General features: G+C 37.7%; 8 protein-coding genes across 19 annotated transcripts; 4 read left to right on the top strand and 4 right to left on the bottom strand.

Moving 5' to 3' along the window:
• Positions 1-2358: 2358 nt before the first annotated feature.
• Positions 2359-8433, top strand: LOC127803610 (uncharacterized). The gene is made up of 5 exons (XM_052339997.1): positions 2359-3502; positions 4199-4663; positions 4783-5844; positions 6854-7028; positions 7454-8433. Exons 1-5 carry the CDS (start codon positions 2420-2422, stop codon positions 8431-8433), a joined length of 3765 nt encoding a protein of 1254 aa, XP_052195957.1. The 5' UTR covers positions 2359-2419.
• A 257-nt stretch (positions 8434-8690) lies between these two features.
• Positions 8691-16299, bottom strand: LOC127803611 (calcium-transporting ATPase 2, plasma membrane-type-like). Of its 6 annotated transcripts, XR_008023541.1 has the most exons (11): positions 16143-16299; positions 15732-16038; positions 14025-14079; positions 12006-13948; positions 11767-11925; positions 10599-10770; positions 10166-10464; positions 9240-9758; positions 9099-9132; positions 8939-9022; positions 8691-8829 (listed from the first exon to the last, which is right to left on the bottom strand). XR_008023541.1 is itself a non-coding variant. In XM_052339998.1 (8 exons), the coding sequence occupies exons 2-8, from the start codon at positions 15909-15911 to the stop codon at positions 9507-9509; spliced, it is 3060 nt and encodes a 1019-aa protein (XP_052195958.1). In that variant the 5' UTR covers positions 15912-16038; positions 16143-16299; the 3' UTR covers positions 8935-9506. The 6 variants fall into 6 exon arrangements, 2 of the variants coding, with proteins under 2 accessions (XP_052195958.1, XP_052195959.1); XR_008023540.1 differs by having other exon boundaries at positions 8939-9132; XR_008023542.1 differs by lacking the exon at positions 8691-8829 and having other exon boundaries at positions 8935-9022.
• Positions 16300-16456: 157 nt separating this feature from the next.
• On the top strand, positions 16457-19822 carry LOC127803612 (mitochondrial outer membrane protein porin 2-like). Of its 2 annotated transcripts, XM_052340002.1 has the most exons (6): positions 16457-16623; positions 16721-16788; positions 18290-18400; positions 18496-18582; positions 18676-18884; positions 19004-19822. In XM_052340002.1, exons 1-6 carry the CDS (start codon positions 16575-16577, stop codon positions 19308-19310), a joined length of 831 nt encoding a protein of 276 aa, XP_052195962.1. In that variant the 5' UTR covers positions 16457-16574; the 3' UTR covers positions 19311-19822. The 2 variants fall into 2 exon arrangements, with proteins under 2 accessions (XP_052195962.1, XP_052195961.1); XM_052340001.1 differs by lacking the exons at positions 16457-16623; positions 16721-16788 and adding an exon at positions 16798-17712.
• A 2900-nt stretch (positions 19823-22722) lies between these two features.
• LOC127803614 (60S ribosomal protein L26-1-like) lies at positions 22723-23398 on the bottom strand. Its single transcript, XM_052340003.1, has one exon. It carries the CDS (start codon positions 23306-23308, stop codon positions 22868-22870), a length of 441 nt encoding a protein of 146 aa, XP_052195963.1. The 5' UTR covers positions 23309-23398; the 3' UTR covers positions 22723-22867.
• Positions 23399-28010: 4612 nt separating this feature from the next.
• Positions 28011-32942, top strand: LOC127804766 (adenylyl-sulfate kinase 3-like). Of its 3 annotated transcripts, XM_052341754.1 has the most exons (8): positions 28011-28169; positions 28585-28788; positions 29145-29285; positions 30552-30701; positions 30808-30926; positions 31039-31123; positions 31666-31712; positions 32599-32942. In XM_052341754.1, exons 2-8 carry the CDS (start codon positions 28680-28682, stop codon positions 32695-32697), a joined length of 750 nt encoding a protein of 249 aa, XP_052197714.1. In that variant the 5' UTR covers positions 28011-28169; positions 28585-28679; the 3' UTR covers positions 32698-32942. The 3 variants fall into 3 exon arrangements, with proteins under 3 accessions (XP_052197714.1, XP_052197712.1, XP_052197713.1); XM_052341752.1 differs by having other exon boundaries at positions 28016-28788; XM_052341753.1 differs by having other exon boundaries at positions 28016-28788; positions 31666-31822.
• A 656-nt stretch (positions 32943-33598) lies between these two features.
• Positions 33599-38898, bottom strand: LOC127804718 (uncharacterized). Of its 2 annotated transcripts, XM_052341673.1 has the most exons (6): positions 38612-38898; positions 37117-37264; positions 36196-36266; positions 35865-36081; positions 34749-34845; positions 33599-34460 (listed from the first exon to the last, which is right to left on the bottom strand). In XM_052341673.1, exons 1-5 carry the CDS (start codon positions 38834-38836, stop codon positions 34841-34843), a joined length of 666 nt encoding a protein of 221 aa, XP_052197633.1. In that variant the 5' UTR covers positions 38837-38898; the 3' UTR covers positions 33599-34460; positions 34749-34840. The 2 variants fall into 2 exon arrangements, with proteins under 2 accessions (XP_052197633.1, XP_052197632.1); XM_052341672.1 differs by lacking the exons at positions 33599-34460; positions 34749-34845 and having other exon boundaries at positions 35339-36081; positions 38612-38897.
• A 5145-nt stretch (positions 38899-44043) lies between these two features.
• LOC127803298 (protein SHORT-ROOT-like) lies at positions 44044-46048 on the top strand. The gene has a single exon (XM_052339422.1). It carries the CDS (start codon positions 44328-44330, stop codon positions 45786-45788), a length of 1461 nt encoding a protein of 486 aa, XP_052195382.1. The 5' UTR covers positions 44044-44327; the 3' UTR covers positions 45789-46048.
• A 2286-nt stretch (positions 46049-48334) lies between these two features.
• LOC127804166 (uncharacterized) lies at positions 48335-69004 on the bottom strand. 3 transcript variants are annotated; one of them, XM_052340957.1, is made up of 3 exons: positions 68649-69004; positions 67341-67946; positions 48335-49896 (listed from the first exon to the last, which is right to left on the bottom strand). In XM_052340957.1, the coding sequence occupies exons 2-3, from the start codon at positions 67893-67895 to the stop codon at positions 49045-49047; spliced, it is 1407 nt and encodes a 468-aa protein (XP_052196917.1). In that variant the 5' UTR covers positions 67896-67946; positions 68649-69004; the 3' UTR covers positions 48335-49044. The 3 variants fall into 3 exon arrangements, with proteins under 3 accessions (XP_052196917.1, XP_052196918.1, XP_052196919.1); XM_052340958.1 differs by having other exon boundaries at positions 67341-67925; XM_052340959.1 differs by having other exon boundaries at positions 67341-67843.
• Positions 69005-69398: the final 394 nt, after the last annotated feature.

Below are 69398 nucleotides of genomic sequence, written 5' to 3'. Positions count from 1 at the left end.
TTTTCTCAAACAATAAGAAAACATGTCTCACCTTTAATTCAAAATAAATTTATTTTTTGCATGAGAAATTAATATTTAAAAATTCAAATATAAGTTTTTGAGATATAAATGATTAAAATGAAAAAAACATGTCTAAAATCAATTATCCTTTAATTCAAAATAAATTTACTTTTTGCATGAATAAGATAAAATATATCTAAAAACATTTATCCTTTAATTCAAATTTTGGAAATTCAAATGTAAGTTTTTGAAACATAAATTATTAAAATAAGAAAATATGTCTAAATGCAATCCTCTTTTGATTCAAAATAAATTTATTTTTTACATGAATAAGAGAAAATATGTTTAAAACTATATCTTTAATTCAAAATAAATTTACTTTTTATATGAGAAAGAAAAAACATGTTTAAAAACAATTATCATTTAATTTAAAATAAATATACTTTTTGCATAAATAAGAAATACATTTATCAATAAATGAAAATTCAAATAAAAACTTTTGAGACATAAATGATCAAAATAAAGAAATATGTCTAAACACAATCTATGTTTAATTCAAAATAAATTTACTCTTTTTGCTCACTTTTAATTCAAAATAAATTTATTTTTTTTATATAAGAAAGAAATACATTTATATAATAATTTTTTTTTGTTATCATCAAAATCGTATTTATCTACATTTGAACTTTACATATACTTTATTCCTTGAAGAATATTTTACTTATCAAGAGATCATACAAATTTATCACAAATTATTAATGTTATAATTGTGACTCAAAATTTAAATTTGACTATAATTGAGATTTTTAATTTGATCGTAATTAAAATTTTGATTTTGATTATGATTAGGATGTTAAATTCGATTGTGATTAGGATTTATCTCAATTAAAGATTTACATTTTTGGCTTATCTTTTGACCAGGATATAATTTCTTATGTACATCTATATATGAGTTTAGCTCTATAAATAAGTGTTCAATACTTTGAAATGAATTTCAACTATATCACTATTATCGTGCCAATATTATCATAATTATATTTTATTATTTATGTCCATAATTTTTCTTGATTTTGACTTTTCATGTTAAATTCTTTGTTCATTTGTGTGGTTGATAATTTGTTTGTGATTTGTTTTTAATTAAAAATCTAATTTTACATCTCTTAATTTACAAGGAATATGTCATTTTTATATAAAATTTTACTGACGCCTTATATGAATAAACTTTGGAAGCAAATTCTTGAATGGTTGTAACAAAATAATATTATAACTGACCAATTAAGCAATTAGAGTTTCTAATGTTAAGACTCATATTTTTGTTGAGTAATGACATATGATTATTTTAAAGAAGGTATGCCACATAACTAATAATAATGACTGTCATTGATCATGGCTCATAACATTATTATTATTATTTTTTTGTTAATGCATTTATATATGTAAATTATGTAATATGAACCCGTGGTTTATTTGAAAAACCAAACAATAAATAACATAAATTAAAATGTACATAACTATTTTATAACAAGGTATTAAAACTAAAATGAATATTTTACCTTTATTTTCATGTAATTTTAATTTTCATCCAAAAATAATTTATAGAATTTAGTAAAATAAATATAACTATTTTAAAAAATAGATACAATTAAAAATAATTTAACAACCAAGCTTATTAAAAATGCATTAATTTTAAGTGTTGTGTTCATATGCACGTTATATATTAAGATATTATTTGTTAAAATGAGTAAGATAAAATTCTATCAAAATAATTTATGTATAAAATTCAAGATAAGTTATCTAAATCGAGGAAATTGATAAATTTATTTTAAAAATTTGAATTATACTAGATGTACATCACTTTTGTACATCTTGAGCTATACAAAGGGTATTATGACCAAAATACTCTTCACCTCACATGCGTCTCTATGCACCTCATGAGGGATTTTTTTGTCATTGATACACTTTTATGTAGTTTAAGGTGTACCAATAGCATTTTTTTAAAAATTCAATATAAGACGTTATGTCACTTCTTTGTAAAAAAATTAACAAACATAATAAAAAGTATTTTTATTTAGAATGTTTTTTATATTTTATATTTTTTGATTAACAAATACTATTTAAAAGGATTATTTTATTGCTTGCGTGGGGTTAACATGACGCGGGCATGCAGAGAGTGGGCCCATGCCCCTTCTCTGATTTTGCCCGCGTCCGGTAAATTTTATGTTAATAATATAATAATTTCGTATATATTAATGAAGATTTTAATGTGTTTCATAAACTGAAACAGTGCGTAGGTACGCCCGCCCGCATCATATAATTACTCGGCTGGTAATTGGAATTTGGAAACAAACAGGCGCCAGAGCACCGGTTTCAAATTCAGAAGCTTCCCTCTTCAGCGAGCAGGTCGATAATTCTTCTGTAAATGGAGAAGAGACTCCGTTCAGCGGTGCAATCATCCGCCGAGGAATTCCTCTCCTCGGCGGCGAAATTAGGGCTCAAATCCGCAAAACCCTCACTTAAATCCCTAATCCACGGCCTCTCTCCTGCCTCTGAACTCGCTTCTTCACTCCCCGTCGCTCTCCTCCAGGCCGTTTCTCAATCCATCTCTCGCTTCAAGCAGCTTCTCCACCCCTGTAATGTCGATCCACTCAAGTCTCCGCAGTCGCCGCTTACCAAGCGGCTCCGACGATCCTCGCGACGCTCTAAGAAGGGAGACGATTCAGGCACCAACGATCGGGAACACAAACGCGTCGATGAAAGCCAACGGGTTGTTCAGAAACTTCAGATTTACGCGTACGTGGCGCTTCTGTGCGTTTCGCATCCCAAGAAGGCGTTTAGGCCTTGGGATTTGTTGCCGGCTGTTCAGGAATTGCACAACAATTTGGTTGTCTTTGAGTCCGATTCGGTTTTGTTGTCGGAGATCGCGAGCCTGTGTGAGGAGTGGTGGAAGGAGGGGTTGCCGGGCAGAGAAAGCCTAATTCAGCAGTCGTTGCCGTTCTTAGTGTCGAGGTCTCTGACTCTGAAGAAGAAGGTGGACGTGCATAGGGTGTACACGCTTCGGGAGGCTTTCACTTTGTTTGATTTTGAGGATGATAGCATTGAAGATTTGAAGCTTTTGCTGATTCGCTGTTTGATCGCGCCCTTGTATCTGAAGACTGAAGATGGGAGGAAGTTCATTGCATTTATGTTTGGGTTGAGCGGGCAGCTGTTGAAGGAATCCTTGGCCATGATTCGGTCGCAGATTCCATTTGGCCGGAAGTCCATGTTGGAAGCGTATGCGGATATTTTGTTCAGGGCTTGGAAGGTTGCGGAAGGGCCATTGCGGGAAGAAATTGAGAATGGTTTTCTGCAGGGGTTGATTGAGGGCGCAATACATGCTCATTCATCTTCATTTGCTGCCTCAATAAGGAGGGTTTTGGGAGGATTCACTAACCAGCGAACCACAGATGGGGTTGAGAAACTCCTCTTTCGCCTTGCTGAGCCTGTTTTATTTCGTTCACTGCAGGTTTGTAGGATACGTAACTACAAAAAATAGACTTCAATTGTTTGCCTAGATATAGAATTTCGTTTTCCTTTGATCTCGTTTGTTTGTTTTTTTTTTATTGCAATTTCCATGATTCCATGGCGCATACAGAACTCCTACCTGTTTGATGACATGATGCAGAAACAGTTGCTTTAAGATCTTTTTTCTATTTTTAAGTTCACAAAAAACCTTGGTTAGTACTTCGCACTTCTCTCAAAGAAGAGATTAGAGGCATATGCTTGGGTGCAAAAATTTAAAGAAGCCATTAAACATTAATATATATATGACCCGTTTGATCTGACTTGACGTGATCTTGTAAGACACCATGAAAAAGTATCTAGTAGATTAGTAGTGTACTTTTATCCCCTGGTATATAGACACCTGACCTGAGAATATATGTATCAGATGAATGCAACTTATGTGGCTTATTTGAGTTGGAATGTGTGTTTTGCGTGTTGATTGCTGGCTCATCCATCTCCTACTGTCACTATGATTTGTATACATGTTTTGGTAGAATGGATCTCCATGTTGGTGCTTCATCTTGGTGGGACTCAAATAAATTTTGTCCGACTTGGGAGCATTCAGCCATGTCTGTACTATTTTAGCTTGTTTATCATTTATTACCCTTGAATCAATCAAATCAAGTTAATTTTCCGTCACTGTTCAATTTTTTGGTAGGTTGCAAATTCGAATGTTCGTCAAAATGCATTGCATCTACTTTTGGACCTGTTCCCTCTAGAAGATCCTCATTGCACTAAGGAGGCTAAAGATACACTACTTGATAAACAGTTCTTTTTATTGGAGAAATCATTAATGGATGAATGTCCAGATATCAGAGCTATTGCAGTAGAAGGATCTTGTCGCATTCTTTATTTGTTTTGGGAAATTATTCCCTCGCCAACCATCACAAGGGTTCTTTCAAGAATTTTTTATGATACAAGTTATGATTCATGCAGTGAGGTTAGGCTTTCCAGTTTGAGTGGTGTCACATATTTACTTAAAAACCCACAATCCCATGAGATTCTTAAAGTGCTTCTACCAAGAGTAGGGCATCTGGTTATGGATCCTGCAATTTCCACACGAGCTGCTCTAATGGATCTCCTTCTCGTTCTGAGGGATATTCGAACTTTCCAGTTTCATAAGGTACAGACTACTCTTTCAAATTAAATGCTTGAATTCTATTACATCAATAACCTACTTTTCATGCATATCTATAGCATTTTCAACATAGTTGACCAAATTTCTTGGCTAATTCATTGTAGGTTGTGCACTTGGATGTGTTGCTGTCAACACTCGCAAATGATCAACCACTCATTGCTCAGAAAATCACCAAGCTTCTGATGCCGTCATACTTCCCATCAAAAGTAACTGTTGATGAAGCATGCCAACGATGCGTGACGCTTATCAAAAGGTCTCCATTGGCAGGAGCAAGATTCTGTGAATTTGCTCCATCTGAAGGGGCATCTTCACAGTATCTCATGGAGCTCATCAAAGTTTTCATCAGTTTGGTCCAATCTCATGACAAGCTTGCTGCAGATCAGATTGATGGTCTACTTGTTGCTTCTGCACACCTTTGCAATAATCTAGTCAGTGAGTCATCTTACAAGGATGCCCTCAAGAATTTGTTGTCTGGTGAAAAGTTGAGGTGCCTGTTCGTTGCTGCAGCTACGGGACGTGCACAATCTTCTGTATTTGATATCATTTCCAGCATCTCTTCGGATGATGTAGGTGGTCTTTTTGACGAATGCATGGCCTTGGTCACAGATTGTTCTGGTTTATCTGAAAACGCAGAAAAACAAAATCAAGTGAGATCTGCCCACAAGATGATGCTTTCATGCAACTGGTTTGACAAGATGTTTGAATATCTGATGAGGCTTTTGGAAAAAATTGCCCGTGGATGTCATAACAAATTTGGCACAGAAATAACAAGTCAGAGTCTTCCCAGAAGGAAGATAAAACCCTCTATTAGAATTTCGAGGAAACATGTCAGCAGGAAAAAGTCTTCCAGTACAGCTGTCTCCAAATTTGAAGAGGATTACTTGATTTCTGTAGGAATAGCCTGGCAAATAAAGGACCTGCTTTTAAATGAAAACGCACGGGAAGCTATGTTGAAGTCTCAAGTTCTAGAAACCACATTTTATTCTTTGAGGGCTATTTCTGAGGTCAGCATTTTACAGTGCGTGCATTGTGACTATATGGATGTGTTTCCAGTTTTTGCTTACACAGCTCTTGCTTTGCATATGTCTCTTCAAAATGTAAGTGGTGCATACAATTATGGAACCAAGAAAAAAGCTTCTCTTGATTCTGGAGGATCGACTTCAGAGGCAAGTGTTCTTTTATTGAAACCTTGCTTGATGCAGTTCCAACATACTTTAAGATTTGCAGCATGTTTTCCTCTGTTATTTGTTCCACGCATCATATGAATTCATCTGAAATTACTTGTGTAACATCACATGTTCTCAATGAAGAAGTGGTCATTATTCATTAGTCTTGATTAGGTTTTTCCCTATGGAACCTTTTTTAACTTTCTACTGGTACCTGCATCCTGTTGTACTTCCACTGCCATCTTATGAAACTATGAGCCACGTTTCTCATTTGTGTTTCCTGAGTGGCTCTTTCATAAATCTCTGATTTCATTTTCCTCATTCTGCCTTTTATTAGCAATCCGGACAAAGTATTACTACAGCTGCTATTCATATGGCCACCATTCCTTTCTTCATTTAGCAAGGTGTACTTTAAACTATTTTGTAAGGTAAAAAATTCAGAATATAATTTGAGAATCTGTATTTAACATCTTCTTCCGTCTCCAAAGCATTTGATTTCTTAATCCAATAAACTCAGGAAGATATGCGGTACCAACCAAAAGCTCATTTAAGTGAAGAATGAATGTCCATTCTCAAGTCAATTCTTATTTAATGAGGCCATAGAAAAATACTAGTTTTTCTACCAACGCTAGTTTTTTTTTTTTCAAATCATGTTGTCATAATGAAATTAAATGGATTTGTAGGCATGTTGAAGCACACTAGCTTAATCCTTAATTAGTGAATCTGTTATTTATCAGCTATCTTTATCAACAATACTTGTGTTTTGAGATGTGAATGCTATAACATTCTTTTGTCAACGTTTCTCTTTAGGTGAAATTCATGTAATTTCTTTGTTGTTCTGGGTTCCCTGAGTTTTATAATTTCTAATGTTACAGCATCCAACTTTGGGAGTGGAAAGGTGGTGCCTCTTATGCACCTTTTGTCACTGACTTTGTTTTGACTACTGTACTAGGTCATGTCTCCCGAGTCATTGTTTGACTGACTTGGCCACTGTTTTTTCTCTTTTCAGCCAACTTTGTTAGAGCAGACAATGAATCATTTATTTAGCTGCACAAGTAAAATCTTTGGAGTCGATGACCCCGGAAAGCCCGCAGAATCTAAGCAGGAAAGGAAGAAGACAGCCCGTCACCGTGGGCAAAGGAAGAGAGAATCTGAAAGTGACACATTGCATCCTGGTGATGGAGGTAAACGATGATGGAAGGGTATATTAAATACACATTCTTCCGAACAAGTCCGTATATTTGAGTTTGCTCTTGCTGATATCATGAGAGAATTCAAAATAATTAAACTTAAACTAGTGTTAGCCGTCAAACGTATTAACTTCCTTCTACCTTGGCTTACTCCCTTTGTGCTATTTTTTTATTTTTTTTCCTGTGATGTGGTATTTCAGAATGGAAATCTCAACTATGCCAATAGAATGTGTTACGCTCTTGTTTCTCAACCTTTGTTTTGTGAACCAAGTCCGCATAATGGGTTGGTGCCTTGCAGCTTTTACCAGCCTAAATTGCCTAATTTCCAAGTTGTTCTGGATGATTTAGATAGATACCTTTAAATCCCAATTTTTATTTAGTCTACTTTATTAATGAGTTTATTTATTATCTTTGTGTAGGATTTGTTAATACTAATCAGAAAAGGATATCAAATGCTGTGAAGATTCTAACTGCAGTTCTCAAGTTCGTTGTTGATGCTGCTGCAATAAATCTTATTTCTCAGAGTCAAGAAAAGTGCTTTGAATTTACACTGGATTATATAAAATTCATCATGTCTAGTTTAAGGAAAAATTCCTGTGACAAGCTGCCGTTTAACGAGGAAATTCTGAGAGAAATATTCCTCTGTTTGAAAAGCTCCTTCACTTATGCAGCCAAATTACTCAATTTAATCCTTGCAAGCTCCAGTGAAGTGTCACCACTTCACCTGGAAGCTTATAATCTGGCCAATGGTTTGCTTGATCTTATTGTTTCAGTCGAGTTGTTTATGGGATCTGGCTATGCGAAACGTCTTCTTGCCTCAATGAAGCCATGGTTGCCTGACATGGTTCTGGCCTTGGGATCCAGGCATATGCCGATACACAGGACAGAAGCATTTGAATCGGCATCTAGTTGTGATAAATCTTGTTTTCCTTTGTGGCCCTCAATTTTAGCGAAGATTGAACTACATGAAATGAGTGAAGCTAGTCAGGATGAGGAAGTTGATAGAATTTCTCTACCTGTCGAATTTTCTGCATTCAGGGAACTTATGGAAATGATGGCTCTACTGTTGAGAGGAAATGCTGTTATATTAGACGCAGTGGGGGTTAGTTTCTTGACTGCCACAGCTGTTGCACTGGAAAGGAAAGACTTTGGGCTAGTCTTGGGACTCTTACAATTTATCTGTGGGAAGTTGGTTAGACACGAAAAGGGTGAATGGGCAGAGCTTGAATTGATGCTGGCGTGTTTGCATGATGTTTACCCCCAAATAGAGAGAGTAGCTGAGGAGCTGAATGGCAGTAGGGACGCAAGGCAGATACTAGAGAGTGCCATGGTGTTGCTTCAACCTGTTTGGACTAGTTATGTTTCTGATGCTCAGAAAGATTCCTTCGAGGAAGCCTAGATGGATTTTGTTTTGAATCTGAAAGTTGTCAAGGAAATTTAACCATTATAGCGTGCAAGGAAGATGATTCTGTATTGAATAAAATCGTCATGGGGTTTACTTAGCTATGAAATTAGCAGAGATATTCACAGTTGAGCAGAGCAGTTTTTGACACCCAATTATCAGTTGCTGCTAACCCTGCAATTACAAATCTCGGTCCATTGAATGTGTAAGCCAGAGTTTTCTTAAATGTAGGTCCCGCCCTTTATTGTGTATATTCAGAAATTATGCTTATAGCTAGTACACTTTCCTGGCTATCTTCCTCAAAATGTATATCTGTTTCTTATATCAGCCTCTTTACTGTGTCCAGTTTGGTTGATCGCTTTACGTGCTAATAGTATCAACATTAATACTGATCTGCAGAATGAATGGCAATTCCGTGAAATTTAATACAAATGCATGGACATGGACCTCTTGTTTGTTTTCATATATAAAATTGAGAGTAAGCAGAGGAAGTGGGTCTCACAAGAATTGTCTCCCTCATGGAATTGAGATGGGGTCTATTGAGTTGAAACTCAGTAGTGCCAGAATCAAAATTTTCCTTTCCTCCCTAATAACTTTTATCATATTACAACACTGAATTGCAAACTTGAGAAAAAAGACAAAAACAAAAGGACTGTTTTCACCTGATAACAATATATCACTGTGTCCAGAAAGCATCTGCAAATTAGAAAAAGGTAGAACTTCAGAATATTGCCTGCCTCACACCTCCCTGAGTTGATATATATAACATGCGCTAAACAAGTTGATTACACGGTGCAGCTTACCAGGGAGATCCTCAACCCTAAATCCAGTATGCTTCTTTGGCCGCTAAGAAAACTATGAAGGTAACGGGGAAATGTGGAATCTTCTGAAAGAAACAAAAATGATCGTGACAAGATTCAAAACTAGCAACTCCTGTCTTTCTATTCAGAGAAATGGCATATCCTCCCAGTCTGATAGCGTTCGTCACTTAGAAAAGCCAACTGTCACAAGATCAAGGAAGCTTAGAGCTCTTTTGGCTAATCTTCTTCATTTCATTCGAAAAATGGCATTTATGAGTCCGGTTCCACATCAATTGTCTTTATGCCTGCAGCAGCTAGCATGCCTATTAATCCAATAAATATACTAAAGAACCATTGTCCAAAACTGAGGGGTGTTGTATTAGCAAATGCACCCAGGTATTCAACGATTATGATCTGGAAAACGACAGTGCAACTGATGACACCAACAAAAACATGGTTGTCCAGTATGCCTTCAAATACGTCCCATTTCTCCATCTCTCTGGAGCTTATTTCATTGAATATCTGCAAATAAGGTCCAAACCACTAATATAAGTTTGTTATTGCTGGAAAGATAGGAAATGATTTTTTTTCTTGGTTGAAGCTTCCGTAGAGAGACCATGAGGAGATCTAAATCAACTCTCTGGAGAACCTCCAGCATGCATCACTGGCATCCAGGCAGCAGTCTATTTGCACAAGTCAGTGTGTGCATTAATAGTAGTCTACTTGTGAGATTTGAATGGCAAAGTGTTCTCATTCAAAGAAGAAAAACACCCATCCATGCCTTGAAATGTCTAAACTAGCATGCATATTATCAGAAAACATAGCTTGGTTATCATCATCTATCATTTTAGCAGTATTTTTGGCATATGTATTCTCCTGGTAACCTGGTCCAGGACATTAAGTTCCAAAGTGAATTTTTATGAACGTACCTGGCAGAATACAAATGAGTTAAAAATAAGTGTGTTGAGGACCAGATCTGAATCTTCGCCATCAAGGCCAAAGGTTGCCTTCCCTTTCCGCTGAAGATACCATATTACCATAAACTGGTACAAGGATTGGCCCAAGATATTCCTCCACATAATATTACTGATGAAATTTCCTCTTCTTCCAACTGGTGCCCGCTTCATTAACTCATCATTAGGAGGCTCAGTTGCTAGTGCTAGTGCTCCTAAAGTGTCCATAATCATGTTGACCCACAAAAGCTGAACAGCCGTGAGAGGGGCAACCCCTAAGGCACAGTTTAATATAAAAGCATAAGCACATGGAAATGTAATTTCAGTTTTTCTTTTGATATTTTTGAAGCATACAAAGTCATAATTATGATTGATGGTTGAAGAAATTATTAGATGTAGGCTTTCTTACCTGTTGCACAAGCCGAAGAGAAGTTAACAATTAGTGCAACCACATTTACAGTCAGCTGAAACTGTACAAATTTTTGAATGTTTACGTAGACTGAGCGCCCCCATTTGGCCACAGTCACAATCGTGGAGAAGTTATCATCCAGAATAATGACATCTGCACTCTCTTTAGCAACCTAAAGAAGATGAGACTGTTAAAACAATAGACGGCTTTTACAAATGGTATTAGAGAAGTTTAGATGCAGAAAAAAAATCAGTTAAATGTGGAAAGTAACAACATTAACATGCACGAACATGTAACCACAACTAACACACTACCAAGTGAGAAGATAAATAAGTTTTCATTCTTCACTATCAAGCTGAAAAGCTTATGTTATCTTATTGTATCTTCTATCACTATTTTTTATCTGGTCTTAATCAACCCTGCTTTTTTGCTTGAAGTACCTCAACTTGTAGCCATATATGGTATGAAGGTACAGTACTTTATCACTCTTGAGAGATTACCAAAACCAAACTAAGTGTCCATCCTTTTGGTTTCTATGCACAAAACTCAATGCTTCATCCGGAGTACTATCTTCCTTGTCACAGCATGAAACACACATGTTTTCTGTGTCAACTTGCAGCAAGTTTTCAGAATATCCCATTCTTTGTTTCCCAATCTTGACACAAAGCAAGGCTAGTCTTGATAACATTATTTTGTATGATTTTCCAATCACATAAATTCTTCACTGGTCAATCAGCTTATTTTAGAGCCCATGATCCTTTACAACCACTGACCCTCTCCTTCCTGCTTCCTGTACTGACAAATAAGGTCTCACTTTGCCACCATGAGATGTATTTCGCAATGGTCCTCACTCAATGCCTAATCTCTCTCTCTCTCGGGAGGGGGGGTGGGGAGTGATGGAATGAGAATGCTCTTCCTTCATTCTTATAAATGGCAAACTTCACATATATGATAATGTCAATAGGTCTAAGTTTGTGAATCATCAACTCAGAAGTATATGGCCATTGGCCAACTGGCATTGGTGTTCATATCCCAATAGAGAATGTCGTTGTTGACAATGTAAGAGAGAGAGAGAAAAGAAAGGTGCAGTTGGCAGTGACTTCTTTACATTCCAAAAAGGTAGACAATTTTTACTTGAGGCACTAATTGATCACATTAATATACTCACCTCAGTTCCAGCAATGCCCATTGCAAGTCCAATATCAGCTTCATGAAGTGCTGGGGCATCATTTGTGCCATCACCGGTAACTGCAACAACTTCATCAAATGTAGTCCGTAAGTGCTTCACCATCATATGTTTGTCTAAAGGTGAAGATCGGGCCATCACCTAAAAAAATGAAAATCTATTTATCACATTTTAGAGAAATGCTTTCTTAACCTTTTTATGAAAAAATAAGTGTAAACAACCTGAATTTTGGGAATTAGTTCATGTAATTCCTCTAGACTTTTTTCCCGAAAAACTGGACCTTCTATGGCAATGCCCTCATCAGTAAGTATCCCGCATTCCCTAGCAATAGCTTTTGCAGTATTTATATTGTCTCCAGTAACCATCCTGACAGTAACACCAGCTGAACGACAAAGTGCAACAGATTCCTTGACACCAGGCCGAACAGGATCTTTGATACCCACAATTCCTATACAAGTATATCCTGAAAGTGGGATAGGATTATCAGCAGAGAACCCCTTGTCAAGTTCCATATAGGCGAGGCATAGAGTCCGAAGAGCTTCATTGGCAAAGTGCTCTATTTTAACCTTGAGATGGTTCATGGAGGCTTCATCAAGGGGAACAACCTCACCACTAGAATTGACCACCTTCTCACAGGCAGCCAATATTATTTCTGAAGCACCTTTGCAATAGGCTCTCATACCTCCATCAGGAAGCTCCAACACCACCCCCATTCGTTTCTTTTCAGAATTGAATGGCTCAACTTTAATAATTTTAGATGCATTTCGCTCTCCCTGAAAATCCCCACCAAGCGACAAGCCAAACTCCAATAAAGCAGTCTCAGTTGGTGTTCCTAATATCTCGCGTTTGCCTTCTTTGTTAATCACAACTTCTCCACCAGTATTAGTAAATATGGCATTTAACAGAAGTTTGACGGTAGAATCTGGGATTTCAGAGCAAAAATTAGCAGCTCCTTTATTCACTTCCTGGGCATTCATGCAAATGCATGATTTGACAACTGTCATGTGGTTGGTAGTCAGTGTGCCAGTTTTGTCACTGCAAATAGTTGTGGCAGACCCCATTGTCTCACAAGCAGCTAAATGGCGGACAAGAGCCTTATCGTTCATCATCTTCTTCATGGCAAAGGCAAGGCTCAATGTCACAGCCAGAGGCAGACCCTCAGGAACTGCAACAACAACAATCGTGACAGCAATAGCAAAGTATTCCAACATTTCTAATGCATCATCTCCAGACCAGCTCCAATGGGTCCCCTCTTTCAGTTTACGGCCAAACATTTTTTGCACCAGAACTGCAAAAGTCACAACAGCAAAGAAAAGACCTATCTTTCCAATAATTGTTGCCACCCCATTCAGTTTAACTTGCAGTGGGGTTTCGTCATCTCCTCCCTCACTAAGGGTTGCCATCAACTTACCCCATTGAGTTCTCATCCCAACAGTTGTTACTATCATCTTGCATGATCCATCTTGGACCTTAGTGCCTGATAGAAGGAATGGATTTTGAGAATTTACCATCACCGGCTCACTCTCACCTGTCAAACTAGATTCATCAATTACCACCGAAAATCCTGAAACAAAGAGTCCATCTGCTGGGACTTGGTCCCCAATGGAAAGAAATACAATATCACCAGGCAATAGATCATATATTGACATTTTCTGCCGATACCCACTCCTTGTAACTTGAATTGAAATCTTCTTCTTCTCTTTGTCCAAATCTTTGAACTGCAATGATTGCCGATAATCACTTGTTGCTGTGACAAATACAACCAATAAAATACTAGCAACGATCCCAAGACCATCATGAGCCCCCTTTGGCCATCCTTCCATTGCTAGGCCAACTATCAAAGAAACAAATGCACACACACCAAGGATCATAAGGGTCATATCTTGAAGGGCTTCCCAAACAAACACCCAAAAACTTTTTGGTTCACATTCAGTGAATTTATTGATTCCAAAAGTCTCTTGCCTGCGATTCAGCAAATCAGTATCAGTTGTGAGACCAGTGTTGGTTGATGTGGAGAGCTTGTCTGCAATTCCAGCTACACCACCATGAAATTTCAGCTTTTTTAGATCATGGCCTTCAACAATGGATCCCAGTTCATCGGCACAAATGCTGAAGCCGGCAGCTTTAACTTCCTGAGGTACAACATAGTCGCTTGGTTGGACACCTGTAGGCATGCCATGACAAAGTCAATCCAATAACCTTTTTATTACAACAAAATATAATTGAAGTAACGACCTCACCTTGGATGAACTGAAATGCAGCTTTGGAAACGAGAACTGCAACTCTCAACTTCTCCTGCAGTAAACAATACAAATTAAGTCAGGCACCTTCCTTTTGAACCACTGCAGCTGGAAGTGAAAAAATCCAGAATGTAAAGCACTAAGAAATAAGAATTCATTAATTTTTACAAATAACTCAATAGTTAGGAGCAACCAAGGACAGGAAGTAGATATGGCCAAGAACCAAGTGGTGGCAATAAAATCTGGGAAGAAATTATCAGAATATTTCGGGAAAATGACTGGAAAAAAAGATAACCCTAGAAAGTTCTGTTGCACAAATTCTGTTTCCATTTAATCAGTATAAAGGCCTCTTATCTTCTTTTGGGAGACAATTCATGGTAGCAATTTTGAGAAATAGATCTGTGGAGAGAACTTCAATGGGTGAGGTGATTCAAGTAAGCTTGTGTTAAGAGGGCAGCATATAGGAAGATGGGAATGCTTAGGGCAGCAGTTGTGGAAAACAGTCCCATTTTTCCAGAAAATTACTCCATAAAAAATGGAAAACTAGAAAACTTGTTCAAATACAAAAATTTTCCAAATGGAAAATGGAGATTTGAAAATGCAGTTTTCCAAAATTGAACTAAACTTGGAAAACTACTAAAATGAGTTTTTTTAAGTTTTCCTTGTTAATTTGGAGACTTGGAAAATGTGGTTTTCCAAACATTTTTGCACCAAATCACCTTCATCTCCTTCTCTTACACAAGTTACACAAAAGAAATTAAAACCTCTCTTTTTTTTAATATGTGTTCTAATTTTCAAGATTGGAGATTAGTTTCTGTATTTCTAACATTTGAATGCGTTTTCCAAATTTTCTATAATAGAAAATGAGAACTAGAAATTTTATAGAAAATTGGAGATAGTTAACTGGAAATCATTTTCCAGAACTAAACAGCCCCTTAATCTTTTCTAGTCTGAGTCTGCAGATGGGGGAATATTTCGACGTTGGAACAGTGAATACCATGAAACAGAAGATGGTGTACCAGGAAGTTCAAAGCGGTTCAAATCTTTCGTTGGTGTAGAAATATAACAATGCACCGATTGTAATTGCTTTAACAGAATAGACAAACTGAGAATACGGGAGAAAAAGCCTAATTATGTCCTGGCTTCCACTAAATTATCTTACTAGAGGAGGGTAATCATGACTTTAAGAATGGTGATGAGGCGCACGGACAAAATGTAGTTTGCAACTAAACCCGTAAGCTTAAGCCATCAGAGAAATGAAGTATTTCATTCTCAAAGAAAAATGAAACATATGAACAAATAAATCACAAGACTCCAACTACGGAGGAACAACCCACCCTGTTAACCGCAGAGTGTCTGTATTTTGTTTCCATTATCCTTAGAACCAAAACTACTAAAAACTTGGAAACAATCAAGTTTTCATAAAATTTTCCCCAGACATACAATATGAATCTGGGACAAGTAGGAAAACTAACTTTATTGTATTTCCTAAAACTAGATCAATTTCCTAAAAACCTATTTCCAATATCCGTTTGTTTCAAAGAATTACTAAAAACAGTTTTCGCAAACAATTTGCCAATAGTTCTGGAATCAGTAACCAAACGGACTTTCTGCTTTTCATAAACTTGAATGTCTCTGTCACCATACATACGCACACACACACACACACACATATCTAGAGAGAGAGAGAGAGAGAGAGAGAGAGACCTGATTGGTCCTGCGCATGGCAGCGGCCTCGCAGCGCTTGGAGAGATTAGCAGTGAAGCGGAACCTGCGCTTGGGGTTCTTGACCACTCCGCAGAGGTCCCTCCATCTCTGCAACGTCTCGTCCGGAGAGTGCTTCGCCTTAACCGCCACGAAATTCTCGTCCAACAGTAACTTCTCCATTGTTGCCGATCAGCTTCGCTTGCTCCGGCCTTCTCTCGATTCACAGTTGAGATACAACCTCTCAAATCAGGAGCTCCATCCACTCCTCTCTCTCATCAGTTTCAAATTCGAGAAATTCTTTCTCGCCCTGAGTAGTCACATTACAAATTTAAGTTACAACAACAAAATGGAAGCTGAGAGTGACGAGGAAATGAATGGCACAGATGAGGATCCGAATTTCCAGGGGCTAACCTTTGGTGAGAATCGTTAACTGTCTTTCCTTCTTTTGCCTTAATTTTGGGCAAAACGAGCGGCTCGAATTTCTAATCAAGTTATGTACTGACAAGCAGCGGGCAGTTACTTCTTCATTCCTTGATTAACAAGAGATTAATTAATTAATTTAATTACTTATATTTATTTATTGCATTTTCTTCTCCAACTTTTCTTTCTTTAATGATAAAAAAAAAAATATTTTAAACACGTGGCGTTAATCGGTCAGGTTCGTTTGTGACCCAAAATACGTCACAGGCGGACGACGACTCTCTCGGTTTATCCTACGATTCAGCCCCATTTTCTTTCGCCAACCCAACCAAAGACAAAGAAAACCCCTTCTATTCTATTTTCTCCTCAGCTCGCGCGATCACAAAATTCAGATCATTTCCTCTGTCGCTTCTCCGTGCAAATATGAGCAACGGACCTGGACTCTTCTTCGATATTGGCAAGAAAGCCAAAGGTAAATACCACTACCTGTCTCTGTATCAATCACGAAATTTTGCTGTGCATTAAGAAACAATGTTTTTGCTGCTTTTCGTGTTGATGATTGGGCGTAGATCTGTTGACCAAGGACTATATCTCTGATCAGAAAGTCAGCGTCTCCACTTTGAGCCTCACCGGAGTGGTATGGATTCTTTGCTTTCTCATTCTGTAATCGCGAAGGACTTGGAGGGTTTACTTTCTTCTTCCAGATCATTACTGCGTGGTTTGCTGGGCCTATTTTCTTAAGGAACAATAATGTTCGTTGTATATGTCATTTACGGTGTTTTTCCTCATGATGAAGGAGCGATTACTAGTTTCCTTTAATTTCACCTTTTCTTACACTCAATAGTCTCCCTATTTAAGTATTTGTTAATATTTCTTCCAATTTTATGGTAATAATTTTGATTTATGATCAACGAAAGATTGTTGTTATGAGTGAGCTGAAATGTTGGAACTTTGTTGTGATGCAGTGAAATGCCTCCTTAATTTTAACAATGGTTGACTTTTTTTTTCTTTTATCTTTATAGTGTAGATGATACTTAATAATCATCTGTTAATGTTGTGGGTTTCTCCATGGGGTCAGTCATGTATCTTCTGCAGTAGTTTTTAACTAGAGTCTTGATCTGGTAGCTATCTTTTTAATATCAAATAACGGCTCTGCCATTTATAAATTATGACCAAAGATCGAAACATGATGGGATTGAGAAAAGATTCTGGGAAACTAAGAGAAAGTTGTGAACAATAATTAAATTATGTCCATCGGATTCCATCATTGTGGGTATAAGGCTAATGAATTGAAGAGCCAACATATTTTCGGTTTGTAAAGTCACCTTTATTGGAGGGAAAAAACCATGATGGTCATCTTTATTGGATGCTAAATGCTACTGTCTACAATAATCATAATAAAGGGAATTGCCTCTCTCTCCTTCAACATGTAGTATCTTTTAAGCCTTCTTTTCTTAATGGATGCCAACTTTCTTGTTTAAGTTTTTGTTCAGGTGGGGAATGGGATCAGATAGGCAACACATTATGTTTGTTGAACCTGAGACTTGAACTTTCAGAACAGGTTGATAACAGCTACTGGGTGAATCTGAAAGATTAGTTCCATGTTGTGGAATACCAGCAGTGGAATATTGGCCTAACCTCATTATCAAAACAGAAAAAATAGGATTTGTTATACGAGTTCATTGTCGGAATGCAGAATGAAGGTCCATTGGGTCCCCAAATGAAGTCAGGAATAGAATAATCATCTTGTCATTTGTCCTTAGAATGGTCTTAAATTTGATGTATAATGGATTTTGGCCAAATTCCTCCGTTTAGTGACATTTGTTACTTTTGGCAATTTTTATTATAGTAATAATTTAATCTAGAGTACTTGATGTTTCTTTTGATTTTGTCCTTGACTAAAATTATTTTTTTCTAATTATTTGTTTTCTATTTATTTTATTTTTGTATTTACTGATTTGGCAAGGTTAAACCTTAGTTTCTTGTACAGAAGCTATTTTATTCATACAAATTTCATTTTAAAAATAATAAGAATTTGATATCTGTTGTCCTTCAGAAAGATTTCTAGTTTCCCAATAAATAAGAACATACTGTTTGACCTTGTTTTTTTATTACTTGTATTATTCTTTTCTTTGCAGGCCATTACATCAACGGCCGTGAAGAAAGGAGGACTATCTGCAGGGGATGTGGCAGCACAATACAAGTATGGGAACACTCTAGTTGATGTAAAAGTTGACACAGAATCAAAAGTGGGTTGTTTTAATTCCTTACCTTGTTCTACCATGGTTAAACCTAAATATACTTGGTTTTACCGAGCATCTTTCTGATGACTTTGTTTTCTCAGATTTCAACGACTTTAACTTTCACTGAGGTCATCCCATCAACAAAGACTATTGCTTCATTTCAACTGCCTGACCTCAACTCTGGCAAGGTATGCGCCCAACAAAGAGGCCATGCAGGAAATAGCTATTGCTAGCATTAGCTTTAAAATGTTATAACCTTAGATATGTTTTTTCATTTGCAGCTGGAGGTTCAATACTTCCACAACCATGCAACTTTCACCACGGCTGTCTCTATGAACCAGACCCCTGCTATCGATCTTTCAGCAACAATTGGAACCCCAACCATTGGTTTTGGTGCCGAAGCTGGTTATGACGCCACAGCTGGTCACTTTACTAAGTATACTGCTGGCATTAGCGTGACAAAACCAGATTCTTGTGCCACGGTAATTTTGTAAGTCACTAGACCCGCTGCAAAGAATGATAGATTTGACATTGATAGTGGTACTCAGTTTAAAGCAATACAACGATTCAAAATTGTTAAGTGTCTATTGCTATTTGTATTTTCTCTAGGGGTGATAAAGGAGACACTATAAGGGCTTCATACGTGCACCATTTGGATCGATTGAGGAAGAGTGCTGCCGTAGGAGAGATCACCAGAAGGTTTTCCACAAACGAAAACACATTGACTGTTGGAGGGTTATATGCAGTTGACAACCTGACAGTGGTCAAGGCAAAGCTCAACAATGATGGGAAGCTTGGGGCTGTCTTGCAGCATGAGCTCATACCAAAATCAATTTTGACCATCTCTAGTGAGTTTGACACCAAGGCATTGGAGAAGATACCCAAGTTTGGGGTAGCTCTTGCTCTTAAGCCTTGAATTTGTTTTTCTCCCAATTATGGCATTTTACTGAAATTCAATCTCATTTTTTGTGTGGCGCTTTAAAACGGGCACAAGAAGTAGTTCCATAGAAATATTTGTTTTAGGGCGTTATGAACATTTGAGTGGTTGCTTTGCTACTTGGGCTTGTACACGCCCTTTTCCCCAAAATGATTTTTTTTTTTTATAAGCATTTTGATAATTTCCCAATTATTCTCTTTATGTATCCACAAATGGAAAAAAAGCTAAGCTCCCTTTTTTTTTTGGGTGGCATTGCATACACAAATAGGAATTGGGGAGAAAATCTTACGCGTGGAGGGAAGAAATTGAACTTGGGGCCCCATTAAATCACCCCTAATTAATTATTAGGCGGGGAACAAGAAGTCTTAAGCAGGGCTTCTTTTTCTCCTTAGCTTGAATCCCACCATTTACAGTCTGTATGTCCTTTGTGCTTCTTATTTGCACTTGTTTCAGTCTAATATGAATGCTAGATACGATCTTTCAATTTTTTATGCTAGAATAGATTGATTTACCTTGTTTTCCTCATAAGCTTAGATTTCATGGGGTGTAACTACTGTGAATGGTCAGAGGTAAAAATGAATGCGCCACAGAAATGTTTCCTGCATGTTCTTGGGATGACTGCCCTTGTATGGCCTTTACCGCTCTGCCCTCAATTTTGATAAAGAAGATAAATAGTAAGTGTGAAACTTTACACTTGTTACTTGCATGTTCTTGATTATCTAAAAATGTGCACATCGTGGAGCTACTAAAACGACCTGTTTTCTTCAAGCCGGTTTAGAGTGTTTTCCAAAGCTGTGATCTCATTTGTTTTCTGGTTTGTTAGTTAAACCATTGCTTACTGCAGCAGAGATCGTAAGGGCATGAGACACTTGCCGCCTCGAGCTTGTTTTAGTTCATTGGATGAATTTGAAATTAAGACCTGTTTTGCAGGAAATTTGTCGTGTCAAAATTTCTATAAGATGAATATTGTGTGAGATGAAAAAGTAAGAACGGATTTGAGTTTCACCTCCTCTTTACAATTCAATTGCGGAGGATTCTAAGGACTGTGTTTAACCTGCAATAAACATCTTATTTTCAAAGAGACTATATTTGTTGCACCATAACCTTCGCCTTTTAAGGCAACAGAAGGAATTACCCATGTTATATTGCAACAAAATAAGATTTATATAAAAAATTGTTGCATAAGATTTTAGGGTTTTTTTTGTTGTTTCCAATAAATGTTTCTAAGCTGGTTTTAGCGGGCTGCAGCGCAGCTATCATCAATCAACTAGAAACATTTTTATCTTCACCAAGCAAAACAATAGAAAAGACACATTTTCATTACCACAAGGAAAATGGAAAAAGAATAATCCCGGAGGAGTTTCTGAATAAAAACAAGAAACAATTATATCTTACCGCATCCAACAAAACCAGGTGGGCTCAACTGATTTCTCAGAATTATCTCACTTTTCAACACAATCTCTTCCATGTCAAGGCACATGACAAAAAACTATTATAACAAGTAATAACATGCAAAATAATCAAAACTACCTTTGCTGGTTGATAAAAAATAAAACAGAAACTTCTTTTCCGAAGGACACAAAGAACTAGGTAGTAAACCAACAGATTATAACACCACCAAAATCAGGGAACAACCACACAAAAAAGTAAGATCAAACAGATGTTAAAACCAGTTCAATACCGGGCGGCTCAGACTGGAACCCTTGCTGGGAATTAGGAGATCCCCAGGCACCTATGAATAATCAGTGACTGCAGACAACCGGACTCACTCTTGAGAGGATGGTGTGCAAGAAGGGCAAGTTAGACAGTCTGATGGCAAGTGTGCTTAGCCCGAGTTAATTAATCCTGAAATTCCCTAGTCAAATCAAGATGGTCTTTTCTGTACTCCCGAGTCATTACTGTTAAACCTCCCTCTCTCAGGCTTGTGTCCCAGTTAAAGAGTTTATGGCAGATGCCGTAGATACATGTAAGATGTAACTGAGATTTTTCTGTTCTTGTTTTGCTAGGCACAAGTCAGATCTTATTTGATGAGCAAAAATTCTGCTAATTTATCCTCTTAAAAAATACCAAGGGAGGTAGGTAGAAGGTAATTATGGCATGTCAGGTCAGCAGACATTTTTCTTCTCTATCTTCTGCTTCATTTTTTTTTTACAAGAACTCACAAACAAAGAAATGCACAAATATAGCAAGGGAAGACTACCAGAGCAAAACAGGTGAATGGTTACCCGGAATGTTTCAAATAGTTAATCAGTCATCCATGTGATTGAATAGGAAACAAACATGTAAATGTCTATACCACATCAGAATTACTATACACAAGGCAATAGGAACCACCTCAGAAACTAGAACATGAGGCTGCCTTTGTTAAACTAAAAACTGATCATCCAGACAAATGTGGAAAAGCTCCTAGTTTGAACTGCCAAACATACAGTTAGAGACACATATTAAACTGAATACATGTGAAAAACCCATGGTCTAATCTAAAATAAGCGGCAGATATAACCAAGGAACCCTGGATGTTTCATACTTCCAACACAATATGAAAGAATGCATTATATATTACAATTCCAGAATAATTTATCATGTAAAAATAAAATACATCAATCTCAAACCACAGCATATTTATTTTGCAGTCCTTTTAAGACTCCTAGTGTCGAAGATATGCAAGAAATTGTACACATGCAATCCCTAGAGAAAAAAATAAGAATTTGGCAAAAATAATTGCTTCTTTGGAATAGTCATTTATTGGATTAACCCAATAATCAAGAATAAGAGACACTTTACACCAAGGTTACTATCCATAAAACAAGAATTTTAGTCCCAGATAAACTTCAAGGATGAGGTGAATTTTATGAACCTACATATCATAAACATGTTACTTCACAAGGCTGAGGTCCATAAAGATCACTTGTACCATGCCAGTTAAGAAAATAAATGACAAGGCCAAGAGGCACAAATGATCAACATATAAGGGATACAGCAAAAGGAAATTGACTGAAGAATGGATGTGAAAAGGCCGCCACCAAACTCAAAGTTCTCAGAATTGCCTATAAATTCCTCAGTATTTATCAAAGATATGCCCCATCCAAAAGAATAAGAAACCTTACCTGTTACTCGTTATGAAAAAACTCAATCCAACCACCCGTCAGGTTTAGTTTTCTATTACTTACGATTTATATTTACAGCCATAGACAGATATTAGAACCACAAATCTGCACAAATTAGCATCTACTACCAGCATATAATATTGGGCAATAATACTGGAACCTCATAGAACTTTAACTCCCCGAGTAAAATGCACTCTTCAGAATGAAATCTACTCATCAGCCATAAGAAAATACTTGGAACAAACTCAAGTAAACATAACGTACGCATTCGTAAGGTTCGAGTATTCATCAAAATGCTCTCAAAAAAGAGTCAAGTAAACCTTAATTCCCAAATCCAAACGATGTCTCATTACAAAATCCATCAAATACATGCAGACATCTATATATTATCTCAACTCAATGAAATAAAGGAAATACCAATAGATCCGATCAATCAATGGTTTGCATGATGTCCTCGGCGGTGAACTTGGTGCCCTTGTCCTTGTCGGCGGCGGCGCGGCCCTTGGCCTTGCGGTCGAGGAGCGACTTGCGGTCCTTGTCGAGGCGGAGCTTGGTAATCATCACCTTGGAGGGGTTGATGCCGACGTTGACGGTGGAGCCATTGACCTTCTCGCGAGTGATGCGCTCGATGTGGATGACCCACTTCTTGCGGTACACTTGCACCACCTTGCCCTCACGGCCCTTGTAGGTGCCCCTCACCACCTGGACCTCGTCATCCTTGCGCACCGGCATCGACCGGACGTTGTACTTCGACCGGAGGTCTCCAGAAAGCGGCGCGCTCATCAGAACCCGGCGCACGCTCGACGGCGCCGAGAAGTGGGCCTTCCTGTTCTTCCGGCGGGAGCTCGAAACCCTAGGATTGTACTTCATCTTCTTCTTCTTCTTCTTCCTCCCCTCTCTATCTCTCTCTCTGCGCTATACAGCTCCAAGACCGGCAAGTAGATAGAAAAGTTAGGGTTTTTGCACATTTATAGTGGATTCCCAGAATTTGGGTTTTCCTGGGCCGAAACATTCTGGTCCATTAAAGTAGTGGCCCGCGATTAAAGGGTAATTGTTATTTAGAAATCGTAGGCAGGGGTCTGTTAATTATATAATAATCTGCTCATTAAATTGGTTTATTTTTATTTTGTAAAATTATTTTTTTTAATCTTACAGATAATGTTTGCAAATCAATTTATCTGTATTTTTTAATAAAGATTAATGAATAGAACATGCTGTATAAAGCCTTTTGTTAATTTTTTGAAGTTTATTTAAGGCTAATTAAGGGTTATTACATTGACTAATTTCATTTGTTGGGGGGGCGGGGGGGTGGATATATAGACTAGCCTAAGGAGTCAGTACGAGTTAATTTTGATATCTTTTTTTTTTCTTTTACTTCCATGTTTCTTTTAAATTCACAATTTAATTTAAACATGTTTATTTACATATATTTTAAAATTGCATGTTCTGACATATTATTATTTAATTAAAATATATTCAAAATATCTTTTGAATCGAACATCCTATCTTAATCTCAAGCCTTATATTTACTAAACACGGGATTATTTTAGATATTTAAATTTTGATTATATATTTAAATAAAAGGTATAGCTTAAAATATAAAATATACATATATATATATCTTCATTACATATAAATAAATATATAGAATATAATATAGATCAGGTTAATGAAATTAATTGATCAAAATAAGACAATATATTCTTCAAATGTTTGGTTGGAACCTAATCTAGTCGACCAGATGGTGGTAATCAATTACAACCTTTCCACATAGCCAATTTGGTCAATTAAGTGCTACATATTAATTAAAAAATATTTATTTTTTTAAAAAAAATGTACAATCAATTTACTCAACATTAGTAACGAACAGATAATGTGATTAATTTTCAAAAATTTAGGGACTAATTAGATTAATTTTAAAGTAAAGAAATATCCAGTTTAAATAGCTAAAGTTGAAAGGGTGCCATAATTTTTCATAGATTTTGCAAATCAATTGATCTATATTTTTTAATAAAAACTAGTGATTGAGTCTCTGCGGTGCAAGGGAATTTTTATTTGATTTATGCATATATATATTTATTACTTAATTTACAAGATTATATAAATAAGGATTGACACACATTTTGTAAAAATAATTAATTAATTATATAATAATATGATCAGAAATGTTAAAGTTTTCACTTATTTAGAGATGTAATTTACCAAAAAAATTAGAAAATTTTGATTCTTAAATTTTTTTTACAAAGACTCAATTCAAGTTTCAAAATTTATCAATTTAACTAAAAATATTTATTTATCATTTTTCCAATAAAAAATCCAAACATTTTTTCACAAAATTTGAAATAAACAAAACATACCAATATGATAATTAAAATTGTAAATGCAAATATTTATCATGATGATAAACATGAAATTATATCAACAAATTTAAAATATCACAAAAGCCCAGTCGGAAATTTTAAGGTGAATAAACTTTGAAACCATAACCGATAGAATATTTTTTTATATTATAATAATAAAAAATCCAATCTCACAATTTTGAGTGCAAATACGCAAATAAAAAATAAAAACTAAAACATAAAATTTAACAATGGGAAAGGAGAGTAACTAAACTACCAATAAATAAACAAATGAACCAAGTAATATTCTAATTTATCAACAAAATAAAAAACTTAAGATTAATAGCAAAAATAACCTAAACATTTTCGCCAACTTTACAATTTAATATAATCATTTCAATTTTAACACTTAAGTCCCAATTGACTTAGTTGAGTGTAATTTTATGCTACATGCAAAATCGATTTAAAGGGAGTATTTATACTAACTTAATATTATTAAATGTTATATAATATTAATATTCATGAGACTCATATGTACATATAAAGAAAAATATAAAATCTAACTTTAGGTAAAAATATAAAATCTAATTCTAGTTAACCTAAATGAGTTGGGTTTTTAAATTATGAAAATGATGAAGAGAAGTCTAGAAGAGAGAGAAAGTGACTTCAAAGACAAAGAGGAATTGAAGGGGAGTTAAAGCTTTGAAACGAAAAGAAACAGCGCCATCATGGACCACGTAGGCACAAGAAATGGAGACAACCCATTGATTGCAATTCGGTGATGAAAGAGCGACACGAATGAAGCACAGGTCCATGTCACAAGAAAAAAAGATAAGTTATCGTTCTATTTTGTGAAGGCATGAGACCAAACTTTGCTTTATTTATTCTCGATTATATTTACTAAGGGATGAAAGTAGTGGTTTTAAATAAGTTTTTTAGTTTGGGCAACAATATCAAATGAGCATTTTAGCACATTTTTTGTGATTTTAGCATCGATTGGGCTTTATGCATCGTACACCATTTAATATATCGTCAAACTTCATATACCCTTAAAAATTTAGGAATATGGTTTTTTTGTTATCCTCTAAGTAATGTGTTTAAGTTTTAAAATAATTTGTTTAACATTATGGATTGTGACTGGGGTGAAATATGCTTGTGACATTTAGTGAAATATTTAATCTTGTATGACAAAAATTGTAAGTTTTTCAATTTGACAAGTTCTATAGAGAGATAGAAGGTTTTTAATGTTATATATAAAAAGGGTTATACTACAGGGCCAGACAACCTTACAGAGAGACTTACAAAAGATGGTCGAAAAAATCAAAACACTCTCGCCCAAAATACAAATTTTCAATGAATGCCATTGCCAGCTCTCGCCTCTCTCCTCTCTCGCTTCTTCCATGGTCATTGATCGCCGACCGTCGTGCCTCGTCTTACATCACTGCACTGCCTCATCGCCTCGCCACTGGATGCAGCGACGAGGCGACGATGCTAGAGGCGAGGCGCTGCGACGAGGCTCGACAATCGGCGACCACGGGAGAAGCGAGAGGTGAGGGCTGGGCGCGCGGCCATGTAAGAAGGAGAAGAGGAGAGAGGGAAAGGCTGAGCGGAGGCAATTTCGTCTTTTTACTCATTTTCGATAATTTCGTCGGTCATCATGTTTGACTTTCCAGACTTATCCATATAAGAATAAGATGATTGAAAGGATGGAGGCCATGATTGCAAGGAAAAAAGAGATTGAGGTTGACCAAATTGAAGGATGTGATGCTAAACTTATGAAGAAAAAGTAAAAAATAAAGTAACTAGAGAAAAAAAAGAGTTGGTTGTTGGCCAAAATTCAAAAAATGCAAGTTGAGAAAGGCAATGTTATTTTTAAGGAAAGATATACATATAGAGGCTCCATTCCAATTTAAAAAATGAAAAATTTTGAAAAAAAAATGAGCTTACTAATTACTATTCTTAAAATGAAAATTCCAATAAAAATTTCATTAAAAAATTAAGAATTAATATAAAAAATAACGATAACAATTAGTTGTAAATATAATTGTAGATAATTGTCATAATGATGAAAATATTATAATTTATCAAAAAATTGATAGATCACAAGTACTTAATTTGAATTTCAAAAGTGAACAAATTGAGAACACAACCCCCTAAAAAATACAATTGAGAACATAACCAAAAGAGACTGTTTACTTTTGTTGCTGGGATTAGTTTTCTTTTCAAAATTTAAGTTAATTATAATGTTCAAATTAAAATTTAAAATTCAAAATAATTAATTTTACAATTTTTATATGTGTGTGACCTTAATAATTAATCTAACTTTGAGAATTTCTAATAGTAATTTTTTAAAACATTTATGGGATTAATCTTTTTTCAAATTTTAAATTAATTACGGTATATGAAAAATTTAAAATTCAGCTTTATTAGATTGATTGATTTCACCTTTAAAAATTAATCTGATCTTTTATTTTTTTTTTTATAAAAACATATGGATTAGTTGTTTTTTAATTTTAAATTAATTATAATACCTAAAAATTTTGAATTTATTTATTTCCATTTTGATGAAATGGGCCGTCTTAATAATTAATCCGATTCTACAGTTCTTTAAAGCCACTTTTTAAAAAACTTATGGGATTAGTTATTTATTTATTTATTTTAAATTAGTTATATTATTATCTAACAATCGTTTCGTTTCAAATTAATTAATTCTGCAATTTTGATGACGTGGGTCATGTTAATATTTAGTCCGATTTCACAATTCTTTAATGACATTTTTTCAACGAAATATGTTCCATTCAAGCAGAAAAATATACGAGATATTTTAGAAATAGTAAAAGTTTGGCAGGGTGGGTTTAAGCACCATCTTACAAACAAATTGGCTTATCTCACCGTGAGTCAGCAATCAATACACCGACTTTGGACATCCCCACCATTATTATCTCTTAATTGTCCCTAAAACATGAAATACTAAATTTCAATTTAATTGGTAATTCTAAGTTAGTTTCTTACTAAAATATTATTATGGAGGAAAAAACACACCCAACTGTTACCCAATCCATTTTAAAGAAGTAAATTTATAAATCACGAATCATCGCTTTCTCTAGTGCTTAATTATTATTTATTTATATATTTAAAAGATGCTAAGTGGGTTTAATTAATTAAATTAAATCCAATCTGTTCTGCATGTCAGATCCGCCTCAACGGGACAGAGAGGCTGGCGGGCCACGATAAATGTTGAGGCCAATCTGGTTAGTTAGTGGCCGACACCTCACCCGAACAAACTCCGTCCTCTTCATCTTCGTCTTCGTCTTCAATCTATCTCCCTTTCTCTTCCAAATACGGCTGCAGCAACCAGCAGAAGAAGCCACTAGTTCTTCGTGCTGCGCCATGTGAGCTTCTTGTTTCCGACACTCAATCTTCGGTTCTTCTTCAACCGCATTCTTGTACGTTGTTTTGTAGTTGCGTCGGTGTGTACAGATAGAAAAACCACCTGAAACGGATGTACTACTGAGATCTGAGTTGTAGTTCCCAAGAGATAATAATAATAATAATAACAATAATAATAATAAGAGTAACAAACTAACAACTATCTGGTTTTTGTGGCATCGGCCGCGTATCTCTCCCTCTCCCTCGTTCTCTCTCCCTGCTGTATGTGAATTAATCGTTTCGGAGTTCAACTCCGTCGTCAAAGTCTGTTTATGCTCAATTAGTTTCTCGTCGAGATGATTGCCTCCGGAAATCGACCGTTATTTCGTTGTTCCACGCCTGAGGTTGGCTCTGATGATGATTCTTCGCCCAAGGTAGGGTTCGTGAAGTTTGCGGTGTCTAATTTTGGCGGCAACTGTTTGGGGATCCGAAGTGTTGATTCTAGATCGAGCCTTTTCGCGCCGCTGAATACAATGGAGGGCTCTAAAACGTCGTACGTCGATGGAGAAACTGAGGTTCTCCGAGAACGACACCAGTCAGGCTGCAATCCAAGCGATAACGTGGTGATAAATGATTCTGACGGTATTCTGATTGCATGTTCTTCTAGTTTCTTTTTGCTTTTCTTGTTCTTTATTGCCAGGTCTTCTAATTTCTATTCTACAGTGAAGTTTACATAGCGTGTATACGTACAAGCATTTTATTTTTCCAGCACTTGAAGCTTTCTGAAGTGTTTTTTTGATCATATACTCTTGTTTTTTCCTTTTTGTTTTATATTCGTTTGGCTTATTTGTTGTTTCATCCTTGTAAATTTTGTTATTCTGGCCTCTTACCGAACTTTTTCATGTTTGTGCTGTACATTGTCCATATATATTCTCTCTAATGCGTGTACCAATTTATGCTCAATTTATGGTTCTGTTTTGAATTGATTGTCTTACTAGGTAAAAGCATCTGCGAGGGATCTATAATTGGGAATTCCAGTAACATTGTTTGGCATAAGTGTTCCGTTGACAAAATTGACAGGCAGGAGTTACTTAAGCAAAAAGGTTGTGTCATATGGATCACAGGTCTTAGTGGTTCAGGTTTGTGCACTTAAGTAATCTCTAATTGGGATTATCTACTTGAATTAATCACTGCTTGGGCCTTAGGATTATCTATCCAATTCGAATTTTTGCATTGCTTCCACACTTTTATGCTAACTACTGTTATATTAAAAATACTTGACTAATGATATGTGGATAAGAAGATTTGATTTATTAAATCCTCCTCCTGAATTGGCATTAACATGCAGCTAAATCATGCTTCTACTCAAAATTCAGATATTGGTTCCTTTCAAGAAGATTAAGTTTTTCAACCATTTTCCCATGTATTTCATTTTGTTTTCTTTTCATTTTCCAAAACATATGTTGCATAGTCATGATAGCTTGGAATTAGACTGGTTACCTTTTCTTAAAAATTTCCAAATATTCAGTTTACTTTCTATCACTTCACACATCTCTTCCACTTTATTTTGTTTGTCGCGGTTTAAGTGGAAAAAAAATTTGTTCATCTCAACAAAATGACATAATAATCACTTAAAACTAATGCTACTTTTCTTCTAGTGAAATAGCTTTGGCGGGAAGAGTTTTACTCATGAAAGACCTGGAAAAAGCTATAACATGGAGTAGAGTAAATTGTGAGACTAGGGAGCTTGATTATCATGCCTTGGACAGCAAAAGTGTTTTCAGTGGCATCAAGAAGTATCAGAAATGAAATATGTTTCTTTAAAAGGGAGTCAAAAACTCAGTGTGAGATCAGTTTAGGAACAAATAATCGATAGTTTGAGTTAGAAAAGGTCTGGAAAGTTAAGAAACAGCATTAATAACAAACCTGAGGATAATCTTGGAAATCTGGATCATGGGCAAAACTTTGTTGCTTTATGAATTTTCACCGATCAGAACTCCAGCTACCTAAGGCAACCCATGTTCCAAAGGACTGGAGTTACCTGTGATGAAATATGAGACTGAACAATAATACAGTAGACCTGAATGTACATTAAACATAATATAAAAGATGGTTAGAGTTCATGCATCCAAGTCCTCCAAGTTGCGGACTTGGATGCATGAACTCTTAACCATTGGGACTTTTGCAGAACTGTGATTTACTGATACATAACAAAATACAAGTACATTCTTCTAACAACTACACTCCATGGTTTTGTGAAGAGAAGTTATTTAATTTTCTCTCTTATGAAATTTGTCAGTATTATTTCCTACACTAGAATGCCTCTCCATTACTCTCTTTTTTCAAATAATCTCCCCCCCCCCCCCCCCCCCCCCCATTTTAAAGAGCTTAAATTTGAACTTTAGGAAAGAGCACTTTGGCATGTGCTTTAAGTCGAGGCTTGCACTCCAGAGGGAAGCTGAGCTACATCCTTGATGGTGATAATGTTCGTCATGGTCTAAACAGCGATCTTAGTTTCAAAGCAGAGGATAGGGCTGAAAACATTCGAAGAATTGGTGGGTTTTAAACAAATGTTAATTATTTTGATTAGACTTCATTGTTTAAACTAGTACACTTATTATTGTTTAAAAATTCTCAAATTCCATGTATCTATGGTTTCAGGAGAGGTAGCGAAGCTTTTTGCAGATGCTGGAGTAATTTGCATCGCTAGTTTAATATCTCCCTACAGGAAGGACCGAGATGCTTGCCGTGTGCTACTGCCAGAAGGAGAATTCATTGAAGTTTGTGCTTTGGATGATTAAATTGTTTTGATGATTATTGCCAAGGAGAAAAATGATCTTTGGCACAAGGAAGGCTCTTCATTGAATAACTGATAACATAAATAACTCACAGGTATTTATGGATGTGCCTCTTCAAGTATGTGAAGAAAGGGACCCTAAGGGGTTGTACAAGCTTGCCCGGGCTGGGAAAATCAAAGGTATGTTCTCACAGTTCATTGAATATAAATTCTGAAATCTGAATGATTGGTTTTTTCCTTTTGCCTTTTTCTCTTGATTTGGTGTGTCACCAAATCTAACGTTGAGGAGCATGATAAATTAATAGCATATCAGTTAAAGGGCTTTGGGGTTGTTCCACTATCCCTCAAAGCTAACACCTCCTTAGGTAGCACAGAGACTTTCTTGTACTAGGAAAACAGAGGGAGAGTTGTGGTGAGGTGGGACATTACTCAAAAATATTCTAGGAAATCATTTAGCCTTAGCTCGTTGGCTTTGCTGTCTGAAAGAAATGTAAGAGGGTATGTAATCATTCTGAGCCCTTTGATTGCTTAAATTCTTTTAAAACCCCTAAAACTTCTACTATCACGAATTTTTATGATGCCTAAGATAACACTAAAGTCTCCCTTTTTCTCCAATCCTCCCTCCCCCCAAAAAAGGGCATTCCTATTTTTCTTCTCTTTGTCTTCCCATCTGCGTTCTAGCTTTCAGTTTAAACTCATTTCTTTGTCCTGGTATCTTGCAGGTTTTACTGGGATTGATGATCCATATGAGCCCCCATTGAATTCTGAGGTACATATGCCTTTTTGTGGAAAAAGAATGTGTCCAAACTCATTCAAACAGCTCAGAGTAGATTTGGTTACTCTAAATACAAACTGAAAGAAGAAAAATGAAAGCTGATGGTATGCTCTATGAACGCTTGTTCATGGTCATAGCAGTGTACAAATATGTGTTAATAGATGTGTTCCATTCTTTGGTTGTAATTGCTGAAATGAAGGCTCTATTTGTTTGTATGCAAAATATTTTTAAAAAAACATTTTACCTATTTTCTTTTGTTTGGTTGAAAAAAGTTAATTGTAAAATATTTTCATCCAAATATCAAAATGACTTTACAATTTACAGATCAAAACTCTATAAATCATTTTTTGTTTTAGTGAGGCCAATTCTTGTCCCGAGCAAAACAAGACTTCTGAAATGTTTGAAATGGTCGTTCTCTCGTGCTCTCGTTATATCTGTTAGTTGAATTCTTTTATTTATTTTTGTAATAAACAACATTTTCATTATCCTAACTAAATACCAGATATTGATTTTAAATATTTTCCAAGATAAAGTATTTTACTATGTAATAGCCAAGGATAAGGATAATGATTACTATGTAATATTTTACTATGGTAAATGTCCTTTTATCCCCATATTTGAATCCAAAAGAGCTTCTTTTATCCCCAAATTTTTAAGTAATCTTTATCCTTGACTATTACTATGAAACAAATGGAGTCAAAATTAAGGGGAGAGTTCCTGGTACTGTTTGGCAGCTTTCAGGCTTCGATCATCTGGTCAGAAGAAGCTTGGAACCTTCTTCAAATTAGGGTTTCTCTTGCATCATTGTAGGGAAAAACATCATATATCACATGCGGGTTTCACTTGTTTTTCTATCGATCTAAAAAAATGTCATTTGCAGATAGTGTTGGAACAGAAAGGAGAGATCTGTGCTTCCCCAAGTGATTTGGCTGAGACAGTGCTAGCTTACTTGGAGGAAAAAGGGTATCTCCATGCCTAATTTACAAACAATGCTCTCTTAGTTCTTGCCCGTGGAACTTGCCCGCCTATCCAATAAAATGCTGCAGAATTGCGCGGTTGGCTTAAATAGCCACAGAAGGAAACTACTTGTTTCCTTTTTCCTGTTTTTATTTGATTATTATGTGTGATATCAGCCGTTTGACAAATAGTTTGGTTAGTTAATCTCATATTTGTTGTGTATTTAATATTTATCCATTAAATATTGAAATTTGTGTTGCGATTTAACCAATGGGCTTAACTGTGCGGAATAAAAGCTTGAAGAGAAATAAAACTTTGTTGAATAAAAGTTTTTACACTTGACATTGTTCTTCCGGCCCCGGAATTTGAATATGATGCAGCAATCTGGTCTTAAAGAGGGATGGCTCGACGCCACTGTAGCCCACTTCTTTTGCCGGAACCGGAACCAAAAATTTGTATGAAAGTTTCTCTCTCTTTTTTTTTTCTCTTCCCTCTTTTCTTTGCTTTCCATAGACCCTTAAAACGTTGCGGATGATAGTTTGCACTGAGGAATACAATGAAATATCTGAATCTGAAAAACAGGATTCAAATTGACATGCATATTTTCAAGCATCAACGGTTCAAACTTCTAGTTAATAATTTTTCTATTCTGAATTGCAAGTGCAATTTTGGACTTTTTGCTATTAACTTCAATTAAATTGTACGCTCTATTAAATTAAAGAGTACGCTAATATATATAAATTTATAACTTAGTATAATAAAGCTGACTCCATTAAACTAAGAATGCAACGATATTTGTAAGTTCACAATGTACGATAAGATGAAAACTAAATGTACAATAAAGCGCACACCACCAGGTGAGTTATACCTGCTCGGTATTATAGAAATTCATGAACCAATAGGATGAAAAAATAAGCAAGTACCATCCCTTATCCGGTTTACATCACAAGCGAATCCTACATGGATTCAACTAAAAACATTTTTGTATATATAAATAAAATCACGACTTTTATATATTTTTTTCCCTGATGCTTTGCCCACTAGCCAAAAATGCTGCTTCTGCGTATCGCAAACTATTTTTCTATTACAATTAAAATGTAACAAAAACAAAAGTAGGAAAACACCAAAAGCAAAAGCAGAAATTTGCTTTTGGTTCTATAGACAACTTCATTGCTGGAAGAAAGAGTAACACAAACAAGTATTATTCATCACAGAAATTTGCTCTTTTTACTACAATCGAGCCAAATTGCTTAGTAGCCAACCGTGAGAAGCAGGAGATGCACTACAAATATGTAAATCCCAGTAAATCTACAGGTGCAGATCCCATAGCATCGTTATACCTAGACGGCTGGACCAAACTCACTTACTCCCAAAGACTTTTTGAGGACCCAATAACCAAATTCAAGGACAAACACCAACCAACTCTTTCAAATCCCAAAACTAGCGTCTCATTGCTGAGAGAAACGGAACACAATGAAAAAAATACTCTCACTATGAGCTATCACATATTTCCAATCCCAAAACCAGGCTCTAGTTGCTCATACAAAGAGATACAGAAAATATTACTTCACGGTTCACCGCAACTCTTATGAGACAATGACCAAAAGTCCCTGACAAGACTTAAGTCTGGTAAATAATTGCAGCAAGGCAAGGATCAAGGAAGTTTCAAAACAGTCACTTAGTATTAATCATGAAGTTATAACTTGAGTATTCAACAAGAAACACAGTCGCATGCTTTCAAACTGTTTCCATCCTTATTTGTCCATAACCATTAAGGAGCAGCACCTGCAGCCAACAAACAAGTTGAGGAAGAGAAGCTTCAGCAGCCTAATGCTTCGCAACTTAAAGATTCATGAAGTACCAAAATTTTAATTAACTGTATTGGCATCCCTCACCTTAAAGTTGGAGATAGAAACATGATGAAAAATACTATAAATATAGCACTTAAACCAGCAAGAATAACATTTTCCAATTCAAAACTGAAAAATAATAATGATATCTGATCCATCCACTCTAATGGATACGCACCCAGTGCCAGCACATTGTATGATGAATATAGATTGCCACACATACCTGGAGTTATATGTCATCCAGCTCTTCAATATCTTGATAAATTTAGCCTTCCAGCTTAGGAGAGAGATGGGAACCAGCATGCAGATCATTAGCTACCCTATTTCAACCATGAGAAAAAGTGTCTTAGTTGCTAGATAGTATTGAAAATTCAGTTATTTATTCTTATTACATTACAGTCACATTTATCAATCATATAATTAATATCATTAAGGTTGCAGATTAAGCCATTATTGATAAATATTCCATATTATGAGAAATCAAAATTTCATGGCTTAATATGAGATGAATAATTACCCAACTCTTAACTGCTAAACTATTTTTTTTTTCTTCAAGCATGCCAATATGTAAAGGACATGATGCAACTCTTAGGAAATAACATGACTGTCACTGGGCCAGACTAATAATACCCGGGTGCAGATGCTGCATCATGGTCACTGTGCATTAGTGCTCAAGATCACACAATATATCTTACCCTAATTTAGAATGAATATATACATGATTAAGGGAATTAACAAGAAATCTAAAAGTAAAATTCTAGGATGTTGAAATGAAAAGCATAAAAGGCATATATTTGAAATTAATATTAAAACAAAATTAAAAAGTCACCAACTTGTTCTCATTCTAAGAACTATTTGAATTATCCTTTTAAATATGTGAATATATAAACAACTTCAAATTGAATTGCAACCCCAAATAGCTCCCTAACTAAGACTTGGCCCTCATATTGTGCATGGAAAAAAATGTCGTAGTGCATACCTGTGCCATGTCATGAACCAAGTAGCATTCTTCCAGACCAATTCAGGAGTCTAGTCTTCTAGTATTTATTAAGCATGCACTTCTAGGACTATCAATTGTGACTCTAGTCATGATGAGATGGGAACTATATTTTAACTATTATTATAGTAAATCTTGTCTTTTTGTTGTAGTAGTAAAAACTCTTGAACTCCCCACTTCTTTAGATGGTAGTTCAGCAGATTCAGCACTTCAATCACCTTGCCAGAATGCTTTGGATGAAGCACATCAACTTCCCAGAGATACAATCTATGAACCTGGAAAGGATTATTGAACAGAAACAACCACAGGCACATTAAATTCCAGCCAAGATAAGTTAACAACCTTGAAATTTCACCCGCATATGTCTTGCAACTGAAGGTAGCCATCTCTCTCCCCTAACTTTTTTCAGTTCTGCTATTCTTTCTTCTTCTCTCTTTGCAGCAGCTTTTGCTGCTGCATATTTAGCTTCTAGTTTTGCTAATGATTTATCGTGTGCATCTTTTGCTGCAGCTATTATATCCACCCCATCAACAGCAACAGACTGGAGTTGCCGTCTAAACTGCAAGACATTGTTGTATGATCAGGCAAGATCAAGTACTTTCTGTAATTAGACAAATTGGAAAGTCTGCTTTGAGGAATCAAGAAAACATAGACGAGAACTGAGAAGACAAACCTTCTTTGAGTTTTCATCAATCTCTTTACCAGGAAGGATTCTTGGTTTTTTTGTTGGTCCCTGAAGTTCATCTGTATTCATGCATATCACTTTTACTCCTTAAACAGAACTAGAAAATAGAGAATATAAAATTTCAGACTAAGAAGGTGCTTCATTCTCTGGTTTTGCTGGTCGAAGGGGGTTTATAAACTCCCTAACAGCTTAAAATTTTTGTCTTATCTGCTTGGCTAACTTGGAAGAGTTTATAAGCTACCCAACTGATAAGACCTTCCAACAGCTTTTTTCAAAAGCTAGTACCCTCTAGCTTTTTTTTGGATAGCTTATAAGCTGTCTCAAAAAAAGCTATAGTTGACAAAGTAAAGACCAAAATGCCTCCTTAAAATTTAAATTCACAACATAAAGCTATAGAGCTTATAAGCTCCTATAATTTAAGCAAAGCCAAACACCATCTAAGTCAATGCCTAATGTCGACTACTTTATTTTTATGCTTCTTCAAATGCTGTCTAGCATATTTGCAGTTAACTAGCAAAAACCGAATGCTGTTTAGCAGGATTAGAACAACATCTACTAGTGATTGTAAACTTTCAACTACCAGTTATTTCCAGTCAATACACAGTTAACAGAGATGTGTCCAGACCATATCAGAAGAGAACAGTCATTTTTGGACCATTATGCTGTTTGTGATTGCCGCTAGCTGCTACTGAACCATTTCATGTAGTGAAGAGAGCTGTGCTTGAGCTCACTACACCTTAGTTTGCAACAGAAACATGTGTTCAGTAGCTCCTTTATTACAGAAAGTAGTTTTAGAAGATACACAATCTCTTTCTTAAGAAAAAGTGAATGAGTGACAAAATAGCCTAGCTCCAGGTTGAGCTGATGTTATTATAATGTAAAACTGGCAGAAATGGTAAGATAAGTTACCTATGTGATCAAATACTATCCCAGGGGGAGCATGTTCAAAGAGTCGAACTCCACCTTCATTAGTTGTGGGTTCATCATCCAGCATCTCAGCAGGATTTCTCACTATTTCTAACGTCTTCTCAATGATGTCAACCAGAAGGTTTTGTGCCTATCATGTAATCCATCACAGACAATTTTCATAGAAATTAAGAAAATTCTACGTGCAAGATTAATAGCAATGACATCTTGTGGGGATTGTGTGTTCTTGTAGAGACACCTAAGTTGCTATATTTTTTGTTCGTACCATTTTCTTAAGCTTTGTGCACAAGCTTTCAGATTATAATAAGTTCTGCATAATGTAATATTATTTAAATCAGATTAATCAATTAATATAAGAAACATCTAATATTGCATTAATAACGTGAAATGCTCAAGTAGCCTGATTTTAAATTTTTTCCCAGCAATATGCAAGTCATTCCTCCTTAAGGACTGATCCATTCAATCCCCTTGCTATAACTACACCCAATAGTTAGAATTCTATAACCTTTTTGTTGACAAAACAGTCCACCTTCACCATGCATAACCAAAATTAACAACAGGGCAAAAATGTAAATGGCAAGTTGTCAAAAGAAAACCCACATAGGACTCAGGAAACAAGGGCAACCACACTGCCATGAGATTCATAAATGCAACCCGCCCTCCCTGGTAAAAAATATTTACTTACATAGCTAGTGGGAACTGTAATTCTCTCAACACCGTTAAGTGTTGGCAGTGTTCCTCCCATTTACAACCGGTCCAAAGCCCCAGTAAAGGAGGGTTGCCTTGGATAGCCCACAATCAGTGTAAAACTTGTCAGATCAAACAAGAACCTAATACAATTAAGGCTAGATATGATGATGATGATGATGATACACCATAAATAAATGCATGCATAAGCACTAAAACCACTCAATTCTCACGCATTCATTCTTCTATACTTTTTATAATTAGTAAAAATTTCAAATATTATACAACGAACATGTTTGGACTGAACTGTAAAGAACTAAAAAGACTCAAAAAAATTTGAAGTCACGATTTGGGACCATAAATTCTAAAGCTACTTTGACAATTTGTCAGAACAATTTGCCTCCATAACTCAATAGTTTGTTTTGCAATTATGAAGACAGGGACTCTTAACAATACAGCTTAAGACAAAAGACAGGAGTGCAGAATGAAGTGCAAAGCGGCAGCATAATCAAAATAGAATGCTCTAAAACATCATTATCGTGGGACGCCTATAGAGACATTCAGCTTATGTACAAACTAGGTGTCGAACGAATAGGTATATCGTCCCAAGTTTTCAGTATATGCTGCATCAATAAATATTTGTAGAATCAATAGGCAGAATGAAAGTAAAACTAAAGAGGATTTAACTTATGTTCCATTTCAATATAGAAGATTGAATCAACATCCTGCAAAAACATAGGAGCAAAAAGAAGAGAACATTGAATCCTTAGCAAGGAGGCCTGAGAACGACCTTAATCTGGTAATGCTTGATGTTTTGAGAATTGTGGTTAGTTAATTCATCTTCTTCGTCGTGTCGCATCGTGCGGCCTGTGGATTTCGTTGTCGAACCGTTAGATGTAGAGGCTAGAGCAGTGATGACGCTGGCGACAGAATCGATTGCGGCTCTCCAGTTCGCGTCTCCGTCTTCTTCCCCGCTGCTGCCGCCCCCGCCGCTATTTTTTCGATTAACAACCATTCTTCTCCGACGCCCGAACAGAGTGACCCTCGGTGCCAAAACCCTGATAGGGTCCTGGGGATCTGAGAGAATTGGTAGGCCTTCTCGGGCTGGGCTTCCCAACGGATCAGGCCCAAATAAAACTCAAATGCAGCCCAACTCTCAAGTCTCAACATACTGTAGAGTTTATACTCCAATTTATAAAAACAAGGTAATTAATATAATTAGTGTTAATAATATATTTAACATATTTGTTCATCTTGAATTTGTAAATGAATATGATTTTCATTTACTTTTCATGTCGCCTGTGCAGAAATAAAAATATAATTTGAAATATTCTAATAACAAAATAAAAATTTATTAATTACAAATTATTTGAAAAATCTGTAATAAAAAAATAAATAAAAATACATATTAATTAATTCAATAGATCTTTTAGGCCGAAGTGTGTATTGCCTCATAGTCACTCAAAAGTACTTAATTAATTCTTGTTAGTGTTTTAGTATGAAAAAGTATTCACTTAATGTTTGTCTTCGGTTGGTCAGATATATATCTCTGCCTTGATGTGTGGATATAACCATGGTCTAATTGGCAACTTGATAGACATGTCACGTCCACATTTTACAAAATTTGTGAACTTAATTCCCAACTTTCTGCCTGAGTGCTGCCAAAGCATGCACTGATCAGTCTTCTTTCTAGAGTAAAAACTAATTTAAGAGTTTGCATCCACTGGAAACCTTTAACTGCTGTTCTTCAAGTTCAGGAGGATTATTAAGGAAATCTTAGCGGGAATGTTATTATTTCTTAATTAAGAATTGTTAAAGGATAGAATTATTATGTTATTTGTGTCGATTGACATAATAATTGCCCTATACGAGCAATTTGAGAGAGGAGGCATAGGCCCTATGGGGGTGGTGGCCTCCCTACTACCCCGCATCGGACAACATCCTGTTGAAAGGATATTTTTTCCTGGATTGGCAGGCCAGTATATTTAGTTTGCAACGTCTTCCCAATCTGTACAAGAAGCAGATAAGATGGGCTTATTGTTTTCTCCACAGTACTACAAGGTAGTCTAGTCTTGATTCCTCAAACCATGGCAAAATTATGTCCCTTTGGTAATTACGTGCCAGCAACTTGGGAAAAATTATTTATATATTGATTCTTTGCTTGTGGGGGATAAAATGACTTATCCGAACAACGGGGAGTTGGATACTTAACAATTAGCATAAAAATTATTTGATCTTATATATTTATGAATTTTAGACAAAAGAATGAAAAATTCAAATTCAAATAGTAGACTTTATTTGGTGGGATTAAGAGTAACAAACAGTTGATATTGTTAATTTGTTACTTGATGATCCGAGTGTACGTACGTAGGCGTAGGAGGAGAGTATTATTAAGATTTGGAATTTACTCCTTTGGAGCATTTATTTGGAAGGAAGGGGAGACAGTTCGGCAGCTGTTGACTCCGGGATGAAATCCAGAAAACGAAGTAGACTTTGGACTGACTGACTCGTTCTCTTCCTAGCTAGTTTGAATTGGCAAATGCTTACTTGGTCTGTCGTCGAGGGACACGGTCGGTTACTTCATTCATATAATGACACATTCTTTATAGAATTCTTTCCTTAGAGACAGACGTCAACATCTATCCTCCATTATATGAGTTTCCAAGTTTTGTTACTGTTATCTGAATGGTGCAAATTGAATTCTGCAAATTGTGATTGGTACACGAGTTTAGGTTCAAAGTAACCCTAAATACTAGCATTTGAATGATCCTGTCCACCTGTCATCTCGGGTGAGTCAATGCTAGCTTTTGAATCTTTTTGAGTCTCACCTAGATAACGTATCGCGGATGTCTCGTCATAGTATTATTTTTTGTGACGATGAGTTTAATTCAAATTTGATTCACTGACGACTGTGTTAGAAAAGGATTCAAATCTGGGTACCCCAACTAGGCCACCTCTCCCAGCTAACCGTCAAGACAACCCATGAGCCATCTTTTTAGGTCTCACTTACTTCCATTTATAATGGTTTTGATTCAATTCCAACTTTAATTAATTATCTTTAATGTGATAAATATATATTGTGAACATTGAACCTAAACTACATGAATTAATTGGGTTTTCAACTCAATTTTTATCATGGAAATGACTGGATTCTACTTGATCTAGTATTCAAAAATCAATTAATTGAAATTTATTAAATTTACATCCGAGCAAAAAGTTAGCTTGACCACCCCTTTTTACGTTAATCTAACTTAAAGAAAAATAAAAATAAAAATACCCACCATGTTTGAAGACCCAACAACTAGCTAGCAATGTCTTTGCAATTGATTGAATCCGAATTTATATATTGTCCTTTTCCTTGGTTTTTTTTTTTTTCTTATTTAAAAAGTACCCACCATATTTGAAAACACAAGAAGTCAACAACTAGTGATGTCCTTTCCATCTAATCCATTCTTAAGTCCTAATTATTTATCCTCCTCAAAATACATATCATATTTGAGAACACGAAGACTAGCGATCTGTTTCACAAATTCAATCCCAATTTTTTTAGTTAGGGTAGTGACATCTTGGCTGTAATTTATTTTAATTAGTGTAACCTAACAAATTAAGTAAAAATAATGTAGGACCAACCAATCCATGGACATGCCCCAATTCTCAAGTCTCGTTAATCATGCCTCATGGGTTGGAGCTATTTCAATATGAATAATTAAACATTGTTTAACTACTTAAGCAAAAGGGTATTAAAAATGATTAAATTAACATTAATTGTTTACGAGTGGAATTGGACCCTTTCCTTGGAATGTTTCCAGGGAATTCTTTGGGAACCGAGTGACCATTCTGTCGTCCTCCTTGGGTTGGGAGCAAGACCAATGCCTTCATTTCAATTATGGATGCCTCCAAAACAGAACTACTACTTGGAAAACCCAATTCCCATTAAAGAGACAAAGGAGTCCAAAGTGGGAATTTTCCCCAATGATTGACGATGGAGAAAACCTAAAGCAACAAAACAACTTGACTATGCTTCCTTCGTGAACCTGCTTTAATTAATTGTCCCATGTAGAAACAGGTAAGAGTACTTCACATAAAACGTAAAGGAAATAAAATAATAAATTACACTTACTCCTCCCATAATTTGAATATATAATTTATCTTAAATAAAACATAAAAAAGTGAACTTAAAAATAAGAATATAACTTAGGTCAGGTGTGGTGGACAATCGCTGTAGTTAACTTATCCTTACTTTTTTTAATGAAATGAAAATTTTGGTTCAAATGTTACAAAGTGTGTCAATTCCAAATTAAAAAAAAAAAGACTAGTGGTATCCTTTTTTACCCTAGCCGCCTGGTTAATTTTTTATTATTATTTTACCACAACGCATGTGGATGTCACATCATATAAATGATCTTATTAAATAATAGTTATAGTTATGAAAATTATTAAAACATAATTTGAGGATGAAAGTTTGTAATTGTTACTTTTGTGGGGATGTATTGATAAATTTATTAGTCACGCGAACAAACCTAATTAAACAACTCACATTATGTTCCAAATAAAGCAAATTAATTAATTTGGTACGTAGCTAATGGAATTTTGTAGAGGAAATCTTTTTGGTTTTTTCATAGCTAATCTATTGGGTTGGATGGTAGGATTAGGGTTGAGGGTTGAGACATGCTGCCATAAGAGGTGCCATGAAAACAGACCACCTTCAAAGAAGTGGCCTGTGCATGTGCCCTAGTTGGAGCCAAATTGTGTTGGGAAACTGTAGTATTTCCTACTTGCATATAATATAAAAGGCGAGGAGGATGCTCTAGATTTTGGAGAAAGTTACACTGTGAGATTATTATAGTATAGGAATATTATTATCATTAGTATTATTACTATTATTATAAGCAAAGCAATAATACATGTATGGGTTTTTGCAGCAGCACAGGAAAGGACAAAAGTGGGAATTTCTGTCAGAGTTTTGAGAGGAATAAGGAAGCATGCAAGGAAAAGGAAAAGGAAAATGTGTGAAGTGAATAGATAGCTAGTGCAATTTTGTTCACTCTGAGGTGATATTATTTTGGTGGTAAAAATGTCATTTTGATCATTTTCTCTATTCATTATTTCGTTTCTCTCTCATTTCTCCTTCTTTTTTCCATCAACACGTCGGTCGCCACACCCTCCTTTTCTATCTTCTTTCTCCTGTTGCCAACCCGTTGTATCGCTGTTGCTACCTCGCTGACTTGCTACATCACCTTGCTGCCTCACCTTCTCTTTCCCACCACCCCATTTCTCTCTTCTCTTTCTATTTCCTCCCATCATTGTCAATTCACTACCTCGTCGACCCATCATCGTCCCGCCTCGTTGCCTAGTCATTGCCCTCTTGTTGATCCGTTGCCTTGTCACTGTGTAGTGATGATGCAATGGGTTGGCGACAAGAAGAAAAAAGAGAGAAAAGAAAGAAATAAGATAGTGGATAAGGAGAAAAATTAAACTGACATTTTTGTCCTTACGGTAAAATCACTTCAGAGTGCACAAAATTGCACTCATAGCTAGCTAGGTTGTCTTGGCAGGACATATATAGTTGGAAGACGATGCAAAAATTAGAATTTTTATATATGCAATTAATATGTCTTGTGTTTATTTATTTATATATATATATATATTTTATATTTTCTACAATCACATTCCAGTTTATTATCTTTTCTAGTTAAGATCTTGACAAAATGGCATCGATCCTTGCAAAATATTTTGTACAGTGGTGTTATTATAATTGAAATTTGCATTTCTATATAAAATTAGTAACCAGCTGTCTGTTATTTTTGAAAAATATATATATATATATCATTATATATCCTAAAGTTATGAATATCAAATTCTATGATGACTGTGATCCACGCCGGCCGGCTGCTTTTCTGGTGTCTCCTCTCTCGCTCGGCTCTCCCCAAAGCCCCATCCTCACGCCTTTTCCCCACTCATAAACAACCGGCCAACATCCATGGCATCATCATCATCATTCATATATATATATATATATATCATTCCCCATTCATATTTTAAACAGTACCTAAAACCTTTGAGCTTTCTCATCTTTAATTAGTGTACATGCTTCAAGTAAATATAGATACCTATTATGTGAAAATCGAGTTTTCAAGTTTAAAAAGGCGCCGCTTTTAAAGAAGATAAAGAAATTAAATCTCTCCACCACTACTGCTCTCATCGGTTACCCCAAAAGCGAAGCTAAATTTTACTCTCTCTCTCTCTCTCTCTCTCTCTGTATATATATATATATATATAAACTTGTCTCTGAATATGTTTGAGAAGGCCAGCAAGCAGCAAAAGTCCAACTTGGAGATCCTCCTTTGATCATTCTCTCTCTAACCCAATTTACTGTTAAAACGTATCCATGCATCTCTTGCATCCAACAACCTAAGAGATTCATACAGGCCCCCCCGCGCGCTCCACCCACCTTTAAAAAAAAAAAAAAAAAATTCAGTTTCTTTTGTATGTGGGTCTGAGGTTAAATGGATGCTTTGTTTAAACTAGCCAGTCTCCAATCCGATCAGTATTCCTTCAACTCCACCATAACTTCAACCAGTTCTAGATTCTCTAGTTTTCCCTATCAAGAGAATCACGAAGAATGCTTCAACCCTTTCATGGATGAAGAAGACATCTCCTCTTCATCGTCCAAGCACTATTACCCTTACTACCCGCCGCCGCCGCCTTCCACCACCGTTACCTTAACCAACCCGACCCATGGATTTCAGTCCGCTGAATGCTCTTCCTCGCCGGCCGCTCGAGACCTGAGCTTCGAGTTCGCTTCTTCCTTCTCCGGCAAGTGGGCCTCCGATATCCTTCTTGAGGCCGCCCGAGCCATCGCCGACAAGAACAGCGCTCGCGTCCAGCAGCTCATGTGGATGCTCAACGAGCTCGGCTCGCCTTATGGCGACATCGATCAGAAGCTAGCTTCTTATTTCCTTCAGGCGTTGTTCAGCCGCATGACGGATTCAGGGGAGAGGTGTTACCGGACTTTGATGTCGGCGACGGAGAAGAATTGTTCTTTCGAGTCCACGAGAAAAATGGTGTTGAAATTTCAAGAAGTGAGCCCTTGGACCACGTTTGGCCATGTTGCTTGTAATGGTGCAATCATGGAGGCTTTCGAAGGTGAAAGCAAGCTGCATATAGTTGATATTAGCAACACTTACTGCACGCAATGGCCGACTTTGCTTGAAGCGCTGGCGACTCGGACCGACGAGACACCGCACCTCCGCCTGACCACGGTGGTGGCCACCAAGGACAGCGGGGCGCCGGCGGTGCAGAAGGTGATGAAGGAGATCGGGAGTAGAATGGAGAAGTTCGCGAGGCTAATGGGCGTGCCCTTTAAATTCAACATTCTACACCATACTGGTGATCTATCGGAGTTAAATTTAGCCGAACTGGACATCAAAGACGACGAAGCGCTCGCCATCAACTGCGTGGGCGCTTTGCACGCAGTCACGGCGGTCGGCGACCGCCGGGACGTCCTGATGTCGATGTTCAGGAGCTTGCAACCGAGGGTCGTGACTGTCGTCGAGGAAGAAGCCGATCTCGATGTTGGTCCCGATGGGCTTGAGTTCGTTAAGGGTTTCCAAGAATGTTTGAGGTGGTTTAGGGTTTACTTCGAGTCCCTGGAGGAAAGCTTCCCGAAGACAAGCAACGAGCGGTTGATGCTGGAGAGGGCCGCCGGACGGACGTTGATGGACCTGGTGGCGTGCCCGCCCTCGGAGTCAACGGAGCGGCGGGAATCGGCAGCTCGCTGGTCACGGCGGCTGCATGGAGCTGGGTTTAGCCACGTTTCATTAAGTGACGAAGTGTGCGATGACGTACGCGCCCTCTTGCGGCGGTACAGGGAGGGTTGGTCGATGATACAGTCGCCGGAAGCCGCGGGAATATTCTTGTCGTGGAAGGAACAGCCGGTGGTGTGGGCCGGAGCCTGGAAGCCGTGAAATGGTGGGCGGTGGGTGGCACGTGTTTGGCAGGCTCATGGCGTGAGGTGTAGTTTGTGGGTTCGCAGGATTAAAGTTGAAATTAAAGAGCAAGAGGACTTAGCCTTTTCAATTGTATTGAATTGACTGAATTATAGGAAGTGACCACATTAATATATCTCCATTTATTTTTATTATTATTATTATTGTTGTGAAAAAGACCATCCTTTTGGGTCTTGAATTTTTCCAAAAATATTAATGGGTTCAAGTCTCTTCTGTGGTATATATATATATATATGTCCCACTTCGGTATGATTTATCTTTATATGCATGCATATATACATACATATAGGTTGATTGATTGATATTATAGCATCCAATAATATTCGTACCAATTAAACTAATTATGCATTGATGAACCAATCCTGATGATATATATGTACTTACATATTTGATTAGACAAGCTCAACTACTAAATAAAATTGTAATTTGAAATAATCTTATTGGTCCAAATTTAAGATGGAGTAGTAGTTGGTGTGGAGATGATGTAAGCAGCTGGGAGGTGTCAAATTAATTAAGGAGCTGCCCAAAAAGGGATTTAAATTTGGAGGAGCGTTGATTTGATATGGGATAGGAAGTCTTTTGATAAAGGTGATGGGTCGTCTGTTGGAGAGTGTCATATATATATATGTATATGTATATATATATATGTAGAATCTAGCTAGAGGCGGCCGCGAGAGCATAATGGGTTGGGGGTGGGGGTGGGAATCTTATATAAAGGTGTTTGGTCATTAGTGGCATTATGGGTTTAGTAGCCACCATTCCCCTGTAAACTAGACATGCAGCCTCGCCTCTTTTCCATATTTTATAGCCATATCCATCTTCAATCCAATATATATAAATGTATAAATTAAGTTTTTTTTCTTTTCTTTTTATGTTTGTATTTGTACTACCTTGCTTTCTTCTTCTTCTTTTTTTGCCCAAAAAATCTATAATTTTATAATTTAAACTCATAATTTTATTCTAATAGCAGAAATAATTTTATCTTTACTAATTAAAACTTAATTCCATGTATATTATTAAAAATGTATTCTAAAATTATAATAAATTTAAACGTTAATTTTTTGTAATTTAATTTTAAAATATTATTAACAACTCTTTTTGATATTTATTTATTTAGAATATATAATGAGAGAGAGAGGAGGGAGGGGGTGTTGTTGTGAGAGGACAAGAAAGTGGTAGAGTTTGGGCCACAAGAAGAAAGAGGGGAAGAAAGGAAAGTTAATAATTAGAGAGAGTTATAGTGGGAACTTCTTTTTAGGGTTCACATTGTGATTAGACATGCCCCCAACAGATTAATGTACTAGCCAGCAGCTTCTTCTCCCTTGGGTGGGGTGGGGTGGGAGCTGTGTCATCTGGGCCTCTTTTACAGAGAAAGTTGGTCCCCGTGGCTTTGCAAATTTTGCATTGTTTCTGGGTTAGGATTAGCTTATTTTGAGCAAAGAAACAGTCATGGATGGGAATAATGGGACCCATAATTTGCAAGTTAAAAGCAGCAAGTGAACCTTTGCCCGTGCATGTCTCCTCTAGCTTTTAGTTTATTTCAACTTTTACAGTCTGTTTGGCAAACTAAGACTCAGAGAGGAACAGAAAGGACATGAAAGTTTTATCAGGAAAAGAAAAGAAAAGAAAAGGAAAGGAGAGCCCTTTCCTCTACCCCTGCATAACTAAAGGAAAAAGAAAGAAGAAAGGCTGGACTTGAAAGCTTTCTCTCCTTTGGAAAAGATGGAACCCATAAGGGCACACAGAAATACTGTTTTATTAAGGGACACTTGGGATCACAAAGAAAACAAAAGTTCAACCATTGCTGTAGGCAGATTACAGATTTTCTTATTGTTTCTTCTACAATTTATTATTATTATTGTTGTTGTTCTTATTGTCACAACCAATTGCTAACAGCAAATGCCATCTGATTATTATTATTATTCTTGTGCGGTCACAACCAATTGCTAATAGCAAATGCCATCTGATTATTATTATTATTATTCTTGTGTGGTCACAACCAATTTGTAATAGCAAGTGCCATCTGACCCATACATCATGTATACCGGCTTAGTTAACCACTCCACATTGATTTTGATTTGGTCTTTCTTGTCCTAATATTTTAAGCAAACCAATTAATGGTCCCTAAACCATAATTGGGAGGGCTTGGAGAATACTTGGCAAGGTATTAAATAAAGTTAATAGTCTGAAAATATTGTTTTTGAGGCATATGAAACCAAGCTTGCATATATGCCTTCCCCTCCTGAAAAGCCAAACAATCAAGAGATTGTATATACAGGTATATATCCATGTCAAAACGTAACAAACACGTAATTAATTGGGTACGCATTGGTGACATGCAATCAATTTTTTTATTACTGCAAGTCCATCTTAGGATGTTTTATCTCATAAGATTTGTCATTTTCTTTGAACCCCTATACAAGATAACAGAGGATATAATTTTTTGAGATTTTAATTATGCTTGACATAGTTACCATACCGCATTCCAGATGATGTGCTTCAAATAGAAATGAATGGGAATTAAGTCATTTATTGCTTGTATCTAAAAATGGTCTTATTGTTCCATGAGATAACAAATCCTTCCAAGAAAACGCCTAAAACTCTTTAACACTATACTCTTATTTGGGCCTAAATTTTGGTTTGATCAAACATTCTACAATCCTATACTGTCATGCTCTTATCTCATGAATCAGATTCGAAGTTCAGTAGACCGACCTGAATATTGTTGCCAACTTCTGTTTGCAGTGTCTCAGATCTGAGTTAAATCATGGCAATTCCTGTCTCGTAATAGAGTCAGTCGAGACTGGGGCAGAGCGACAGGGTTTCCCCAGAGACGCCAGATACACCAGGCAGGGTCAGCCAATTCAGATGCACTAGCAATTTGGGCGCCACTTGCACATCATAACCCTCAATGTGTGTCACTTAAGGTCAAGGAAAATGAGACCTGTGTCTGTAAATCTTGTTCAACTAAAGTTTAATTATTGGCAAAGCTTCAAGAACAGTGGTGATGCTTTGCCGTAGGCATTCACCTATCTCAAGAACTAATATTAACATGGCCTATACAAAGAGATACATAAAGGTAGGCCAACAAAGGTCAATAATGAACTACCCTTGTGCTCAGAACCAACAGAGAGTGGTTTCTCAATAGGGGGCGGCAACACCGTGAACGACCCCATTAACCCGAACAATATATGATGGTGGCTCGAAACACGAATCATTTCTTTGCACTCCACCTGTTAGGAAGCCTCCATCTCTTATGCCAATAAATTGACACTCTTGACCATAATGGGAACCCAAAATTGTAGTCAAGAGGCTGGTCTGCTGCTCCCCCAACTGTTAAAGGCAACCATACATATCTTGAGTCCCTGAGGTCAGCGGGATTCCACCGATCTGCCATAAATATGAAATAACCTGGATGCCCAGGCAGAGGAAGAACAAACGTGCTTTGAGCAAAGAATGTTGTCTGCCGAAAAACTTTGTTACCACCAATGCATGGGTTTCCCATAGTCTCCCATGGCCCCAAAATAGATTCAGCTGCATGGGCCTGTGCCTCATTTGGTGCCCAACCAGTGCAACCAGATGAGATCATGTAGTAAGTCCCCTGATACTTGAACAGAGCTGGTGCTTCCCGGTGTTGTCCCACAAGAATCCTTCTCATAACATCCGTCACATCAAGGTAATCTTGGCTAAGTGGACCAATATGAAGTTCACTATTGTCCTCGGAGGAGTAGATGAGATAGGCAACACCATTTTCATCTTTGAAGATCGTCATGTCCCTGCTATCAAATCCATGCGGCCGTTTACTGTAAAGATAATCAAAAGGACCAGTGGGGTAATCACTGACAGCAACACCAACTGAAGCTTTGGTATAGTTGACATCATCAATATGCATCCACATCACATATTTTCCAGTCTTCTGGTTGTAAATTACTTTTGGCCTCTCAAGCACATTGGATTTGTGCAGATCATGGGCCTCATCAGTTTCTTCCGCAGCCAGCACAATTCCTTCATTCTTCCAGGTCCACAGATCCTTGGAAGAATAGCAACCAACACCAATAATGTCAACCTACAGAGAGGAGAGTCTTGATTAATACTTTCAATGGTAGCAACAAATAGGCTAAACCATGCATTAATGAGTGAATACCAAAATTTAATAGCCAACAGACAAACTAAGATACCATCAAAGCCAAACGACAACATACAAAGCCTTTTATCCCCAGTATTTGGGATCAGCTATAACATCAAGGCAAAGAAATGGAAAAATATATCAGCTTTCAAAAGCATGCATGAGATGCATTCTCATGAGTATGCGAAGTGAGTTAGATATTAAAAGAATGTGCATTGCTAGACTGGATAAATTGCTTTTTCATTTTATACAATCATTAACTCATTGCTAAACCATGTAAGGATTCTTTACTAAATTGTGCTGCAAGTGCTCAGAGTGATTTCTTTGCCAATTTCTCAAGAAGCACTAAGACTATGAGTTGTAAGAAAAGTATGAAATCAGAAAGTTGAAGACAAAGATCCACAGGCTAGGTAATAATTTATATTTGCAAAACTTCACAAATCAAATTTGCTTTATCATCATTATTCCATATTTTGTGGTTCATTCCTCATTCTATTTTTTTACTGTCAATAATTCAATCTCCCCAGATAATACCATCCTGAGACAGGCTGTTATCGATCTTTAAGCTCACAATCAAGTCCTTTGAGCACAGCAACATGATAGGACCCTTGTTAGTCACATGTACCAGCAAAGAAATAGGAGGGAAGAAGCAAGGGGCAGAATAGGATATTGGGAGAGGGGGAAAGTGACAAAAACAGTTAGAGGGCAAAAAGGGGAAGAGCAGCCAAGGGAGCATGGCTGATAGCTGAGGCGTTGGAGGGGAGTGTCGCTGGATAACAAACTATAAATAAGAAAGGCTAGGAGAATATTAGGGAGAGGATTTTGGTATTGAGTCTTGGGGAGAGTTCAGGGCCTCTCGAATGCCCTATTGTTCTTATTTTTCCTTGCTGCAAATTATTGGAAACCATTGATATTCGATTGCTGTGAAATTGCTATCTGGTATCCTATCACAACACACAAATAAAAACCTTGAATATACTTTTTATGTTTTGAAAAAATGGGTACATAAAAATATATTTCCTTTTTACAACTTCAGACCAACAGTCTTGCACCATTCACCATCTTGCATAAGACAGCTCTCATCTTTCAGTCAGAACAGAAAATCTTTTACGAAACAAAATGATTTTGGATGCCTAAAAGATAACTCTTAGAGAACCATCAGGTCAGGACAAGGTATCTGTGATCAAAATCAAGCCTAGGGGTAAAATGGTGATTTTAGAAGAAGTGTTGGGAATCAGATGAAATATGATAGGTCAATAAAAGACAATCTAACAAACAACACTCACTGGTTTAGTAGTGAGAAAGATGGATTGCAGACAATTTCCAGCACTATTCCCCCAAAATGAGTTTATTTTTCCTAACTCTTAATTTGCAAATTTCTTAACCAAAATGAATCTTATTTTAGACAGATTTTCTCCTCGACTTATTTTGACACCTAGAATATAGATCTAGTCTTAAATTCATATTTTCATTTTTGGTCATTTTTTAACTTCATACTATTTTCTATTTGGGAAAGATCTTGTATTATTCTATATAAAGGGGTGATCTTTATTGAATAAAGGCAGTGAAGATCAACATAACTCATGTTGTTGAACCTCAGTGTTCTGTTCCCCAAGGATTCCATAAACTTTTCCCTCTCTGGAACAACATTCAGCAACCTGTCTACTAAAATAATATCTAGTTACCCTTGCAATGCTATCAGAAGACATCAGAGCAAGGATATTCTTTGCCTTGATCCAACACACAACAAATCGAAGCAGAAAGGCCCTACCCATGGTGATCATGGTTAATGCTTTGAATGATGCATTCAAGAAGCAGCGGCAGTTGAAGGAGATCTAAGACTTGCTGAGTGAATTGAGTCAAATGCCAACAACCAACTCCAGTGCCTGAAGCACGCCATAGATGCAGAGCACATTAGGTAAAAGATGGCATATGAGTCATACCTAATGCTAGGAGTGGAATCAACTACCATGTATAAAATGGTGATTCCATCAGATGACTGAATGACCAAAGCAACAAATATGAAAACTTCTTAATGAGGATGGACCTCCTACCTTTTGATGGACATTTACATATTAAAGGCCTCATAGACAAGCTAAATAAATTTGCAATTTTTCTAAATAGATGAACATCTATGAAAACAAAAACATGAAATTGTTAGAACATAAACTCAACAGAGGCACTTTTGAGTGGTGGGAACGGTTACAGTTTTCGCAAGACAAAATAAAATCAAGATTCAAATGCCAAATTAGACATTTGTGTCACGTACCTAGGCTGTGACCTCTTTTACTTTGTCGCTGTCTTTTACTTTGTTGCTATTCATAGCTATAATTGTAATTTTGGAGGGATTTAGCTTGCTGGTAGAAGGTTCCAGCAATGCAAGTTGTATGTAGACCGTTAGGCAACTTGTACTGATTCTAGAAGGGACTTGGCAACCATTTTGGCGCCAATCCCAAGTTGAGGCAGTATAAGAGATCGGCACAACTCATTGTGAAGGCTATGATTTGATAATTGGAATCAGAATTTTCCCTCCTAATTCTCTCACTCTCTCTCTCTTTCTGATTTCTCTCCCTCAACTCTCTAATTCTACATTCCCACAAATTCTCTCTCGGATCAGAGAGAATTCCCTTTATCAGATCAAGGATCTAACATCTTGGTATCAAAGCACTGTCCTGGCCGATGTTCGCGACAAATAAGACGATGATTGATGGCACGAGAATGAGGCAAATGGAGTTGCAGCTTCAGCAGGTGACCGCTTCAATGGCAGAGGTCCAAGCTCGAGTGGAGACGATGGCGGATAAGATTGGTCAATGGTGGATTGGAAATTAAAGGGGATTGCAAAGAAGTTCAGGGGAGACAAGCGAGATCAAATCTAGGAGGAAATGCGAGGGATGGGCAAGCAAGGCAATTTGCTGCGCGATCAACTGCAGCAATTCATGATCATGTTCTCTGACCAACATCAGGTAAGGATTTCACTTAACTTTCCCCCTAAGGAACGTACCGAACCAATTATATCGGGAATTGGCACTAGTAATTGGAATGTTGGGCTGTCGGAGGTTGAAGTGGATCTATCCATAGAGGAAGAAAATGTGTGGAAGAGTAGACATGAAGGCACTACTTAGTTGAACCACACCAGATTTCTGGTGTCGAGGTTGGAATTGCCGATGTTCGAGGGACAAAAACCTCGATGGTGGATCAGGAGATGTGAGAAGATGTTTGTGATCCACCAAGTGGTTGAGAATTGGAAGGTGGCCTTGGCTTTGGCCTACCTCAATGACTCCAGGGACATTTGGATCCAAGGGTGGTCCAAGGTGAGGGAGTCCTATAGTTGGGAAGAATTCTCTAAAGGACTTTGTGAGGTTTGGGGAAAGAGGCATGATGGATGTAGTGGAGGAGTTTAATTGCCTAAGGTAGGAAGGAACAGTGATGGAATACCAAATGAAATTCGATGAGCTAAAGTCTCTAATGTTGAGTAGAAACCCCTACCTAACAAAGGAGTATTTCGTACCTAGTTTTGTGAGAGGATTGAATGATGACTTGTGATTAGCCGTGAACGTACTGAAGCCCAAAACAATACAAGAGGGAGCCTCCTTAGAGGAGTTGACGTTTGAGGCCCTGATGGGGAAACAAAGGGGGCATAACAAAGGAGGGATGCCAAGTGTTATGCAATACGAGAGTAAGTTAACAAGGCGGGGAACCCCTGAAGGGAAGAGTAGGGGTCTGGTATCAGGCATTACCACCCCCAAGGTCTAATTTACAATCCAATGACAAACTTATCAAACAACGGAGGCAGGCTGGGCTATGCTTCAAGTGTGAAGATAAGTACTTTATAGGGCATCAATGTAGGAAGTTGTTGTTGTTACTAGAAGGAGAAGGAGAAGAAGAGGAAGAGAAGGAAGGCCTCACGATGATAGAAGAGGCAGGAGAAGAGGATAAGGGGGCAATTTCTTTACATGCTATAAAAGGGACTGTTGTAGCAAAATAATCAAAGTTGAGGGTAGGGTACAAGAAGGCACCCTTATGGTATTGATTGATAGTGGAAGTACCTACAGTTTTATTAATGAGGGTACTACAAAGAAAATGAAGTGTCTTGTGGCCAACTAAAATAGGGTGTAGAGCACGTCAGCTTGCTTGGGATTTTGCTAGTAGATGCAAGGTGAAGCATTTGAGGCTGATCTGAGATTGTTGAAGCTAGGAGGTTGTCACATAGTTCTAGGTGTGGATTGGATAAAGGGGGTGAATCCAATCAGTTTCGATTTCAATAAAATGGAAATTTCCTTAGGAAAGGAAGGGAGAAGAGTGGTCCTCCAAGGCAATGTGGAGATCGGGTCCTGCAGAATAATAAAGGGGAAGAAGCTGCATTAGCTTCTCCGGAAGAAAATATCCCAAGTGGCACATCTGTTCTCGATTGAGGCCAAAGAAGAAGGGGAAGACTATGAGGAGATAGAGGGAAATCACTCAAGAATTGGCCAACATCCGCCACATGCGATATGGCAAGTGTCTAATTCAACCTCACTTGAGTTATTACTAGTTGAATATCACTACCTATTTGTAGAGCCTAAGTCTCCACCACCTAAGCGACCCCTAGACCATTCCATTCTCCTAAAGCCAAATGTTGAACCTGTCAACATGAGATCTTATCAATACCCTCCCAAAATGAAAACAAAAATTGAAAAGCTGGTTCGGGACATGCTTTCCCAATCAATTATTAGACCAAGTCGCGGCCCTTTTGCCTCTCTTGTCCTCTTAGTCTAAAAGAAAGTTGGGACATGACGTTTTTGTGTCAATTATAAACAACTAAATGCCATTACCATCAAAGATAAATTCCCAATACCCATCATTGAGGACCTACTTGATGAGCTCAAATACGCCTCAATTTTTTCCAAGCTCGACCTACACTCAGGTTACCACCAAATAAAAATGAACTCATCTGATATCCCAAAGACTGCTTTCAAAACACATATGGGCACTATGAATTTACTGTAATGCCATTTGGCCTTACTAATACCCCTGCTACTTTCCAAGCCTTAATGAACCAAATTTTTGAACCCTATCTCATAAAGTTTATCTTAGTATTCTTTGATGACATCTTGATATACAACTTCTTTTGACCAACACCTAGAGCACCTTAAGACTACTTTTCAGGTTTAGTGATTCAACCAGTTGTACCTCACAAGGTCTAAGTGTGCTTTTGCACAAGCACAAATTGAGTATTTGGGGCATGTTATATCTAAAGCAGGTGTTGGGATTGACCATAAAAAGATTGAGGCCATTACTGGCTGGCCTAAGCCCACTAATATCTGAGCCTTGAGGGGGTTTCCAGGGCTTACCGGGTACTACTAGAAATTCATGAAGGACTATGAGTCGATCAGTAAACCGCTCACTGATCAACTAAGGAAGGATGGGTTTAACTGGGATTGGAGGGTTGAGGAAGCATTTGAACAACTTAAGAAGGCCATGAGTAAGGTCCCAGTACTCAAGCTACTGGATTTTAACAAGCCTTTCACCCTAGAGACTAATGCCAGTGGGAGTGTGGTTGGCATAAGGGCAGTCCTTTATTAGGAGGGTAGGCCTTTGACTTTTCTCAACCAAGCCTTGAGCCCTAGGCACCAAGGGCTCAGTATATATGACAAGGAACTCCTAGCGATTTTAATGGCAATGGAGAAGTGGAGACATTATTTAGAGGGAGGGAGGTTCATTATTAAAATTGACCACGAGAGCCTCAAGTTTCTCTCACAACAGAAACTCCACTCTCATCTCCAAAAGAAGGGTATGGAAAGATTGATGGGGCTGAATTATGTGATACAATATAGAAAGGGAAAAGAGAATGTGGTTGCGGATGCGTTATCTCGCTGCCATGAAGGGGGAATTTTGGTTGCTACCACATCAGTAGTACCTAATTGGGTCCAGGAGGTCACTGAGAATTACCAGCAAGGGACATGAGCCAGGGAGTTGTTAGAACAGCTAAGTGTGAATGGAGATTGTAGGTCAGGTTATGCTCTATCTAATGGATTGATCAGATAAAATGGAAGATTGGTGGTTGGGGAAAGTATGATGTTAAGGAACCAGATCCTTCAATCACTTCACAGCTCCCCACTGGGAGGTCATTTCGAGATCCAAAACACTTGCAGGAGGGTGAGACAAACCTTCTATTGGCCACTGTCATGTACCGTTGGGGATAAGGGTAGTTTTGCAATAAAATGTAATAGAAGGGCTGGATAAGAAAGGTTGGGCTGAGTTAGTTAGTTGCTGTGGGGGGTAGTACATAATCTGTTGCTACTTTATTAAGCTTGTACAATCCCTATAGCTGTAATCGGTTACAACACGTGAGGAGAATCCCAGCTATATATGGGCTATCTCTCCCGATTGGATATTCATGGAGAAGTAATATCACTATCCTATCAATTTCTCCCTCTGTTCTTCCTTCCTCTCTCCTAATTCTCTCTATTTTCCCTCTCCCATTCTCTAAAATATCTAGTCAGTCCTCCGGGACTTGACATTCTGGTATCAGAGCATCCTTCTTGGGCGTCGGCGACCACCATGGCAAACGGGACAAGAATGAAGCAGATGAAATCGCAGCTACAACAGACGACGACAGCAATAACGGAGGTACAGAATTGAGTGGGATCACTGGAACTATCGATCGGAGCAGGAGTCGATTCCAGAATCGACCAGGCAATGGAACGTTGAAGGATGGAGAGTCGCGAGCAGAACACTCTCTTTCGGGAGCAAATGATGGAACAAATGCAAATGATTGTGAGAATGTTCACTCAACAACAGCCATTGAGGCTCTCTCCTGAGTTTCCTCCGAGAGACCGAACGGAGCCTATTTTTCCAGGAGTAGGGGTAGAACCTCGACCAGGAGGAGCATCGGAGTTCGAGTTTGATACGGACACAGTGGGAGAAAATGTAAGGGAAAGGAGGCCGAGAGTGACGGCTAATCGACACCATCCGAATTACCCCACGTTGAAGCTCGAGATTCCTTTATTTGAAGGAGAGAACCCGAGGTGGTGGTCGAGAAGATGCGAACGAGTATTTTCCTTATATCAAATTCCATATCAGCAGAAGGCCACCATGGCTTCTGCTTATCTGAATGATACGGGAGATGCTTGGTATCAAGGTTGGCTCGCGGTCAAGGAGGGGAGTCCTTAGAGTGTGTTTGAAGAAGATTTGTGTGTAAGGTTCGGAGATAAATGCATGCGAGACATCATTGAAGAGTTTAACAAACTCAAACAAGAAGGGACGATGCAGGTATATCAGCAAAAATTCGAGAAGCTCAGACCCATGGTGAAGATGATGCAACCGCACTCGGTGAAGCAGGCTGCCGAGAGCGCAAGGTTACAAGAGATGATCGTTGATGCCATGGCTAAGAAACAAAGGAATTCAGCGAAAGGGGTGATCACGAGAGGTTGGCAAACTGGCAATAGGTTGCCACCCAGAGAAGGAGGGTTCCAAGGAAGAGGTGTATTGGCTCTACCATCCACCAACCCTGCTTCCGCCCAAGGAGGAAGACTGATGGAGCAGAGGCGAGTAGCTGATCTATGCTACAAATGTGGTGACAAGTATTTCATGGGCCACAAGTGCAAGAGGCAACTACTATTGCTGGAAGGGGAAGACGAGGATAAGGAAGAAGGAGAGGAACTCTCAAAGAATGAGAGGGAGGACCAAGGAGAGATTTCATTGCATGCCTTGAAAGGGGTTAACCATAGTAAGGTTATCAGGGTAGAAGGAAGGGTCAATAGCAATCCGATTATGGTTCTCATCGATAGTTGGAGTACTCACAGCTTCTTGGATGAAGCTGTGGCAAGAAAATTGGGATGTGAAGTCAGTCCTTCCCTGCCATTATTAGTCACAGTTGCGAACGGCAGCAAGGTGTTAAGTCAATCAGCCTGTAGCTGTAGGGATTTCCATTGGGAGATGAATGGGGAAAATTTCTCAACTGACTTGAGGTTGCTTAAGCTGGGAAGCTGTGATGTCGTGCTGGGAGTGGATTGGATGAAGGGAGTCAGACCAATCAGTTTTGGTTTCAACAAAATGGAAGTAACTTTTGAGAAAGATGGCAGTAAGAAGGTTCTAACGGGCAAACCAGAGGTGGGAGTATGCAAAATCATCTCGGGTAAGAGGTTACAAAGGATACTCAAGAGCAAGTTATCACCGGTGGCTCAACTATTTTCTATCCATACCAAGGATGTCACCATCGAGGAGCAAGGGGCAGAACTTCAGCTGGCACACATAACGGGCAATAACACTCATAGCCCGTGGCAGGTACATGAATTTGACTCTCTTAACATACTGTTAATTGATTATAAGGACCTCTTTTCCGAGCCAAGTTCCCTACCACCCCAACGACCCTATGACCATGCTATTAATCTTAAGCCTAATGTAGAGCCAGTGAATCTAAGAGCCTATCGATACCCTCCCAGACAAAAGACTGAGATAGAAAAACTCATAACAGATATGCTAAAGAAGGCCATCATCCAAACCAGCCATAGCCCATTTGCATCACCGGTATTGCTTGTTAAGAAAAAAGATGGGTCATGGAGATTTTGTGTTGACTACCGTCAACTTAATGCTATGACCATCAAGAACAAGTTTCCCATCCCAATTGTGGAAGATCTCCTTGATGAACTAAACAATGCTTCTGTTTTTTCCAAGTTAGATCTCCGATCAGGCTACCATCAAATTAGGATGCGGCCTGAAGACATTCCTAAGGCAGCTTTTACCACTCATCAAGGGCATTATGAATTTCTTATAATGCCCTTTGGCCTAACTAACACCCCCGCAACTTTTCAGGCGTTAATGAACAAAATTTTCGAACCATATTTGCGCCAATTCATCCTAGTATTCTTTGATGACATTTTAATTTACAGTCCCACCTTTGCTCAGCACCTAAACCACCTTTGAAGTCCTTAGAATCAATAAGCTATATGTTAAGGAGTCAAAGTGTACTTTTGCTAAGTAACAAGTTGAGTATCTTGGGCATATTATTTCCAGTTCAGGGGTAAGCACAGATCCAAGTAAGGTTACAGCCATGGTGTCTTGGCCTCGGCCGCAAAATGTGAAAGGGTTGAGAGGATTCCTAGGGTTAACCGGATACTATCGTCGGTTCGTTAAAGGGTATGGCATAATTAGTCGGCCTCTCACTAATCTACTGAAGAAAGATGGATTCAAGTGGGATGCCACGGCCGAGGAGGCTTTCTGCAAACTTAAGCAGGCTATGAGTGAAGTGCCCACTCTAGGATTACCTGACTTCAACAAACAGTTCATCTTAGAAACTAACGCCAGCAGCAATGGGATTGGAGCAGTCTTGGTTCAGGAAGGTAGACCCATAGCCTTCCTCAGTCAAGCCCTTGCACCAAGACATCTCGGATTGAGCATATATGAGAAAGAACTTCTGACAGTGCTGATGGCGGTAGAAAGATGGCGCCATTATCTTGAGGGAGGGAGTTTTGTAATCAAGACTGACCATGAGAGCCTCAAATTCTTGTTACAACAAAAGCTGCATACTCAACTACAACGCAAAGGTATGACTAAATTAATGGGTTTGAACTATGTGATCCAATATATGAAGGGTAAAGAAAATCTTGTAGCAAATGCTCTATCAAGATGTCTTGAAGAGGGAAGTGCAGCTGCCATTTCAACCATTGTTCCAGAATGGTGCCAAGAGATCGCTGCTAGTTATCTCTCAAGTGATAAGACCCGAGAACTCTTACAACAGTTGGTAGTCAATCCCTCATCCAAACCAAGATACACTTTGAGTAATGGGATGATTAGACACCGAGGGAAGCTAGTGATTGGGGAGGAGGAAGCACTGAAAAGGAAAATTATAGAGGCACTGCATGCCTCTCCCATAGGGGGCCACTCGGGTATTGTAAACACCTATCATCGGGTTAAGCAACTCTTCCGATGGGCAGGACTCAAGAAGGATGCTATGGAATTTGTGATCAGGTGTGATACTTGCAGGCGGTGCAAACCAGAAAATGTGGCAACACCTGGGTTACTCCAACCTCTGAATATTCCTGGGGGTCTATGGGAAGATATTTCGATGGATTTTATAGAGGGGCTACCCAAATCAGAAGGTAGAGACTGCATTATGGTGGTTGTGGACCGTTTTACCAAATATGGGCACTTTATGGGATTGATTCACCCATACATTGCCCAAGAAGTGGCCAGGATATTCCTCGACCAAGTAGTAAAACTACATGGAACACCCAAGGCCATAGTTTCCGATAGGGATAAGATCTTTACTAGTCGACTGTGGAAGGAATTGATGGGGTTGCTGGGAGTGAAATTAAAGATGTCTAGTGCATACCACCTTGAATCGGATGGACAAACCGAAAGGGTTAACCAGTGCTTGGAAATGTATCTCAGGTGTACTTGTTTTCTGCAACCAAAGACATGGCATAAGTGGCTTCCGATGGCTCAATGGTGGTATAATTCTAGCCGCCATTCAGCCATAAAATTGTCCCCTTTTGAAGCCCCTTATGGTTACAAACCCCTACTCCTACCGGCACTGGCGGATAATTCAACTGTGGCCTCTCTGGACGCATACCTACAGCAAAGGCAGCAAGCCTTGCAGGGAATTAAGGAGGAGCTAGCTACTTACCAAAATAGGATGAAGCAATTTGCTGACAAGAAAAGAAGTGAAAGAGAATTCCAGGTTGGGGATATCATGTATCTCAAATTGAAACCGGGACACCTAAGGACACTACTTCCCCATCCCAAATCTAAATTACATCCGAAGTTCTATGGACCTTTTCCAATTATTGCACGAATAGGATCAGTGGCATACCGTTTGGAATTGCCGGAAGGTACTAATATACATCCAGTTTTTCATGTTTCGCTTCTCAAGAAAGCAATGGGCGCACAGCCAGCAAGCTCCATCCTACCTAACCTCCCCCAAGCTGAAGCTCATCTCCAAGAACCTATAGCTATACTGGACAAAAGGGTGATTTATAGACAAGGTGCTCCAATCACTCAAGTTCTCATTAAATGGGCTGATCAACACTTCGAAGATAATACATGGGAGTACCTCCCGGACATTTTAACCCAATCTCCGCGTGTGGCCAGCCGCCTCCATATTTCTTGTGGACAAGAAAAGTTTTGAAGGGCGGGGTAATTGTCATGTACCGTTGAGGATAAGGGTAGTTTTGCAATAAAATATAATAGAAGGGCTGGATAAGAAAGGTTGGGCTGAGTTAGTTAGTTGCTGTGGGGGGTAGTACATAATCTGTTGCTACTTTATTAAGCTTGTACATTCCCTATAGCTGTAATCGGTTATAGCATGTGAGGAGAATCCCAACTATATATGGGCTATCTCTCCCGATTGGATATTCATGGAGAAGTAATATCACTATCCTATCAATTTCTCCCTCTGTTCTTCCTTCCTCTCTCCTAATTCTCTCTATTTTCCCTCTCCCATTCTCTAAAATATCTAGTCAGTCCTCTGGGACCTGACAGCCACAGCTTAAGAAGATTGTAATAGACTTTGTGATGAATTGTAATGTGCGCAAGAGGTGCAAACATGAGACCGTAGCTCAACCAGGCCTACTGCATCCATTGTCCATACCAGAAGGCACTTGGACCAATGTGACTATGGATTTTGTTGGAGGGCTACCAAGGTTGGAAGAAAAGGACTGCATTCTCGTGGTAGTGGACCGGTTTACTAAATTCAACCATTTCATAGGCCTTTCCCATCCCTTCACTGCTCAGGAGGTTGCGAGGGTCTTCTTGGACAATGTAGTGAAGATCAGTGTTATTAAAGGCGCACTTAGGCTCAAGGCGCACCTTGGGCGCCTGAAAGCTTTCCAGGAGGGCGCAGACCAAAAGGCGCGCCTCAAGTGCGCCTCAACCCAAGGCATCTTAGGCAAAGGCGCACGCCTTGGGCTTTTTAGCTGTTTTTCAAGCTTTTTATTTCACTGTTTGTTCTTTTATTTAATTTTTTACTGTTTAGGATTTAAATTTATTGCTTCAACTAGAAATTTGACAATAAATAAAAAGGCTACTACTTCAAATGCTCCAATTGAATTTGAACTAGATGAAAATGGATAGGGAGAATTGAACAAATTCAAGGCATGTAATAACAAAATGCAACATTAAGTCACCAAAACAAAGAAAGATGCAAATTCAAGTCTAGTATATTACCTACCAAAAAAATGTATGAAACTATCATCACACTTCTAAACCATAGAAATCATCCAACAAGAGGAGTAGATGATGTGGAAGAAGATATTAGAGATGATGCTTCTAATGATGAAAATATAGAAATGTTTGATCTTTAGAGTGATTTTTTTTATAACATGCTTGTTAAAATATTATTAGAAATTATGACATATTTTATGCCTTTTTCTTCAACTATATTTTTATTTATTTTTATTTTTTATTAACTTGCGCCTAATTCCACCAGGCTCGCGCCTCGTCTTGTGCGCCTTAGTGCGCCTTTAATAACACTGGTGAAGATGCATGGAGTGCCCCAATCCATAGTTTCAGATAGGGACAAAGTCTTTACTAGTTCATTTTGGAGAGAACTGCTTAAGTCCCTAGGCACTAAACTACATATGTCCACTGCCTATCACTCACAAATTGATGAACCGTCGGAGAGGTAAAATCAATGCTTGAAATCCTATCTAAGGTGCCTATGTTTTATTCAATCAAGAGGGTGGCACAAGTGGTTATCAGTAGCTCAATGGTGGTATAACTCATGCCACCATAGCTCCATAAACATGAGTCCCTTCGAGGCTTTATACAGATACAAACCAGCATTGCTACCGATGGTAAGGGAGCCACCAACAATGGCAGAAGTGGGAGCATATATGCAGCAAAGGCAAGAGGTCGTGAGACTATTGAAGGTTGAGCTAACAAAGGCTCAGAATAGAATGAAACAAATGGCTGATCGGAGAAGAAGTGAGAGGGAATTCTCCGAAGGAGAGGAAGTATACTTGAAACTAACTCCCCAACAACTCAGATCTCTTACCAGGCAACCGGTGTCTAAATTGATCCCTAGGTTTTTTGGGCCTTACCTAGTGCTGGCAAGGGTAGGGCTAGTGGCCTACCGATTGCAGTTACGAAAGGGCTCCCAGATACACCTTATTTTCCATGTATCCTTGGTCAAGAAAAGAGTGGACTCACAGATAACTAGCCACATACTTCCTTCTAGTGCCAAAGAGGAAGCAGGACTTGTCATTCCTACTGTTATCCTAGACAGGAGAATCATCTACAGACATGGGGCACCAATTATCCAAGTGCTGGTCAAGTGGTCTTCTTGGCATTCAGACACTTGGGAATATTTGCCTGATCTACTGAGGCAATTTCCTAGTTCGGCTAGCCTACTGCACATTTCTTGAGAACAAGAAATGATTGATAGAGGGGGTAGTTGTCACGTACCTAGGCTGTGACCTTTTTACTTTGTCGCTAATTGTTGCTATCCATAGCTATAATTGTAATTTTGGAGGGATTTAGCTTGCTGGTAGAAGGTTCCAGCAATGCAAGTTGTATGTAAACCGTTGGGCAACTAGTACTGATTCTAGAAGGAACTTGGCAACCATTTTGGCGCCAATCCCAACTCATTGTGAAGGCTATGATTTGATAATTGGAATCAGAATTTTCCCTCCTAATTCTCTCATTCTCTCTCTCTCTTTCTGATTTCTCTCCCTCAACTCTCTAATTCTACATTCCCGCAAATTCTCTCTCAGATCAAAGAGAATTCCCTCTATCAGATCAAGGATCTAACAATTTGATGGAGGCTTGGTCCTTTCACTAGACAAGGACCAAGTACCCTTCCAGAAATATCAAGATGCACAAAAGGTACAAGATCCATTCATGATTATATTTTGGAGATGCAATGACTATTTATTTGCAGTCGCATGCATGCCTGATGATGAATGGTTAGGCACTTACAAGGTTCATGGATGAATAATGGACCAAAACACAAGACATTTAACCTAAACCAATTCACCCTATAGGACAAGACACAATATGCACATGAGTTAAAATGCAGTCAAGTCAATGAGGATTTCAAACTCCATCATCTACTGGAACCTTTAACGCTACCCCTTTGCAAACAAGACCAAGCTGAAAAACATAAAAATAGTCGCAAAAACTATCCAAAGCCAAACTAGCTAACCTGCATGGACGTGCAATGCAAGGAATCACATGAAGAATAATCCTTGCACTTCTTCACAGGGTGATAAATGTTAATAGTGTGATTGATCAATGCATAAAAATAGTTGCAAAAACTATTCAAAGCAAACCTAGACGACCTGCATGGACTCAACAATATGCCAGACAAGGAATTGTACAGAAACTAATCCTTATACCCCTTCACAGGGTGATATGTGATATAGTGTGATCAAATGACGAGTAATTCCAATTGCTTCCCCAACAGACAAGGTAACAATCCAGCATTGCATAGCAAAGATGTGATTGGTGAGACTCTTGAAACTAAAAATTAAAGGGAAGATGACCCATGAAGTACGACTATTCTGCAAGATATGGTCATATTGTTTTACCATTTTTTATCTGTACATGGGTTGGTTCATTTTTTTTTTCAAACAAATACGTCTATACAGAAGCAAATATTTGTCTACTTCATACAATATGCTTCACTGCAACCCTCTCCATTAGCAATTGCCAATTGGTAAACCAAAACGTTACCTTGTTTGCATTTATTGTTTTGAAGTTGAGTAAGGGCATTGAATAACATGGATAAAAGCTGAAAAAAAAAAGATTCTGGGAGCAGGCTAGCCTAATGTTAAGTAGGCAACCACCAACCCCCCAAAAAAGGCCTTAAGTCATTGATTCATCTTACCTTTCTCTCCTGCAAGACTTTGGTCTCCAATATACCAAACAAAAAAAAAAAATACACCCAAAGAAGGATGGTACATACTTTGTGGAGTTGAAACAGAAGATTGTAAGGTAGCTTAGGTTATGATTACTGGTCCCCACAATTAAATTGGGTCATAGATGACTAGTCACTAACATGTAAAATGGCTAGCCAAACAGACAGACAGTCCAGCAATACTTCCTAATTAAGGAAATTTCACTTGACAGCATCAACCTACACAGTAACTTAAGTAATTAGCCACCTCAAGCTCATGATCTTAATCGATCCCGGTCACAACTGAAAGAACCTTGATACCTAGCTTTAGCCAAAGCAAAGCATGATTGAAAGTGGGTTTAGCTCAAATCTGACTCAACCCACCCAAACTCTAGTTATTAGAGTTGAAAAAGAAGATTGTGAGGTAGCTAAGCTTATGACAACTAGGCTCAGGCTCTTAGCTTTGTTGAACTGGATATATAAAGACTAATCACTAATGTATAAAATAGCTAATAGAACACTCAACCATTGAAGCCTAGAAATATTAACTAATTTAGGAAATTAAAGCTTGGCAGCTTCACCCTAAACAGCTTTTATGAATGTGATTAATTTAGCTACATCAAGCTCATGATATTAATCAATTCCAGTCACAACAGTAGAACATTTCTTGGCTGGGTTTTAGAGAAGGCAAAGCCTAGTCTGAAATTTATTTCACAGCCTAGAGCCCACATTGGCACAAAAAAAAAGGTAGGGCTAGTATTTAACAAGTTCACAAAAGAAAAGTATATTGAGGATTAAGACATGAATGGTAATCAATCTGAATCCTGCTTTATAGTGTTGAGATTGTCTTGAATTCCAATTGTGATAACCAATTGAGTTTTAGACTTAGTACCTATTTTGGCCAGTTAGCTTGACAAGGAAAGTGAAATAAACAAGTTACTGTGCTTGTTTCTGATATCTTAAATGTAATGTGAAAGATGAGAAATCTAAACTCAAAAAGCATGGAGACCCCGGATTTGTGGTGCATAGCATTACTCTTCTTTGTATAAAATTAAAAATAAGCAAAAAGAAACAAAAACAAAACAAAATCGTAGTATCTTGTGAAATCTCATATATACTTTGCAGCAAAAAAGACAAAGCCAAGTTACATATGAAATCAACAAAGAGAACTCTATCCAATATCAAGTCTGTATCCTAGAGTTACCCTTAGGATGATAAATATGATATATTTTGTAAGTTAAAATTATACACACTGAATAAATCACAGGAGGAATAGCCCATATACAAGTCAAATAGCCTAAATACAAGCCCTTAAGGACATGTATCATGGTACAGAGACAAGGGTCAGAACATGCGGAAAGGACACTGAACCGTTTAAAATTACAATAGGACTGCATCAAGGTTCTGCACTAAGTCCATACTTATTTGCCCTAGTAATGGATGAACTCACTAAAAATATTCAGACAGAAGTGCCATGGTGTATGCTATTTGCAGACGACATAGTGTTGGTAGATAAAACAAAATGAGTAAACACTAAGCTTGAGTTGTGGAGAAACAATTTAGAATCTAAGGGATTTAAATTAAGTAGAAAAAAAACATAATATATGGAATGTAAATTTAGTAAAAATACAAGAGTGGAGGATGTTATAATAAAATTGGAAGACCAAATCTTACAAAGAAAATATCATTTTCGATATTTGGGATCAGTGATTCAAAAATATGGAGAAATTCACGAGGATGTCACACGTAGAGTTAAGGCAAGTTGGCTAAAATGGAGAAATGCATCGGGGGTGTTATGTGATGGTAAAATCCCATTAAAACTAAAAGGAAAATTCTATAGGACAACTATAAGACCAGTCTTGTTGTATGGCTCAGAATGTTAGGCAGTCAAATACCAGCATGAGCAAAAGACGAGCGTAGCGGAGATGAGGATGTTAAGATGGATGTGCGGCCATATAAGAAAAGATAAAATTAGAAATGAAGTTATTCGTAATAAGAGAAGAGTAGTGCCAATCAAAGAGAAGATGAGAGAGACTAGACTAAGATGGTTTGGTCATGTGAGAAGGAGACCAAGAGACGTTCATGTGAGGAGAGTTGGTGAAATGGAACAATTAGTCAAAAAAAGAGGTAAAGGCAGACCCAATAAGACTTTGGGAGAGACATTAAAGTTTGATATGAAGTGTATGGACCTAAATAAAGATATGACAAAAGATAGAAATACATGGAAGTCTAGAATTCATGTAGCCGACCCCACATAGTGGGATAAAGACTAGATATGTTGTTGTTGTTGTTGTTGTTGTTGTTGTAATAAATCACAGGAGGAGCAACAGAACCAGTATAAGATGTCTATGCCTATGATATACGAAATTAAGCATGTAGGGCATGATTATGTGATCATTATAGTCATAAGTAGTACATCAACAACAACAAGAATCACAAGCCTGAATCCCATTAGGTGAGCTTGGCTAGTCATAAGCAGTGTGATTACGAAATTAAGCATCAGACAAGATTTTCACAGATTATCAGCAAACAATAATTTAAGATTGATGTACTTGGATCAAGTATTTACCCGAGCTGCCCCCTTTTTGTGGGCATGGTAGGTGGGCCCATCCTTGTATTCTCCGTACCAATAGTATGTTCTCAATTTTTCATCATACAAGATTCCACCTCCATGAGCTTGAATAGGGTTTCCATCAGTGTCCAGCCAAATTCTCCCAGGATAATAGTAGAAGCTCTCATTTGCAGAATCCTTCCTAGGATCTAATGCAGTTTTCATATCAGGGAAGAAGACATGCCTGAGCGGGGAAGACTCATCGAGGAATTCATCAATTAATGTAGTTGCCTTCCTAGGCCTCCGTTTGGCAGCACGCGGGGATCGTTTGCCCTTAGGTGGAGGAATTCGAATATCCTCCTCCTCAACCTCTTCAAGTTCACGGAATAGAGGATTGCGACTCCTGTGCATTTGTGTTTCAGCGCCATCCCCACCTCTGTGATGAACAAGGGAGTATATGTGAAGCATAAGAAGGAATCCCACTAGGCTCCACACCACAACAGGAAATGAGCATCTGGTTCCTGCATTGCAACGTAAAGTAGTTGGTTTCCGGTATTTGTTCCTCATCCTCATTTTGTTCCCGATTTTATCTTCAAGATAATGCTGCAGTTAAGAAAATTCGACCTAAGGAGATCCAAAAGTAAAGTTATAAACATACTAACTGTATTTATAGAGTTGAAAAAGAAAGAAAAATTGGTAAACACACATAAATTACAAGCATATTACTGAGTGCTAATGTACAAGCTAACATATTTTTCATGGAAAATGTAAAACAGATTTGGAACTGTACATATGCAAATAGTTGATATTACTATGCCCTTAATGAAGATAATATGATTTTCTTTTCTCCATTTGGAATACACAAATACAAATTTTAGGCCAAGAGATGAAATTCGCATTTTTAGGGCAGACAAAAAGAATAATCACAAGTAATGATTGGCGTGAAACCAGAAACCCTATAGAGCTCTATACTTGCACTATAAACAAACCCAAAACTAATCAAGCACTAATTGACAGTTGAATTGACTCCAAAACTAAACTACATGGAATTTCAAAGCCAGATATAAAAAAGTAGTCTTGTAATATAAAATTCGTACATAACCTTGAATGTCATAACGCAGTATTTGCTCTTGAGCCATATGCAGATCCATACAAAACCTAAATCGCATCACTTAAAGCTATGATCATCAACCCACTAAACTGACTACACAATCTTTCAAAACAAGCACGCATTGATAAATTAATCGACGGATAAATCCAGGAGGTACAAATTCGCAGTATCATCAACCCTTGAAAGATAAGTCGCCCGGCGTCAAATAAGCTTACCTGATACGGTCCGATTCATCACTCCAGCCAAATTTCCAGATTATCGACGGATGCTTTTGCAGTCATATAAATGCAGTTAGCACTCAGAAACTCGGCGAAAATGTACGAACAAGTAACAACCTTGAGTGGCCCCAAAACCCCTTTATTTTGACCCCAAACGCAGGGTTTTCGAATGAAGGAAGGAAGAGAGGGAGAGAGACAGAGACAGAGTGGTTGGACTGTTGATTTCTGGTCCGGAATTGGATCTAAATCATAGATATCTTGACACCGAAGAACCCTCCCCCGCCTTCAGCCATTTCTTCTGGAATACTGTGCTGTGGTGTTGTTGGAGATTGATTAAAAGAATCGATAGCCTGATAGATATAATAATAAGACAGCAATGCAGGGTTCTAAATTCTAATGGCTGACTTTTCAACTCACCGAGTCATCATCACCCATTCGTTTGGTGCATCCGAAAATAATAATAATGATAATTAACCCTAATCATTTTTGAAAAAAAAAATAAAATAATGATAATTAACCCTAATCATTTTCGTTGAAAACTAAGGTCCCAGCCCAGCCCCGCCCCCGCCCCCGCCCCCGCCCCCGCCCCCGTTCATTACGCTTTTCTCCCTTCAAAACCAAGCGGCCACGTCTCTCTTACCCTTATTATGTGTGGACCATTCAAATTTTATTAATAATTTAATTTAATGAATTTTAAAAGATAATGTTAATTTGTGGTCTTGAAAATAATAATTAAGGAATCTTATA

This window comes from Diospyros lotus, chromosome 6 (genome assembly GCF_014633365.1).
Source record: "Diospyros lotus cultivar Yz01 chromosome 6, ASM1463336v1, whole genome shotgun sequence".
Lineage (NCBI taxonomy): Eukaryota > Viridiplantae > Streptophyta > Magnoliopsida > Ericales > Ebenaceae > Diospyros > Diospyros lotus.
The sequence above is the reverse complement of the archived record's forward strand: the minus strand, read 5'-3'. Positions and strand labels throughout refer to the sequence as shown.

Excerpts from the sequence above, each read along its gene's own strand:
- LOC127803610 (XM_052339997.1), top strand. The coding sequence starts at position 2,420 with ATGGAGAAGAGACTCCGTTCAGCGGTGCAATCATCCGCCGAGGAATTC. Across the intron at positions 3,503-4,198 it reads TTTTATTTCGTTCACTGCAG|GTTGCAAATTCGAATGTTCG; the intron begins GTTTGTAGGATA and ends ATTTTTTGGTAG. Across the intron at positions 5,845-6,853 it reads CTGGAGGATCGACTTCAGAG|CCAACTTTGTTAGAGCAGAC; the intron begins GCAAGTGTTCTT and ends TTCTCTTTTCAG.
- LOC127803611 (XM_052339998.1), bottom strand. The coding sequence starts at position 15,911 with ATGGAGAAGTTACTGTTGGACGAGAATTTCGTGGCGGTTAAGGCGAAG. Across the intron at positions 10,771-11,766 it reads TGGGCATTGCTGGAACTGAG|GTTGCTAAAGAGAGTGCAGA; the intron begins GTGAGTATATTA and ends CATCTTCTTTAG. Across the intron at positions 10,465-10,598 it reads CTCTTCGGCTTGTGCAACAG|GGGTTGCCCCTCTCACGGCT; the intron begins GTAAGAAAGCCT and ends ACTGTGCCTTAG.
- LOC127803612 (XM_052340001.1), top strand. The coding sequence starts at position 17,518 with ATGCTAAATGCTACTGTCTACAATAATCATAATAAAGGGAATTGCCTC. Across the intron at positions 18,401-18,495 it reads AAGTTGACACAGAATCAAAA|ATTTCAACGACTTTAACTTT; the intron begins GTGGGTTGTTTT and ends TTGTTTTCTCAG. Across the intron at positions 18,583-18,675 it reads CTGACCTCAACTCTGGCAAG|CTGGAGGTTCAATACTTCCA; the intron begins GTATGCGCCCAA and ends TTTCATTTGCAG.
- LOC127803614 (XM_052340003.1), bottom strand. The coding sequence starts at position 23,308 with ATGAAGTACAATCCTAGGGTTTCGAGCTCCCGCCGGAAGAACAGGAAG.
- LOC127804766 (XM_052341752.1), top strand. The coding sequence starts at position 28,503 with ATGATTGCCTCCGGAAATCGACCGTTATTTCGTTGTTCCACGCCTGAG. Across the intron at positions 30,702-30,807 it reads TGAAAACATTCGAAGAATTG|GAGAGGTAGCGAAGCTTTTT; the intron begins GTGGGTTTTAAA and ends CTATGGTTTCAG. Across the intron at positions 31,713-32,598 it reads AGCCCCCATTGAATTCTGAG|ATAGTGTTGGAACAGAAAGG; the intron begins GTACATATGCCT and ends TGTCATTTGCAG.
- LOC127804718 (XM_052341672.1), bottom strand. The coding sequence starts at position 38,836 with ATGGTTGTTAATCGAAAAAATAGCGGCGGGGGCGGCAGCAGCGGGGAA. Across the intron at positions 37,265-38,611 it reads TCAAGCATTACCAGATTAAG|GCACAAAACCTTCTGGTTGA; the intron begins GTCGTTCTCAGG and ends ATTACATGATAG. Across the intron at positions 36,267-37,116 it reads GATAGTATTTGATCACATAG|ATGAACTTCAGGGACCAACA; the intron begins GTAACTTATCTT and ends GCATGAATACAG.
- LOC127803298 (XM_052339422.1), top strand. The coding sequence starts at position 44,328 with ATGGATGCTTTGTTTAAACTAGCCAGTCTCCAATCCGATCAGTATTCC.
- LOC127804166 (XM_052340957.1), bottom strand. The coding sequence starts at position 67,895 with ATGAGGATGAGGAACAAATACCGGAAACCAACTACTTTACGTTGCAAT. Across the intron at positions 49,897-67,340 it reads ACAAAAAGGGGGCAGCTCGG|GTTGACATTATTGGTGTTGG; the intron begins GTAAATACTTGA and ends TCCTCTCTGTAG.